At 39.9% G+C, this 72,089-nt stretch overlaps 3 protein-coding genes across 3 annotated transcripts; all 3 read right to left on the reverse strand.

Annotated features, from left to right (window-relative positions):
* Positions 1-300: 300 nt before the first annotated feature.
* On the reverse strand, positions 301-35,377 carry LOC117594746 (protocadherin beta-15-like). Its single transcript, XM_034293449.1, has 4 exons — positions 33,119-35,377; positions 3,484-3,680; positions 554-1,012; positions 301-327 (listed from the first exon to the last, which is right to left on the reverse strand). The coding sequence occupies exons 1-4, from the start codon at positions 35,325-35,327 to the stop codon at positions 301-303; spliced, it is 2,892 nt and encodes a 963-aa protein (XP_034149340.1). The 5' UTR covers positions 35,328-35,377.
* A 654-nt stretch (positions 35,378-36,031) lies between these two features.
* LOC114839493 (protocadherin beta-15-like) lies at positions 36,032-38,605 on the reverse strand. The gene has a single exon (XM_029121000.2). It carries the CDS (start codon positions 38,474-38,476, stop codon positions 36,032-36,034), a length of 2,445 nt encoding a protein of 814 aa, XP_028976833.2. The 5' UTR covers positions 38,477-38,605.
* A 2,428-nt stretch (positions 38,606-41,033) lies between these two features.
* Positions 41,034-54,737, reverse strand: LOC117594747 (protocadherin gamma-A11-like). Its single transcript, XM_034293451.1, has 3 exons — positions 53,537-54,737; positions 47,310-48,146; positions 41,034-41,204 (listed from the first exon to the last, which is right to left on the reverse strand). Exons 1-3 carry the CDS (start codon positions 54,611-54,613, stop codon positions 41,034-41,036), a joined length of 2,085 nt encoding a protein of 694 aa, XP_034149342.1. The 5' UTR covers positions 54,614-54,737.
* Positions 54,738-72,089: the final 17,352 nt, after the last annotated feature.

Here is a 72,089-nt window from a genome sequence, read left to right on the forward strand (position 1 = left end):
TACCGTCATTGTAAGATCCGACAAACTTAAAGTCACTGGTACGTGAACCGGTTGTCAGGTAAGCGTCATAATTGTAAGAACTACGCAGAGTTCCAGTTCCATCCACATCTGCATAGTTGGGAGGGAAATACGCGCTGGGAATGGCGACTGCTCCATCAAACAACATTCTAGGCTTTCTACTACGACAGAACTTCACGGCCAGGATGAGAATAATGAAAGTCAGGAAAAAGGTGGAGACAGAGACCAGTGCAATGATCAAATAGGAAGTTAGTTTGGAACTCTCCTCATGAGAAATATCTTTCAGTTCTGGAACTTCAGCCAAGTTGTCTGATATGAGTAAATATACATCACAGGTTGTAGAGAGAGAGGGCTGTCCGTTATCTTTCACTGATATAACAAGGTTCTGCTTCATACTGTCAGATTCAGTAATGTCCCGCTGTGCCCTGATCTCTCCACTGTGGAGACCAATAGTGAAAAGTCCCGGATCAGTGGATTTTACAATCTGATATGAAAGCCACGCGTTCTGTCCAGAGTCAGCATCCACAGCTATCACCTTGGAAACCAGGGAACCCGCCAGAGCAGCTTTGGGGACCATCTCAATCATCAAGGAGTTTCCTGCTGGAGCAGGATATAATATCTGGGGAGAGTTATCATTCTCATCTGTTATGAAGACACTCACAGTCACGTTACTGCTGAGTGGAGGAAAACCATTGTCTCTGGCTACAACGTGGACTTTGAAGCTCCTAAACTGCTCATAATCAAATGCTCTCACAGCATGGATCACCCCTGTGTCTCCGTTTATGGATAAAAAGGAGGACACTGGAACACTGTTGACCTCACTGGGCAATAGAGAATAGACCACTGTGCCGTTCTGTCTCCAGTCTGGGTCTCTGGCAGTAACTGAACACATAGAGGAGCCTGGCTTGTTATTTTCAGTCACATAGGCGCTGTAGGATTGTTCTTCAAACACAGGTGGGTTGTCATTCACGTCTGACACAGATAAATGAATGGTCTTGGAGGAGGATAAGGGTGGAGACCCCTCGTCAGTGGCAGTGATAGTTATGTTATAATCTGATATTATCTCTCGGTCTAGTTCACTAGTTGTTACCAGAGAATAATAGTTTTTGATTGAGGGGTTTAGTTTGAAAGGAACGTTTTGTTGAATGGAGCAGCGGACCTGTCGGTTTCCCTCAGAGTCTTTATCCTGTACGTTAATGATGCCCACCTCTGTGCCAGGTAACACGTTCTCAGGGATGGGATTGGTCAACGATTTGATAAATATAATTGGTGCATTATCATTCATATCGATTATATCTATGATTACTTTTGTGTTTGAAGTTAAACCCGACCCATCTTTGGCTTGAACACGCATTTCGAAATCTGTCCTTTCCTCAAAGTCCACTGGTCCGACCACACTGATTACACCAGTCCCTTTGTCTATAGAAAATACTGTCGATGCTTTATCAGAAATACTGCTGAAATCATATGTAACTTCCCCGTTTGCACCAATATCTGCATCACTGGCGCTGACAGTTACTACTACAGAATCTAGAGGGGAATTTTCCGGGAGACTAACCTTGTATACGTTTTTACTAAACACTGGAATATTATCATTGACATCTAGAACGGTGACGTGTATAACTACAGTACCAGATCTCTGTGGAGTTCCACCATCCACTGCAGTAAGTAACAATGTCACCTTATCTTGCTTTTCTCTGTCCAGCTCTTTTTCTAACACCAACTCACTGTATTTCCCACCGTCTCTGTTGGTATGAACTGCGAGCAGAAAATGTTCATTGCTCTCCAGAATATAGCTTTGCACTGTGTTTAATCCTATGTCCGCGTCATGGGCTTCGTCTAAGGGAAAACGTTCCCCTTTGTCCGCCGATTCTCTAATTTCTAGATGCATTCGCTCATTAGGAAATCGAGGTGAATTATCGTTAATGTCTTGGATTTGCACAGTTATGCGATTCAGCTCCAGCGGGCTTTCAAGCACCAGCTCATATTTTAATGTACAAGTTAGTTTCGAACCACACAGCTCCTCCCTATCTATTCTATCCGTCACAAAAAGATTGCCAGCATCCTGGCTGATGTCACAATAACGTTTGCTGTTTCCATCAATATCCAATCGAGCTTTGCGATTAGAGAATCTTATGGCATCCAGTCCCAGATCCTTGGCTATATTCCCGATAATAAATCCGCGCTTTGCTTCCTCTGGGACCGAGTAGCTCATGTCTCCGTAAATTGTGCCAAGGAGGACAGAAAATAAAACCGAGGAGAGCACGAAAGAAGAGAATAACGATGTTTTCTCCCCCATTATCAACGTTTGCAATTCTTGTCCTTGAGACGACGATTTACTGAATTATTTATGCCACAAAACATATAGGTATAGTTACATTCCCAAATTATCTCCAAGCGTCGATAAATGTAAAAGCTATTTAGTTCAACGTTTTTATTTTTTCATTTACCAAAATAAGTCTCCTCCTATTATGTTAATATCCCGGGTGGAGTCACACACATTCACTAGATGAGAGGTGAACAGCGACACAGAGAGTATTTTCACAAAAACTGCAGTCACACAATTTTAACATTAAAAATGCATCCTTTAAATCTTCTTTAAAATTAGTAAAAATGCTGCCTAAATATCACTACATAGGCTGTGACTACAAGTCAGCTAGGATAACATCAGCAGTTTTGAGTCCGTTAAGGAAATTCGTATAGCATTAAAGACCAATGAGAATTCAGATGCAACTAGAGAACACCACATGTCAAGGTAGTTTAGGAGTAGAGGACAGGCCATATAATTATGAGCAATAAAAAAACGAACATGCAATCACATTACTGATGAAGAGATGAAAATGATCAAGCCTTTGGAAGTGTAAATTAAAAGTAGCCCCCGAAGCAATGATTGTTTTCCCTTTCTAAAAAAACGTAGGCCTACGTCATTTCGGACAATATTGCCAGAGCCTGAAAAGTTGGTCACTGTCCAGTGCTGAAACGTAACGATGCGTTAGCCCACTTAATCCCTTGCACCAAACAGTAGAGTGGGATTCAAATGTATTTCAACAAATAATTACCATCAAAACGAAATTAACATAATGAGTGATAGTAGTAGTCTCTGACTTGGCATATTACAGGAGAGAATCTACTAGTTAGGTAAACAGCTGATATACATTTAAAATGGCAAACGGAGCATGTAATACTTGTAAACCTATATTGTATAAAATGAGTTATAAAATAGGTCAGTCGATGTTGTACCATGGGGTCATAAGAAAAACTAAAATGTCCAATATCAAATGAGAGGAAAATAAGTAACTGGTTTGTTCAAGCACATGAACTAAATGGCGATTTGTGCATTTGGACATAAAAGTAGGTTACCTTGGTGATTTGTGCCTATGCACATAAAATAGGTAACCTATCTAAAAGCCAAAAGTGGTCACATTGAAATCTGCCAGATGTGTTAACTTGAAATATAGATCTCACCTCAGTATCACTTGCATCCATAAGAGTTACTGTATTTTCTCCCAAATACTCAATTTGACTCTTCTTCAGTGTCAGATCAGCTGGCAGCGTACCGTCATTGTAAGATCTGACAAACTTGAAGTCACTGGTACGTGAACCGGTTGTCAGGTAAGCGTCATAATTGTAAGAACTACGCAGAGTTCCAGTTCCATCCACATCTGCATAGTTGGGAGGGAAATACGTGCTGGGAATGGCGACTGCTCCATCAAACATTCTAGGCTTTCTACTACGACAGAACTTCACGGCCAGGAGGAGAATAATGAAAGTCAGGAAAAAGGTGGAGACAGAAACCAGTGCAATGATCAAATAGGAAGTTAGTTTGGTACTCTCCTCATGAGAAATGTCTTTCAGTTCTGGAACTTCAGCCAAGTTGTCTGATATGAGTAAATATACATCACAGGTTGTAAAGAGAGAGGGCTGTCCGTTATCTTTCACTGATATAACAAGGTTCTGCTTCATACTGTCAGATTCAGTAATGTCCCGCTGTGCCCTGATCTCTCCACTGTGGAGACCAACAGTGAAAAGTCCCGGATCAGTGGATTTTACAATCTGATATGAAAGCCACGCGTTCTGTCCAGAGTCAGCATCCACAGCTATCACCTTGGAAACCAGGGACCCCACCAGAGCAGCTTTGGGGACCATCTCAGTCATCAAGGAGTTTCCTGCTGGAGCAGGATATAATATCTGGGGAGAGTTATCATTCTCATCTGTTATGAAGACACTCACAGTCACATTACTGCTGAGTGGAATAGAACCATTGTCTCTGGCTACAACGTGGACTTTGAAGCTCCTAAACTGCTCATAATCAAATGTTCTCACAGCATGGATCACCCCTGTGTCTCCGTTTATGGATAAAAAGGATGAAACCGGAACACTGTTGACCTCACTGGGCAATAGAGAATAGACCACTGTGCCGTTCTGTCTCCAGTCTGGGTCTCTGGCAGTAACTGAACACATAGAGGAGCCTGGCTTGTTATTTTCAGTCACATAGGCGCTGTAGGATTGTTCTTCAAACACAGGTGGGTTGTCATTCACGTCTGACACAGATAAATGAATGGTCTTGGAGGAGGATAAGGGTGGAGACCCCTCGTCAGTGGCAGTGATAGTTATGTTATAATCTGATATTATCTCTCGGTCTAGTTCACTAGTTGTTACCAGAGAATAATAGTTTTTGATTGAGGGGTTTAGTTTAAAAGGAACGTTTTGTTGAATGGAGCAGCGGACCTGTCGGTTTCCCTCAGAGTCTTTATCCTGTACGTTAATGATGCCCACCTCTGTACCAGGTAACACGTTCTCAGGGATGGGATTGGTCAAGGATTTGATAAATATAATTGGTGCATTATCATTCATATCAGTGATTTCAATAACAACTTTACAATTTGATGCTGATCCTAACCCATCTTTTGCTTGCACACTCATTTCATAATACGTTTCCTTTTCAAAATCTATGGAACCGATTACTTTTATTTCTCCCGTTGTCTCATTAATAGAAAACAGTTTACCTGCTTTGTTACTGATACGACTAATTTCATAGGTCACTTCGCCATTGGGTCCTTCGTCTGCATCAACAGCTGTCACTTTACTTACTATAGTACCTAACGGACAATTTTCGGGTAGACTGACCTTGTAGACGTTCTGACTAAACACTGGTTTATTATCGTTAGCATCTAGAACAGTGACGTGTATAACTACAGTACCAGATCTCTGTGGAGTTCCACCATCAACTGCGGTAAGCAACAATTTCAACTCCTGTTGTTGTTCTCGGTCTAAATCTTTCTCTAATACTAACTCGCTGTATTTGCCTCCGTCTGAGTTGGTATGAACACCTAAAACAAAATGATCGTTTGTTTCGAGTGAATATGTTTGAACTGCATTAAGTCCGATATCCGCATCATGCGCTTCGCTAAGAAGATAGCGTGTTCCTCGATACGCTGATTCGCTGATTTCCAGTTGTATGAGTTCATTAGAAAATGTAGGTGAGTTGTCATTTATATCTTGTATTTGTACAGTAATGCGATGCAATTCCAGAGGGTTCTCCAACACAAGCTCGTATTTTAAGGTACAGGAAACCCTCGGTCCACACAGTTCCTCTCGGTCTATTGTTTCAGCTACAACTACATCTCCGGTATTCAGATTAATGTCACAGTAACGTTGACGACTACCATCAACATCCAAACGACCCTTGCGAGATGAAAATGTTCTAGCATCGAGTCCGAGATCTTTGGCAATATTCCCAATCACAGATCCACGTTTCATCTCCTCCGGAATCGAATAGCTCATATCTCCATGGCTAGTGCCCACAACGAAAATAAGGAATATCAGAAAGAGCGTCGACATAGACAATGATAATCCCATGCAATCCATTTTCTCAAGTACTCCAGGTAACGGGGAAATTGTTATTTAACCCAGAATTTAAACATTTATAATCGAGAAGGGAAATAACCGACGTAAACATTAACTAAGCCTGTGTCTAATCAAGACGATGGTGCTTCACACTCACTAGGCTAACCTAAGTATCTTCTCCCCTTCTCAGCGTAAACTGCGTGGACAAATGAGCGTAACAGCAAATGTGTAGTCAACAGCGACACTTTGAGTATTTGCTATAAACTACAATAAACTGCGTTACATTCAATTTAAAAGTTTTTTGCACATGCTAGCCTATCCAAAGTAAGCTATTTCTCTTAAAAGTGTTTAGGTGAATGAGAGTAGCAAATAATTGGGAATAATAAAACATTTATTTTCATTTCAAACATACAGTAGAATTGTATATATAGGTCATGACCGAAAGAACAAGATCGCGAGTACAAGCGGCTGCAATGGGTTTTCTCTGAAGGGTGGCTGGCTTCTCCCTTAGGTATAGGGTGAGAAGCTCAGTCATCCGTAAGGAACTCGGGAGTAGAGCCGCTGCTCCTTTGCATCGAAAGGAGGCAGTTGAGGTGGTTCGGCCATCTGGTAAGGATGCCTCGAGGACGTCTCCCTAGGGAGGTGTTCCAAGCACGTCCAGCTGGGAGGAGACCTCGGGGTAGGCCCAGGACTAGGTGGAGAGATTATATTTCGACACTGGCCTGGGAACGCCTCGGGATCCCCCAGTCAGAGCTGGCAAATGTGGCTCGGGAAAGGGAAGTTTGGGGTCCCTTGCTGGAGCTTCTGCCGACCCGATACCGTATAAACGGATGAAGATGAGATGAGATATATATAGGTAATACTTAAATTTCAAAGATTTGGAATTAGCTCGTTGCATCTTTATAACTTTGAGACAAGCTTCCCAGTGTCGCTATCCGACGTCGTGGTGCTGAAACATTGCTAACGTAAATTAATCTGAATTGGAAAGTTCCGTGATTTTTATTTCAAGATGTGAACCTAATCATTAAAGTATTCTACACCACAACGACTACTGAAACTAAACATCTTGGCTACATGCTCTACATTTCACTTTCAAAATGTTCAGTAGCCTACCAGTATAGACACCTATAGACGTAATGGAAGAAAATAAAACGGTATAAAGTGTATTTGTAGGCTAGTCTATTTTTCAGATACAAAAGAACAGCCTACAAGTTCTAAACAAAATTACAAAGGAATTCAATATAATTCAAGAACTATTTGAAGCTGCCTAGGTCTACTGTTCAGATTACTTCATGTTGCACCAGACTTTCGTAATAGGGTTTATCGGATTTTAGGGTCTGTGCACGCGTACGTTACTGTCGGCAAGTGGCTGTCACGTTGATATAAATAAGACAGCCTTCGTCTGAGCGACCACCCAAGGTAAGAAGATAGCTACACAACTCGATAGCTACAATGCAGGAAACATTAGAGATTCAGCAGCAACAATAAGACCTTCCGTATTTTGCCTTCTAAATAAAAAATATACGGTGAACCATTGAACCTATGTGGGGTAAAATACAAATTAAGAAAATTAACGTTTTAATAATGTATTATGTAAGGTAAAGAACATTATAAGGTGGAGCACATTGAGCAATGGTTAGAGCTTGAGTAAGTTAAAACCTTTCTAATACAAAATAATATTTCTAATATAAAAACTGTTCTTATTGTTGTTAATTTGCTTTTGCTCATTAGCTTTATAGAGGGATTGTGTAAATCTGGGAGGCGATTCATGAACAGTTTTAGAGAATGGTTAATTGAGTACTCCCAGTACTTAGGTTATTAGGGAATGATGTTAAGAAAGTACTGTCAAATAATGTTAAGAAAGTACTGTCAAATAATGTTAAGAAAGTACTGTCAAATAATGTTAAGAAAGTACTGTCAAATAATGTTAAGAAAGTTGACAAGGAAGAGAGACTGATGTAAAGGGATGACGTTATTGCAATAAATAACATGTTAGTAGCATCACATATAAAATTAACATTGTGTGAGAAATGGAGGTTTGGCGATAAAGGAGTTTCAAGAGGCTGGTTACAATATGATGCTGAGGCTGTGGTGACGAGAGGTCCTGTTTGTGGCCAGTATTCTAAAGATATCAGCCGAAACAACTCATTTGTCATTGGAAATAAAACATTTGTATTCAACATAATAACTTATTATCTCAAGGAAATATACTGAAAATAATGTGTTACGTGACACACATATTTTACGTTATTTTGGCTGGTAGATTCTTTCACCTACCAGCCCCCTTGGCAAAGTTACTTTTGGACACTGGATAGAGTCCCATGATAGAGTTTCAATGCAAGTGTGTATGATTTCCACGGCAGGCCGGTACAAAAACAAATGTATGAAAATGAATGCACTCCCTCTTGAGCTACTTAATATGGTCCGGATATGAGTGTCTGTTGCCTATAATAACATACATGTAATTCATTGATCCCTCCTGATAAGCCAGTTGGGTGATCATATGACTAACTAGGTCATAAGGAAGGGATCAGTCAGTGAAGTTTCACCCAGTTGACTACTTTAAAATGGTAGAGCCACTGACAAGCAATACATGTCTGGGAAGGAAGGAAAGAGACAAGGTAGGTTGTGTATATCGATATAGGATAAAACAAATCCTATTCAATCAATTGCAAGATCTGACTTTAATGCAGCAAAATGTAGACCCACGAATGGCTCTCTACCCTCCACTTCATTGACAATAAAGGCACTTGATGTTGCCATTACAGCACATTACCTACCTAAATATCCATGAATAGGGCACGTCTATGGGTCAGCTAATGTGTGGCAAGCTGGCATTTTCCCAAGTACTTTTCAAAGTGGTGGGGTGCCGCCACCCAGCTAGTGCCCACAACGAAAAAAAGGAATATCACTCAGCGGAGTATCGAGGGCATTCAATGTATCTGATATTATAAATGTAAAAAAAAACATTTGCAACGAAAAAGATACGTGTGAATTTCATGCAATTGAACAAGTTGATGAAACACTTCCCCAAATTTCAGCCCGTTTATGCTGTTGAATATAACACACTACCTCAAACACTGACTGCAACAGGTGAATGCACCTGTCAGTCACAGTGATCTCCTAGCTACAGCCAACTCGGCCCCGGAGGCAGAGCGTTGACCTTGTCTCTCAACCAATCATTGCTTAGTAATGCAGGTAACCGTTAGAATCGAGTCATTGCAGACAGGTACTAGCTACTTTTTTTGCTCACGCTCCCCTATCGCCTGCCTCCTTGTCAGGTGAAAACGCGAAGTCTGATAAAATTTTGTTTGTAAAAAAACAAGGTATGTCAAACTCCCTTATCTTGTCCCCATTACGATAGAATGATCACATCCATACAGAGGCGGCACTACCATCAGGCAAAGTAGGCAGCCGCCTTGGGCCCCAGAATGCCTGGCGCACCGGTGAAAATTGTAAATAAAAAACAAAAATATTAAATATAGTACAGTACGTATTTTTCATATTTATGTTTCTCCCAAACATGTAAACAAATTCTATCCTGCCTTCATTTACATTAATCATATGTGAGACAAACCCGATTCCCAACTATCTTACTCTAATGGTTTGTCCCATTTGGTTTCTCAGCCCAACAGCGCTAAATACGTTAGGTAGCTTAATCAGTTAGCCAACAGTAAGAGAGACAGATAGGAAACTTGGGAAATTATTAAACGATTATGTTAGCGGTCCAGCAAAAAGACGGAAGAAGGAGGAAAGCAAAGCTTTTATTGCCACCCTCCCAAAGGTGACCACTTTTCTTTCTTCTGCCAACAATGTTAGCAATAGTAGTAGTTTAGTACTATTGATGTGAATAGCTTAGTGGCTGCAGCTATTCCTGAAGACGATTTGACATTGACAGGTCATGAAGAAAGCACTATGGACCATCATCATGAACGGACACCACCAGAGACAAGACATTATAAAGGGAGAGAGAGAAATAAACAACCAGGGACAAGACATTAAAGAGGGAGAGTGAGAGAGAAAACAGAACCAGGATATTAAAGAGGGAGAGAGAAAATGAACAGAACCAGAACATGAAAGAGGGGGAGAGAAATAGAGATATAAATAAGCACAACCAGAACAAGGACATTAAAGAGGGAGAGATAAAATTAACAGAATCAGAATATAGTAATGGAGAGAGAGAAAGCAACAGAACCAGAACCAGGACATTAAAGAGGGAGAAGCATCTACAAGAGAGCAAGGTATATGAATGCATTGATCATAATCTAGAAAAATTACACATGAACAACATGACTAGTTGCTTCACTGTAGTTAAACAACATGACTAGGTGCTTCACTGTAGTTAAACAACATGACTAGGAGCTTCACTGTAGTTAAAAAACATGTCTAGGAGCTTCACTGTAGTTAAACAACATGACTAGGAGCTTCACTGTAGTTAAAAAACATGTCTAGGAGCTTCACTGTAGTTAAACAACATGACTAGGTGCTTCACTGTAGTTAAACAACATGACTAGGTGCTTCACTGTAGTTAAACAACATGACTAGGAGCTTCACTGTAGTTAAACAACATGACTAGGTGCTTCACTGTAGTTAAACAACATGACTAGGAGCTTCACTGTAGTTAAACAACATGACTAGGTGCTTCACTGTAGTTAAACAACATGACTAGGTGCTTCACTGTAGTTAAACAACATGACTAGGAGCTTCACTGTAGTTAAACAACATGACTAGGTGCTTCACTATAGTTGAACAACATGACTAGGAGCTTCACTGTAGTTAAACAACATGACTAGGTGCTTCACTGTAGTTAAACAACATGACTAGGTGCTTCACTATAGTTGAACAACATGACTAGGTGCTTCACTATAGTTGAACAACATGACTAGGTGCTTCACTATAGTTGAACAACATTACTTACTGTAGTTGTTACTGATATGGCAGTATATATCCTTAATTAAATACTTTTTCAACTTGTTGACTTACTCTCTTCATAAAGGGGCAGCAATGCAAGTGTCTTAGGAAGCGGCATTTCCAATCAACCATAAAGAAAGAACGTGTGTTCAAATTGTTGTCGGTATGGCTCAGGAGGTAAATAAATACATTATTTAGGGGCCTCAACCAGGGCCTCTGCCTAGGGCCCCCAAATCACTAGAACCACCTCTGCATCCATAACTGACAAAACTGTTATTGTTACATATAGTAGCCTTACATTACATTAACTAGCTAGTTAAGTAGTATTATTTTAAGCTCACTGATTAATGTACATGTTTGCCACTGGAAAAAGATGAGTACAGATGAAACGAGATTTAAAACCTAGCTAGCTAAAGATTCCAGTCGTCTACACTGAAAAAATAAAGAATTTTGTCCAACCATAACAGATGGATGACCACTAATGCACTAGGATAAGTAGCTAATGAATTCTAGCGCCAACAAAACTGTCTTTCGGAGACAGCCACCTAGCGATAGAATAGGAAAGAGTTAGTAAGAAGAGTACAATATATAGTGACGTGATCCAATATAATCTGATGTATGGAATGGGATTATCATTTTATAAAAACCTTTTTGAAATCAGCTGTTGATCAATTTAATAATTGGATATAACATTTTGTACCTATAATTGTTACATGCCTTGTCCAGCTGGATAAGTGTCTACTGAGTTACTCAAATGTATGTGAATGAATACAATTATCTTTCGTCAACTAAACATATACGTAGGACACAGGTTTACCTCACAAGTTGAGGAATAATGGTCTGGTCCCCGAGAAAGGCCCCAATGTCCCAGACTTTGCCCCACCACCATTGGACTTGTGGTGCCACCTATGGCTAATACCAATAAAAACACTATTCATTCAGTCAAAAACTGAGATATATTACAGTCTACCAATCTAAGTCAAGTCTTGAATTCAAAATCATCTAATAAGACAAATGTCAGTGTAGTTTAGGTTAACAAGATAGGCGATATTATTTCAACCTATTTATTAAAACTTAACAACAACACAATATTGAATAGCAGTGGAAAACTATCAATATTTTTGGAATATACAGCTCCGGAAAAAATTAAGAGACCACTGAACCTTTTTCTTTCCTTTAAAAAGGTGCAGTGGTCTCTTATTTTTTCCGGAGCTGTATATCTGCTCAATATCAGGGCTGAAATCAGCTGACGCTGTTACCTTCCTACGCTTTGGACCAAACAGTACATAGAAGATGAACGTCTGCAAACAACAAAGCCCATAAACTACCCAACAACAAAGCCCATCAAGATGACTTTTAAAGCAGCAGGTTATGACCTATGATATATAGTTACAGACTGAGTAATTCACCAATTGGTAAAGCACTAATCAACATTTCAGATAGATATTTTACACTGTACTGTCGTAAACAAATTGAGTGCTCAATTCTGTTTGTATTGTTCTCTCACAAAACAATACAAAAAGAAGCCTGTAGATTTTTCTTGGACAATGGCTTAACAGTTCACAATGGACCATTCATTCAGTCTAATAAAGTGTTTGGTGTGTATCAAAACCCAAAAGTGATCTAACTGAAATCTGACAGATGTGTTCACTGCATATCATCAGGATTAAAGGAAATATAAATAAATCAAACAGATATCTTATCTCACCTCAGTATCGGTTGCTTCTTGAACAGAAATTATATTTTCCAAGTTCTCAACTTGACTTTTCTTCAAAGTAAAATCAGCTGGCATCGTACCGTCATTGTAAGATCTGACAAACTTAAAGTCACTGGTACGTGAACCGGTTGTCAGGTAAGCGTCATAATTGTAAGAACTACGCAGAGTTCCAGTTCCATCCACATCTGCATAGTTGGGAGGGAAATACGCGCTGGGAATGGCGACTGCTCCATCAAACAACATTCTAGGCTTTGTCCTATGACAGAACTTCACGGCCAGGATGAGAATAATGAAAGTCAGGAAAAAGGTGCAGACAGAAACCAGTGCAATGATCAAATAGGAAGTTAGTTTGGAACTCTCCTCATGAGAAATGTCTTTCAGTTCTGGAACTTCAGCCAAGTTGTCTGATATGAGTAAATATACATCACAGGTTGTAGAGAGAGAGGGCTGTCCGTTATCTTTCACTGATATAACAAGGTTCTGCTTCATACTGTCAGATTCAGTAATGTCCCGCTGTGCCCTGATCTCTCCACTGTGGAGACCAATAGTGAAAAGTCCCGGATCAGTGGATTTTACAATCTGATATGAAAGCCACGCGTTCTGTCCAGAGTCAGCATCCACAGCTATCACCTTGGAAACCAGGGACCCCGCCAGAGCAGCTTTGGGGACCATCTCAGTCATCAAGGAGTTTCCTGCTGGAGCAGGATATAATATCTGGGGAGAGTTATCATTCTCATCTGTTATGAAGACACTCACAGTCACGTTACTGCTGAGTGGAGGAGAACCATTGTCTCTGGCTACAATGTGGACTTTGAAGCTCCTAAACTGCTCATAATCAAATGCTCTCACAGCATGGATCACCCCTGTGTCTCCGTTAATGGATAAAAAGGATGACCCCGGAACACTGTTGACCTCACTGGGCAATAGAGAATAGACCACTGTGCCGTTCTGTCTCCAGTCTGGGTCTCTGGCAGTAACTGAACACATAGAGGAGCCTGGCTTGTTATTTTCAGTCACATAGGCGCTGTAGGATTGTTCTTCAAACACAGGTGGGTTGTCATTCACGTCTGACACAGATAAATGAATGGTCTTGGAGGAGGATAAGGGTGGAGACCCCTCGTCAGTGGCAGTGATAGTTATGTTATAATCTGATATTATCTCTCGGTCTAGTTCACTAGTTGTTACCAGAGAATAATAGTTTTTGATTGAGGGGTTTAGTTTGAAAGGAACGTTTTGTTGAATGGAGCAGCGGACCTGTCGGTTTCCCTCAGAGTCGTTATCCTGCACGTTAATGATGCCCACCTCTGTACCAGGTAACACGTTCTCAGGGATGGGATTGGTCAAGGATTTGATAAATAGCATTGGTGCATTATCATTGACATCAGTTATTTCAATAACAACTTTACAATTTGAGGCTGATCCTAACCCATCCTTTGCTTGCACACTCATTTCATAATACGTTTCCTCTTCAAAATCTATGGGACCAATTACTTGTATTTCTCCGGTTGTCTCATTAATAGAAAACAGTTTCCCTGCTTTGTTACTTATACGACTAATTTCATAGGTTACATCGCCATTGGGTCCCTCGTCTGCATCAACAGCGGTCACTTTACTTACTAAAGTACCTAAAGGACAATTTTCAGGTAGACTGACCTTGTAGACGTTCTGACTAAACACTGGTTTATTATCGTTAGCATCTAGAACAGTGACGTGTATAACTACAGTACCAGATTTCTGTGGAGTTCCACCATCAACCGCTGTAAGTATCAATGTCACCTCCTGTTGTTGTTCTCGATCTAACTCTTTTTCTAGTACTAACTCACTGTATTTGACCCCATCTAGGTTGGTATGAACACCTAAAACAAAATGGTTGTTTCTTTCCAGTGAATATTTTTGAACTGCATTAAGTCCGATATCCGCATCATGCGCTTCGCTAAGAAGATAGCGTGTTCCCCGACCCGCAGATTCGCTGATTTCCAATTGTATTCGATCATTAGAAAACGTAGGTGAGTTGTCGTTTATATCTTGAATTTGTACGGTTATTCGATGCAGTTCCAAAGGATTCTCTAATACAAGCTCGAATTTTAAGGTACAGGAAACCCTCGGTCCACACAGTTCCTCTCGGTCTATTGTTTTAGCGACAACTAAATCTCCGGTATTCAGATTAATGTCACAGTAACGTTGACGACTGCCATCCATATCTAAACGAGCCTTGCGAGATGAAAATGTTCTAGCATCCAGTTCGAGATCTTTAGCTACATTTCCGATCACTGATCCACGTTTCATCTCCTCCGGAGTTGAATAGGTCATATCTCCACGGCTAGTGTCCACCAGGAAAACAAGGAATATCAGTGGTAATCCCATGCTCCGCATTTTCTCCAACAGCAGACGTACTTCAAAAAGTAACGTGGATATAGTTATTTAACCACAAAATGAAACACGAATCCGTTAAGAGGGAGCTAACCGACATAAACGGTAACTAAGCTTATGATCCAATCAAGACGATGGTGTGGCACACTCACTAGTTTAGCCAAGGTGTCTTCTCCCTTTCACTGCGTAAACTGGGAGAAATGTGCCTGATAGCAAATTTGTAGTGAACAGCGACACTTAGAGTATTTGCTATAAACTACAATAACCTGCGTAAATTCAGCCTTTTATTTTATTTTTTTAAACGAAATGACCCTATGCCACTTAAAGTAAATTGTTTCCAAATAACCTTTTTACTTGAATGCTCAAAATAAGTCGTTTGTAGTTGAGATTATTTATATTTTTCCATTTTAAACATACAGTAGAAACGAAAATATCTACTTCGATGCTTTAGTAATAGTGAAAAACGTGTTTTAAAGACTTGTAAGTGTGTAATTAGCTGGTTGAAGCATTGAGAAACAAACTTCCCAGTGTCGCTGTCCATTGTTGTAGTGCTGAAACATTACTAACATACATTTATTCGAATTGGAAAGTGATGTGAATTTTATTTCAACATCTGGACCTAATCATTTAAGTATTCTACACTGCAATGATCAGTCACTACGTGCACTAGATATCACTCTGAAAAGATTCAGAAGCATACCAGTATATAGATTTACTGAGTGTAAGAAACTGTCTAAAGTATTCTGCAGTTCTTTCTAGCCAGACACATACAAACAAATTGCTTAAAATACCTAAATAAATAGTACAAAGGGATTCAAGGTAATCCATTAATTCTATGTAGCTGCTATAACATTTTTATGTGGCATTACCACTGACATATGTAGCCTTTATGATAACATTGGCAAAGGACGTCATCCCTAAACTCTCTTTGGATTGGTTGCTTAATTCATAAAATATCGAAACTCCATTTAGTTTTATAAAACTGCTAAAAATCTTTTTTTTTGAGTACAACCAATTCAATGCACAGGCTGCCACATATACTAAAAGATATTCTTTGCTAAATTATTTTACAAGACACAAAAATGATATAATTGCATGTCATCAGATTAATTCATTAGAAAACACTAACCCTATAAAAAAATGTGTTGTTATGAAAACAAAATCTACAAACTGTTTGCCGTGCCTGGTGAAACATGTACACTGTAAACCCTAATGTATTGCTTACACAAATGTTTCTACTAAGGGTAACTCAAAGTCAGAGAAATGTTCCCAATTACTCAAAATGTTTACATTATACTGACTTTTACTAAATCTTTACAAGTTTAAAATGAAAATGTTCCCAGCATGCTCTGCCTCAGTTTGAGATCTTGGAATTGTTTTATCCTTTTTTTTGCATGGACATTGAATGATTGATTAATCTTAGCTACATAAACATCAGACACATACATTTGTCTAAAGTAATCCAATCATTTAGTCAAACATATATTTTGTACCCATTACTGAAATTATTGTAACAATTATATAAAAAATATTCCTGTCTAAACTTGTGCTGTATGTCAATAGGAATTTTGCATTCCTTTGCAAGCCAGTGCCTTGAGGAAAGCTTTGTAAAATTCTGGTTAAGTTCCCAGGTTTTCCAGAAATATCAGTGGAAGCAGTTATTTCTTTTTTGGAAACCTGGGGATTTCCTGAATGTTTCTTTAACCAGGGCTTTCTGGGAACTTTTCAAAATACAGCACAGTGTATTTCAAGGACATTTGAAATGAGCCAGGTGGGTTGCAATTCAAAATAAGGATTTATGGCATATGTTAGATATTCACAGTTGACTATTTCATAACAGTCAATAAAGTGAACTTAGAGATAATAAATGTGTTCAATAACCATGTCTCTATCATTAACAAATACAGTCATGGGTGGTAACTCTAGAGTTCACTTAAAAGGGCAATGCATATTGGGAAATCATTGTACAGTGAACTTGAAATACAAATAAATACAAAAATCTTAAATATTAAGTTCCAATAAATTGTAATTTTTAAGTAACTACTTAACAAAATTAAGTTAGTTCTCTAAAATATTTTGATGTAATCAGTTTCCACAAAAGTTTTAAGTATTCTGAATTTGTTAGGTTTTACATGTTTTACCAAATTCAACTTTCAACTCAAATTATCTGTCTAGGCAAACATCTATAGGGCATACTAACTGAGGAGATGTAGCAAAGCTGACATTCTAAATGTATTAGTTTACTTGATATTAGATATTAGATGATTTTATGAGATCAGTTTACTTGATAAACTGATATCACAAATGTTTACATTTCACCATGGCACAAATGCATTACAAAAAATTGAATGTGTTCAAATATCTCTTACACTCTAGGTTAATTTTTGTCATGTTTGAATCCTAGAGGAATGGTTGAATACAGAAAAGATGGTGTCCAAATTGCGGAAATTGTCATGCATGTTCTTGATCTTGTCTACTAGGTCATATCGGCACCTGAGAATATTTTTAATTAGTCCTCAGGATTATTTCTAAAGTAAAATGTCTTTCTGATGAGAAAGCATTTTTTAGTAGCTTAAAGAGGTGAAATTATTGCAATACAATTAGCCTTAAGCTGATGTCAAACATATAGCCTTGCAAGAAAGAGGTGGGATGTAAAATATGAAGTCAACATATGAAACAACAAACAGGTAGGCAAGCGAACAACAGATACACAGCTTCATGAGATGTACCACGGGAGTCATACAGCCTCATACGCTAAGCACAATCCAATAACACAACATTTCATGTTTTCACTATTTCAAAAAAATCTCACCTCAGATTTGCACAACGTGTTGAAAGTGACTATATTTTCTCCAGACAGTAGTTTTTGGCTCCTCATCAAAGTAAGATCATCAGGTGGTATGCTGTCATTGTAAGATCCGACAAACTTAAAGTCACTGGTACGTGAACCGGTTGTCAGGTAAGCGTCATAATTGTAAGAACTACGCAGAGTTCCAGTTCCATCCACATCTGCATAGTTGGGAGGGAAATACGCGCTGGGAATAGCGACTGCTCCATCAAACAACATTCTAGGCTTTGTCCTACGACAGAACTTCACGGCCAGGATGAGAATAATGAATGTCAAGAAAAAGGTGGAGACTGAGACCAGTGCAACTATCAAATAGGAAGTTAGTTTGGAACTCTCCTCATGAGAAATGTCTTTCAGTTCTGGAACTTCAGCCAAGTTGTCTGATATGAGTAAATATACATCACAGGTTGTAGAGAGAGAGGGCTGTCCGTTATCTTTCACTGATATAACAAGGTTCTGCTTCATACTGTCAGATTCAGTAATGTCCCGCTGTGCCCTGATCTCTCCACTGTGGAGACCAATAGTGAAAAGTCCCGGATCAGTGGATTTTACAATCTGATATGAAAGCCACGCGTTCTGTCCAGAGTCAGCATCCACAGCTATCACCTTGGAAACCAGGGACCCCGCCAGAGCAGCTTTGGGGACCATCTCAGTCATCAAGGAGTTTCCTGCTGGAGCAGGATATAATATCTGGGGAGAGTTATCATTCTCATCTGTTATGAAGACACTCACAGTCACGTTACTGCTGAGTGGAGGAGAACCATTGTCTCTGGCTACAACGTGGACTTTGAAGCTCCTAAACTGCTCATAATCAAATGCTCTCACAGCATGGATCACCCCTGTGTCTCCGTTAATGGATAAAAAGGATGACCCCGGAACACTGTTGACCTCACTGGGCAATAGAGAATAGACCACTGTGCCGTTCTGTCTCCAGTCTGGGTCTCTGGCAGTAACTGAACACATAGAGGAGCCTGGCTTGTTATTTTCAGTCACATAGGCGCTGTAGGATTGTTCTTCAAACACAGGTGGGTTGTCATTCACGTCTGACACAGATAAATGAATGGTCTTGGAGGAGGATAAGGGTGGAGACCCCTCGTCAGTGGCAGTGATAGTTATGTTATAATCTGATATTATCTCTCGGTCTAGTTCACTAGTTGTTACCAGAGAATAATAGTTTTTGATTGAGGGGTTTAGTTGGAAAGGAACGTTTTGTTGAATGGAGCAGCGGACATGTCTGTTTCCCTCAGAGTCTTTATCCTGCACGTTAATGATGCCCACCTCTGTACCAGGTAACACGTTCTCGGGGATCGGATTGGTCATAGATTTTAGAAATATCACTGGAGCATTGTCATTGACATCTGTAATCTCGACGATCACTTTGGCAAAGGAGGTCAGTCCTGAGTTGTCTTTGGCTTGGACATTTAATTCATAAATGGATTCCTGTTCGAAATCCATCACCTCAGCTATGGCAATTTCACCAGTTTTTGGATCAAGGGAAAATATGTTTTTTATTTCCTCCGAGATGGGTCCAAATCCATAAGACACCTCTCCATTCAGCCCCTCGTCCGCATCTGTTGCCGTTACAGTAACAACTAATGAACTTAATGGAGAATTCTCCGGCACACTGACCTTATAGACGTTCTGACTAAACACTGGTTTATTATCGTTAGCATCTAGAACAGTGACGTGTATAACTACAGTACCAGATTTCTTTGGAGTCCCACCATCAACCGCAGTAAGCAACAATTTCACTTCCTCTTGCTGTTCTCGGTCTAATTCTTTCTCCAACACTAACTCGCCGTATTTCCCACCACCAGGATTCGTATGAACAGCCAAAATAAAATGGTTATTCCTTTCAAGTGTATAGCTTTGAACAGCGTTCAGTCCTATATCTTCGTCGTGAGCTTGGTCAACGGAAAACCGGGAGCCTTTAACTGCCGATTCTCTAATTTCAAATTTAATTGCGTCTTTTGCGAATTGTGGAGCATTATCATTGATATCTTGTACTTGCAGTATTATATTATGTAATTCTAAAGGATTCTCCAGAACCATTTCGTATTTTAGAGTGCATGAAATCTTCCTACCGCAAAGCTGTTCCCTGTCTATGATTTCTGAAACAACCAAATCCCCGGTATTCAGACTGATTTCACAATACTGCTGGCTTCTGCTACCATACAATTCTAGACGAGCTTTTCGAACTTTCAGGCTTTTTGAATCCAGTCCGAGATCCTTCGCTACATTTCCAATTACAGATCCGCGCTTCATCTCCTCTGGAACAGAATAGGTTACATCTCCATAGCTTGTGCGAAACAGTAAAAGAAACAAAGCCAGGCCGAACCACCAGACAGAGAGCGGCCCTCTCGTATATTCCATGTTATGATAATAAAACGCAGTCTATTCCCCGTAAACTCTGTGGCAAAATGCAGTAATTCTCAACCAATGACACGTTTAAAATCGGTGAAAGCAAAATAGAATCGCGTACACAATATTAAGCAGGCGATGTCGCTACAATAGTACAACGAGGTCTCCTCCCTTCTTATGACACCAAAGGGTGGAGAGAAACACATCAAACATATTGCTGGTATATAGCGACACACTGTGTGATTTAAAAAAACTGCACAAAATCGTTTCATGCTACAACAATCAGGTGTATGAAGATTGCGAAAGCCTCCGTCAACGCAAGCGATGAAATACAGATGTTAATACATTTTAATAGATACTTAACAGAATATCAAAGTTATGTCAATACAGGGTGTTCGAACCGAATGTCTGTAAAATATATTTTGAAAGGGATTCTTGCTGTCTGAGTCCACGTTTTCAATCGAATGATACTGTTAAGAATAATAAAAGAAGATAAAAACATATTCTAATGAAATCACTAAAGAAACCCTTCCTTCAATTGCGTCGTACATTATAATCAACCAACTCACATTATCTCGTCTATAATCTTTCGAGTAACCTGATCCAGAAAAAGACGCTGTCCATGGTGCTTAACTAAGCCTATTTGAGTGGTAGGCTGGAGCGTTACAGTCAAATTGTGCGACGCTGGGTGAGAATGAATCTTTAAAGAATTCATCAGAATGTGACACTAAATCAAATTACTGAGAAACCTTGTAGACGTTGCATTTAAAATCCACAAGCGAATATTTGCCTATAGCTAATACTTAATGTATAGCTCTGCAATAACGGTAAGAACAGGCAGGTACAGGCTAAAAGGTTCCAACTTAAAGTTAAGGAAGTATAGAAACAAGGTGGAAAAAATACCTAAAGTTAGCGAGCAATAATTTACAACAGGAAAACAAGTACATGTCCGTAGCGTTATCACAGACGGATATATACATTCAGATATTACAATAGCAAAGCTAGGAAATCTCACCTCCGATTGCCCCAATGTGCTGAACGTATTTTCTCCCAAAAGTTCGTTTTGATTCCTCGACAGAGTAAGATTAGTAGGATGATTGCTATCATTGTAAGATCCGACAAACTTGAAGTCACTGGTATGTGAACCGGTTGTCAGGTAAGCGTCATAATTGTAAGAACTACGCAGAGTTCCAGTTCCATCCACATCTGCATAGTTGGGAGGGAAATAAGCGCTGGGAATGGCGACTGCTCCATCAAACAACATTCTAGGCTTTGTCCTACGACAGAACTTCACGGCCAGGATGAGAATAATGAAAGTCAGGAAAAAGGTGGAGACGGAGACGAGTGCAATTACCAGATAGGAAGTTAGTTTGGAACTTTGCTCATGAGAAATGTCTTTCAGTTCTGGAACTTCAGCCAAGTTGTCTGATAGGAGTAAATATACATCACAGGTTGTAGAGAGAGGGGGCTGTCCGTTATCTTTCACTGATATGACAAGGTTCTGCTTCATACTGTCAGATTCAGTAATGTCCCGCTGTGCCCTGATCTCTCCACTGTGGAGACCAATAGTGAAAAGTCCCGGATCAGTGGATTTTACAATCTGATATGAAAGCCACGCGTTCTGTCCAGAGTCAGCATCCACAGCTATCACCTTGGAAACCAGGGAACCCGCCAGAGCAGCTTTGGGGACCATCTCAGTCATCAAGGAGTTTCCTGCTGGAGCAGGATATAATATCTGGGGAGAGTTATCATTCTCATCTGTTATGAAGACACTCACAGTCACGTTACTGCTGAGGGGAGGAGAACCATTGTCTCTGGCTACAACGTGGACTTTGAAGCTCCTAAACTGCTCATAATCAAATGCTCTCACAGCATGGATCACCCCTGTGTCTCCGTTTATTGATAAAAAGGATGACACCGGAACACCGTTGACCTCACTGGGCAATAGAGAATAGACCACTGTGCCGTTCTGTCTCCAGTCTTGGTCTCTGGCAGTAACTGAACACATAGAGGAGCCTGGCTTGTTATTTTCAGTCACATAGGCGCTGTAGGATTGTTCTTCAAACACAGGTGGGTTGTCATTCACATCTGACACAGATAAATGAATGGTCTTGGAGGAGGATAAGGGTGGAGACCCCTCGTCAGTGGCAGTGATAGTTATGTTATAATCTGATATTATCTCTCGGTCTAGTTCACTAGTTGTTACCAGAGAATAATAGTTTTTAATTGAGGGATTTAGTTTAAAGGGAACATTTTGTTGAATGGAGCAACGAACCTGTCTATTTCCCTCAGAGTCATCATCCTGTAAGTTAATGAGGCCAACCTCTGTGCCAGGTAACACGTTCTCAGGGATGGGATCGTTAAATGATTTGATCCATATCACCGGAACATTGTCATTTATGTCAGTAACTTCTATGGTCACTTTTGCATTGCCAGCTAAACCAGACCCATCTTTTGCCTGGACACGGACCTCGTATTCTTTATATTCCTCATAATCGATAAGACCCTGCACTTTAATCTCACCAGTCTTTTTGTCGATAGAAAACAGTTTAACTGCTTTATCAGAAATACGACTAAACTCATATGTCACGGCTCCATTTGCTCCTTCGTCTAAATCACTAGCACTAACTGCAACTACAACAGTCCCTTTAGGAGAGTTTTCTGGTAAACTTACTTTATACACGTTCTGACTAAACACTGGTTTATTATCGTTAGCATCTAGAACAGTGACGTGTATAACTACAGTACCAGATCTCTGTGGAGTTCCACCATCAACCGCCGTAAGTAACAATGTCACCTCCTGTTGTTGTTCTCGATCTAACTCCTTTTCTAACACCAACTCTCCGTATTTACCTCCGTCTGGGCTTGTTTGAATGTCCAAAATAAAATAGTCATTCCTCTCCAGTGAATAACTTTGAATAGCATTTGATCCTATGTCGGAGTCATGAGGCTCATCCAAGGGATATCGTGCGCCTTTCACAGCAGACTCACGAATTTCTAGATCAATACGTGCGTTAGGAAAACGTGGTGGGTTATCATTTATGTCTTGTATTTGTACATTAACACGATGTAATTCCAAAGGGTTCTCCAACACAAGCTCATATTTTAAGGTACAGGATGCCCTCGGTCCACAAAGCTCCTCCCGGTCTATTGTTTCAGCCACAATTAAATCTCCGGTATTCAGATTAATGTCGCAGTAACGGTGTCGAATACCTGCCATATCCAAACGAGCTTTACGAACTGAAAGTCTCTTAGCATCCAATCCAATATCCTTGACTAAATGGCCGATCAGAGACCCGCGTTTCATCTCCTCTGGAATAGAATAGCTCACGTCACCATTGCTGATGCTCAGGAGGCAAAGACAAAAAGTCAGATGAAGCAAACGCATAATAACCAAAAAGCCTGTGTACCCCATTATGGCTTTATGAATCCAGGTGCCCAGGTACAACAGTCTAAACGATACTGCAGCAAAAGTTGGCAATATTCGCCTATTCAAATTCAAAGGAAAACGAATGATATCCGACTGCTCTTGGCAAGAGTGTAGCAATAAAGCATTTTCCTCGGATTAATCCAGCAGTGGGTGGTATCAGCATTTCTATTGATGGTGAACAGCGACATCATGAGCTCTAAGAAAAAACAGCAGTATTTTCTTTGTTTGCCATGAAATGGTAAGATATAAAATCTCATATGTATATGCAATAAAAACGAAAATAAAAATAATACAGAAGAAAAACATTACATGTTCATACACTGGTCACGATTTATGACTATGTATGGGTTGTTAAATAATATTTATGAAATAGAATAACGATTTCAAACTTGCATTTCTAATTAAAAAAGGCAAATCATTATTAATCATGTTATTAAAACGCAGACTTTAAGTATCCAGTATTATTCATTAAAGTGATTATTGCCACTGTCCAATGACCCGGTACAGAAATGTAGCTCATGAACTTCAATGAAAATGTAGTTGGGAATGGGACCACTTCCAACCAAATGCCAATACAAATATGATTACAGATTGCCTTAAAAAACCCTGTAAATGTCAACAAGATGTAAAAGACCGAAAAGGACAAGAAATTGAACAAACAAGGAACAGCTATTTTCTTAATCTCAATACATTAACCGCTAACGACGAGTTTATGTTGCAGTCTTACCTCTTTAGACTCTCCTGAAGTGTTGAGAGTGAGGATGCTTCCTTCTAATAACGGGTCTGGGTTCTTCTTCAAAGTAAGATCAGAAGGGATCGTACCATCATTGTAAGATCTGACAAACTTAAAATTGCTGGTACGTGAACCAGTTGTCAGGTAAGCGTCATAATACGCGCTGGGAATGGCGACTGCTCCATCAAACAACATTCTAGACTTTCTACTACTACAGAACTTCACGGCCAGGATGAGAATAATGAAAATCAGGAAAAAGGTGGAAACAGAAATCAGTGCAATGATCAAATAGGAAGTTAGTTTGGAACTATCTTCATGAGAAATGTCTTTCAGTTCTGGAACTTCAGCCAAGTTGTCTGATATGAGTAAATATAAATGACAGGTTGTAGAGAGAGAGGGCTGTGCGTTATCTTTCAATGATATCACAAGGTTCATTCATAGTGAAAAGTCCCGGATCAGTTGATTTTACAATCTGTTATGAAAGCCATGTGTTCTGTCCGGAATCAGCATCCACAGCAATCACCTTGGAAACCAGGGACCCCACCAGAGTGGCTTTGGGGACCATCTCAGTCATCAAGGAGTTTCCTGCTGGAGCAGGATATAATATCTGGGGAGAGTTATCATTCTCATCTGTTATGAAGACACTCACAGTCACGTTACTGCTGAGTCGAGGAGAACCATTGTCTCTGGCTACAACATGAACTTTGAAGCTCCTAAACTGCTCATAATCAAATGCTCTCACAGCATGGATCACCCCTGTGTCTCCGTTAATGGATAAAAAGGATGACACCGGAACACCGTTGACCTCACTGGGCAATAGAGAATAGACCACTGTGCCGTTCTGTCTCCAGTCTGGGTCTCTGGCAGTAACTGAACACATAGAGGAGCCTGGCTTGTTATTTTCAGTCACATAGGCGCTGTAGGATTGTTCTTCAAACACAGGTGGGTTGTCATTCACGTCTGACACAGATAAATGAATGGTCTTGGAGGAGGATAAGGGTGGAGACCCCTCGTCAGTGGCAGTGATAGTTATGTTATAATCTGATATTATCTCTCGGTCTAGTTCACTAGTTGTTACCAGAGAATAATAGTTTTTGATTGAGGGGTTTAGTTTAAAAGGAACATTTTGTTGAATGGAGCAGCGGACCTGTCTGTTTCCCTCAGAGTCTTTATCCTGTACGTTAATGATGCCCACCTCTGTGCTAGGTAACACGTTCTCAGGGATGGGATTGGTCAAGGATTTGATAAATATAATTGGTGCATTATCATTCATATCAGTGATTTCAACAATAACTTTACAATTTGAGGCTGATCCTAACCCATCCTTTGCTTGCACACTCATTTCATAAAACGTTTCCTTTTCAAAATCTATGGGACCAATTACTTGTATTTCTGCCGTTGTGTCATTGACAGGAAACAATTTCCCAGCTTTGTTAATTATACGACTAATTTTATAGGTTACATCACCATTGGGTCCCTCATCTGCATCAACAGCAGTCACTGTACATACTATAGTTCCTAAAGGGATATTTTCAGTTAGACTGACCTTGTAGACGTTCTGACTAAACACTGGAATATTATCATTAGCATCTAGAACAGTGACGTGTATAACTACAGTACCAGATCTCTGTGGAGTTCCACCATCAACCGCTGTAAGTAACAATGTCACCTCCTGTTGTCGTTCTCGATCCAACTCTTTCTCTAATAATAACTCAATGTATTTGCCTCCATCTGGGTTGGTATGAACACCTACAACAAAATGGTTGTTTCTTTCGAGTGCATATTTTTGAACTGCATTATGTCCGATTTCCGCATCATGTGCTTCGCTAAGAAGAAAGCGTGTTCCTCGATACACTGATTCGCTGATTTCCAGTTGTATTCGATCATTAGATGAGATGAGGTTCATTAGATGAGGTCCTGGTCCACACCTGCGGATTACCTGATTTGGGGGGCCCATTGCTGTCCCTGTCATTGTCCACCTGATCATACTTCTGACCTAGTCTAAAATCAAATAGACTCTGGATTTAGCCCAGAGATATGTATTTATTATTCCAAATGGACTCTTAATAGCTCATCCGGCACAGCCAGAAGAGGACTGGTCACCCCTCTGAGCCTGGGTCCTCTCTAGGTTTCTTCCTAAAATTCGACCTTCTTAGGGAGTTTTTCCTAGCCACTGAAATTCAACACTACTGTTGTTTGCTCCTTGGGGTTTAAGGCCGGGTGTCTCTCTAAAGCACTTTGTGATAACTGCTGTTGTAAAAAGGGCTTTATAAAAAAATGTGATAATTAGAAAATGAAGGTGAGTTGTCGTTTATATCTTGATTTTGCACGGTTATTCGATGCAGTTCCAACGGATTCTCTAACACGAGCTCAAATTTTAAGATACAAGAGACCCTCGGTCCACACAGTTCCTCTCGGCCTATTGTTTTAGCGACAATTATATATCCGGTATTCAGATTAATGTCACAGTAACGTTGACTACTACCATCCATATCTAAACGAGCATTGCAAAATGAAAATGTTCTAGCATCCAGTCCGAGATCTTTGGCAATATTCCCAATCACAGATCCACGTTTCATCTCCTCTGGAGTTGATTTGTTCATATCTCCATGACTAGTGTCCACCACGAAAATAAGGAATTTCAGACTACACAGGAATACAGACAATGGTAATCCCATGCATTCCATTTTCTCCAACAGCAGAAGTACTCCAAAATGTAACGTGGATATAGTTATTTAACCACAAAATGAAACACGAATCCGTTAAGAGGGAGATAACTGACACAAATGGTAATTACGATAGCGTCCAATCAATACGATGGTGTGGCACACTCACTAGTCTAGCCAAAGTGTCTTCTCCCTTTCTCTGCCTAAACACCCGGTTCGAATGTTATCATTGGATTGAATGGGCTTTATCAGTGGTTATCAACCTCATAGATATGGGTCAGAAGGGGCCTGCTACGCCTACTGGTAGGCTCAGAAGGATGTTATCATCCATTCGCATGGTTAATCACGAATAAATACACGAGAAGTTAAATAGATCCAATCCCAGACGAATTCAGGTCGCTGCTACAAGTAAGACCATTAAAATGGGTTAAGGTTAGGGAAAGTCTACAGGTAAGACCATTAAAATGGGTTACGGTTAGGGTAAGTCTACAGGTAAGACCATTAAAATGGGTTAAGGTTAGGGTTAGGGTAAGTCTACAGGTAAGACCATTAAAATGGGTTACGGTTAGGGTTAGGGTAAGTCTACAGGTAAGACCATTAAAATGGGTTACGGTTAGGGTTAGGGTAAGTCTACAGGTAAGACCATTAAAATGGGTTAAGGTTAGGGTTAGGGTAAGTCTACAGGTAAGACCATTGAAATGGGTTAAGGTTAGGGTTAGGGTAAGTCTACAGGTAAGACCATTAAAATGAGAGCCTTTAAACTGTGATGATTTCGTCAATACTAAATTATCTAAATACTAAATTAACCATGCAAATAGATGATAACAGCCTTCTGAGCCTACCAGTAGGCTAGCAGGCCCCTTCTGACCCATATCTATGAGGCTGATAACCACTGATAACGCCCATTCAATCCAATGATAATATTCGAACCGCCTGGCCTAAACTGAGAGATGTGCCTGATAGTAAATTTGTAATGAACAGCGACACTTATAGTATTTGCTATAAACTACAATAACCTGCTTAAATGCAGTCTTTGATAAAAAAAAATAAAGAAAGAAAGAAATTACCACATGCCACTTAAAGTAAACTGTTTCCATATAACGTATTTACTTGAATGCACAAAATAAGTAGTTAATGGTGGAGATTATTATTATTATTCCATTTTAAATATACAGTACAAAACAAAAATGTATCTACTTCGATGCTTAAGTAATAGTGGAAAACGTGTTTTAAAGAATTGTAAGTGTGGAATGTCCTTGAAGCTTTGTTACAGTACATGGAGAAACAAGCTTCCCAGTGTCGCTGTCCAGTGTTGTGGTGCTGAAACATTACTAACGTAAATTAATCAGAATTGGAAAGTGATGTAAATTTTATTTCAATACCTGGACCTTATCATTTAAGTATTCTACACTGCAATGATCAGTCACTGACTACATGCACTACATTTCACTCTGAAAAGATTCAGAAGCATACCAGTATATAGATTTACTGAATAGAAGGATATTTCTGAAGTGTATTTTGCAGTTCTTTCTAGCCAGACAAATACAAACAAATAACTTAAAAGACCTAAATAAATAGTACAAAGGGATTCCAGATAATCCAATTAATTGTATGTAGCTGCTATGACATTTTAATGTGACATAGTCATTGACATCTGTATCGTTTATGAAAACATTAGCATAGGACGTTATCCCTAAACTCTCTTTCGCTTGGTTGCTTTATTAATAAAATATCGAAAATCCATTCAGTTTTTTAAAACTGCTAAAAATATTTTCTTGAGTACACCCAATTCAATGAACAGGCTGCCAAATATACCAAAATATATTCTTTGCTAAATGATTTTACAAGTCACAAATATTATAATTGCATGTCATCAGATACATTTATTAGAAAACACTAACCCTATAAAGCGATTTTTTTGTTATGACAAAAAAATCTACAAACTGTTTGCTGTCCCTGGTGAAACGTATGTTTTACCAAATTCAACTTCCAACTCCAATTATTTGTCTAGGCCAACATCTATAAGGCATAATAACCAAGGAGATGAAGCAAAACTAACATTCTAAATCTATTAGATTAATTGGTATTAGATATATGATCAGTTTATGAGATCAGTATACCAAATATTTCCAGATTTCACCATGGCACAAATGCATTACAAAGAATTAAATGTGTTCAAATATCTCTTACACTCTAGGGTACTTTTTGTCATGTTTGAATCCTTGAAGAACGGTTGAGTACAGAAAAAGATGATGTCCAAATTGCTGGAATTGATCTGCATGTTCTTGTTCTTGTCTACTAGGTCGGTACATGAGAATATTTAAAATGAATCCTCGGTTTATTTGTATAGTAAAATGTCTTTCTGATAAGAAGCCATTTAATAGTAGCTAAAAGAGTTGAAATAATTGCAATACAATTAGCCTTAAACTAATATTAAACGTATAGCCTTGCAAGAAAGAGGTGGGGTATAAAATATGAACTGACAAACAGGTAAACAAGCAACCAACAGACACATAGCTTCATAAGGAATGTGCCACTTCAGTCCTACAGCCTCATACACTAAGCAAAGTCCAATAAATAAACATTTCATGTTTTCAAAATGCCAAAGAAATCTCACCTCAGATTTCCCCAACGTGTTGAAAGTGATTATATTTTCTCCAGACAGTACATTTTGGCTCCTCTTCAAAGTAAAATCATCAGGCAGTGTGCCTTCATTGAAAGATCCGACAAACTTAAAGTCACTGGTACGTGAACCGGTTGTCAGGTAAGCGTCATAATTGTAAGAATTACGTAGAGTTCCAGTTCCATCTACATCTGCATAGTTGGGAGGGAAATAAGTGCTGGGAATGGCAACTGCTCCATCAAACAACATTCTAGGCTTTGTCCTATGACAGAACTTCACGGCCAGGATGAGAATAATGAAAGTCAGGAAAAAGGTGGAGACTGAGACCAGTGCAATGATCAAATAAGAGGTTAGTTTGGAACTCTCCTCATGAGAAATGTCTTTCAGTTCTGGAATTTCAGCCAAGTTGTCTGATATGAGTAAATATACATCACAGGTTGTAGAGAGAGAGGGCTGTCCGTTATCTTTCACTGATATAACAAGGTTCTGCTTCATACTGTCAGATTCAGTAATGTCCCGCTGTGCCCTGATCTCTCCACTGTGGAGACCAACAGTGAAAAGTCCCGGATCAGTCGATTTTACAATCTGATATGAAAGCCACGCGTTCTGTCCAGAGTCAGCATCCACAGCTATCACCTTGGAAACCAGGGACCCTGCCAGAGCAGCTTTGGGGACCATCTCAGTCATCAAGGAGTTTCCTGCTGGAGCAGGATATAATATCTGGGGAGAGTTATCATTCTCATCTGTTATGAAGACACTCACAGTCACGTTACTGCTGAGGGGAGGAGAACCATTGTCTCTGGCTACAACGTGGACTTTGAAGCTCCTAAACTGCTCATAATCAAATGCTCTCACAGCATGGATCACCCCTGTGTCTCCATTAATGGATAAAAAGGAGGACACCGGAACACCTTTGACCTCACTGGGCAATAGAGAATAGACCACTGTGCCGTTCTGTCTCCAGTCTGGGTCTCTGGCAGTAACTGAACACATAGAGGAGCCTGGCTTGTTATTTTCAGTCACATATGCGCTGTAGGATTGTTCTTCAAACACAGGTGGGTTGTCATTCACGTCTGACACAGATAAATGAATGGTCTTGGAGGAGGATAAGGGTGGAGACCCCTCGTCAGTGGCAGTGATAGTTATGTTATAATCTGATATTATCTCTCGGTCTAGTTCACTAGTTGTTACCAGAGAATAATAGTTTTTGATTGAGGGATTTAGTTTAAAGGGAACATTTTGTTGAATGGAGCAGCGGACCTGTGCATTTCCCTCAGAGTCTTTATCCTGGACATTAAGTATGCCCACCTCTGTACCAGGTAACACATTCTCAGGGATCGGATTGGTCATAGATTTTAGAAATATCACTGGAGTATTGTCATTGACATCTGTAATCTCGACGATCACTTTGGCAAAGGACGTCAGTCCTGAGTTGTCTTTGGCTTGGACATTTAATTCATAAGTGGATTCCTGTTCGAAATCCATCACCCGAGCTTTGGTAATTTCACCAGTATTTGGATCAAGGGAAAATATGTTTTTTAATTCTTCCGAGATGGGTCCAAATCCATAAGTCACCTCTCCATTCAGCCCCTCGTCCGCATCTGTTGCCGTTACAGTAACAACTAATGAGCTTAATGGAGAATTCTCCGGCACACTGACCTTATAGACGTTCTGACTAAACACTGGTTTATTATCGTTAGCATCTAGAACAGTGACGTGTATAACTACAGTACCAGATCTCTGTGGAGTCCCACCATCGACCGCAGTAAGCAACAATTTCACTTCCTCTTGCTGTTCTCGATCTAATTCTTTCTCCAACACTAACTCGCCGTACTTCCCACCACCAGGATTCGTATGAACAGCCAAACTAAAATGGTTATTCCTTTCAAGTGTGTAGCTTTGAACAGCGTTCAGTCCTATATCTGCGTCGTGAGCTTGGTCAAAGGAAAACCGGGAGCCTTTATTTGCCGATTCTCCAATTTCAAATTTGATTGCGTCTTTTGCGAATTGTGGAGCATTATCATTGATATCTTGTACTTTCAGTATTATATTATGTAATTCTAAAGGATTCTCCAGAATCATTTCGTATTTTAGAGTGCATGAAATCTTCCTACCGCAAAGCTGTTCCCTGTCTATGATTTCTGAAACAACCAAATCTCCGGTATTCAGACTGATTTCACAATACTGCTGGCTGCTGCTACCATACAATTCTAGACGAGCTTTTCGAACTTTCAGGCTTTTTGCATCCAGTCCGAGATCCTTCGCTACATTTCCAATTGCAGATCCGCGCTTCATCTCCTCTGGAACAGAATAGGTTACATCTCCATAGCTTGTGCGAAACAGTAAAAGAAACAAAGCCAGGCCGAACCACCAGACAGAGAGCGGCGCTCTCGTATATTCCATGTTATGATAATAAAACGCAGTCTATTCCCCGTAAACTCTGTGGCAAAATGCAGTAATTCTCAACCAATGACACGTTTAAAATCGGTGAAAGCAAAATAGAATCGCGTACACAATATTAAGCAGGCGATAGTACAATAGTACAACGAGGTCTCCTCCCTTCTTATGACACCAAAGGGTGGAGAGAAACACATCAAACATATTGCTGGTATATAGCGACACACTGTGTGATTTAAATAAACTGCACAAAATCGTTTCATGCTACAACAATCAGGTGTATGAAGATTGCGAAAGCCTCCGTCAACGCAAGCGATGAAATACAGATGTAAATACATTTTAATAGATACTTAACAGAATATCAAAGTTATGTCAATACAGGGTGTTCGAACTGAATGTCTGTAAAATATATTTTTAAAGGGATTCTTGCTGTCTGAGTCCACGTTTTCAATCGAATGATACTGTTAAGAATAATAAACGAAGATAAAAAAAATATTTTAACGTAATAACTAAAGACAACCTTCCTTCAAATGCGTCGTACATTATAATTAACCAACTCACACTATCTCGTCTACAATCTTTGGAGTAACTTGATACAGGAAAGTACACTGTCCATGGTGCTTAACTAAGCCTACTTGAGTGGTAGGCTGGGGCGTTTCAGTCAAATTGGGCGAAGGTGGGTGAGAATAAATCTTTATACTATTAAACAATGTGACACTAGATCAAATTACTGAAAAACCTTGTAGACGTAGCATATATAGTCAACAAGCGAATATTTGCCTATAGCTAATGCTATATAGCGTTGCAATAACGGAATGAACAGGCAGGTACAGGCTAAAAGGTTCCAACTAAAAGTTAAGGAAGTATAGAAACAAGGTGGAAAAAAAGCCTAAAGTTAGCGAGCAATAATTTACAACAGGAAAACAAGTAGCCTACATATCCGTAGCGTAATCACAGACGGATATATTTATTTAGTTACTACAATAACAAAGCTAGGAAATCTCACCTCCGATTGCTCCAACGTGTTGAACGTGTTTTCTCCTAAGAGGTTGTTTTGATTCCTCGTCAGAGTAAGATTATTAGGATGATTGCTATCATTGTAAGATCCGACAAACTTGAAGTCACTGGTATGTGAACCGGTTGTCAGGTAAGCGTCATAATTGTAAGAACTACGCAGAGTTCCAGTTCCATCCACATCTGCATAGTTGGGAGGGAAATACGCGCTGGGAATGGCGACTGCTCCATCAAACAACATTCTAGGCTTTGTCCTACGACAGAACTTCACGGCCAGGATGAGAATAATGAAAGTCAGGAAAAAGGTGGAGACAGAGACCAGTGCAATGATCAAATAAGAAGTTAGTTTGGAACTCTCCTCATGAGAAATGTCTTTCAGTTCTGGAACTTCAGCCAAGTTGTCTGATATGAGTAAATACACATCACAGGTTGTAGAGAGAGAGGGCTGTCCGTTATCTTTCACTGATATAACAAGGTTCTGCTTCATACTGTCAGATTCAGTAATGTCCCGCTGTGCCCTGATCTCTCCACTGTGGAGACCAATAGTGAAAAGTCCCGGATCAGTGGATTTTACAATCTGATATGAAAGCCACGCGTTCTGTCCAGAGTCAGCATCCACAGCTATCACCTTGGAAACCAGGGACCCTGCCAGAGCAGCTTTGGGGACCATCTCAGTCATCAAGGAGTTTCCTGCTGGAGCAGGATATAATATCTGGGGAGAGTTATCATTCTCATCTGTTATGAAGACACTCACAGTCACGTTACTGCTGAGTGGAGGAGAACCATTGTCTCTGGCTACAACGTGGACTTTGAAGCTCCTAAACTGCTCATAATCAAATGCTCTCACAGCATGGATCACCCCTGTGTCTCCGTTAATGGATAAAAAGGTGGACACCGGAACACCGTTAACCCCACTGGGCAATAGAGAATAGACCACCGTTCCGTTCTGTCTCCAGTCTGGGTCTCTGGCAGTAACTGAACACATAGAGGAGCCTGGCTTGTTATTTTCAGTCACATAGGCGCTGTAGGATTGTTCTTCAAACACAGGTGGGTTGTCATTCACGTCTGACACAGATAAATGAATGGTCTTGGAGGAGGATAAGGGTGGAGACCCCTCGTCAGTGGCAGTGATAGTTATGTTATAATCTGATATTATCTCTCGGTCTAGTTCACTAGTTGTTACCAGAGAATAATAGTTTTTAATTGAGGGATTTAGTTTAAAGGGAACATTTTGTTGAATGGAGCAACGAACCTGTCTATTTCCCTCAGAGTCATCATCCTGTACGTTAATGATGCCAACCTCTGTGCCAGGTAACACGTTCTCAGGGATGGGATCGTTAAATGATTTGATCAATATCAACGGAACATTATCATTTATGTCAGTAACTTCTATTATGACTTTTGCATTGCCAGCTAAACCAGACCCATCTTTTGCCTGGACACGGACCTCGTATTCTTTATATTCCTCATAATCGATAAGACCCTGCACTTTAATCTCACCAGTCTTTTTGTCGATAGAAAACAGTTTAACTGCTTTATCAGAGATACGACTGAACTCATATGTCACGGCTCCATTTGCTCCTTCGTCTAAATCACTAGAACTAACTGCAACTACAACAGTCCCTTTAGGAGAGTTTTCTGGTAAACTTACTTTATACACGTTCTGACTAAACACTGGTTTATTATCGTTAGCATCTAGAACAGTGACGTGTATAACTACAGTACCAGATCTCTGTGGAGTTCCACCATCAACCGCCGTAAGTAACAATGTCACCTCCTGTTGTTGTTCTCGATCTAACTCCTTTTCTAACACCAACTCTCCGTATTTACCTCCGTCTGGGCTTGTTTGAATGTCCAAAATAAAATAGTCATTCCTCTGCAGTGAATAACTTTGAACAGCATTTAATCCTATGTCCGAGTCATGAGGCTCATCCAAGGGATATCTTGCGCCTTTATCAGCAGATTCACTAATTTCTAGATCAATACGTGCATTAGGAAAACGTGGTGGGTTGTCATTTATGTCTTGTATTTGTACATTAACACGATGTAATTCCAAAGGGTTCTCCAACACAAGCTCATATTTTAAGGTACAGGATGCCCTCGGTCCACAAAGCTCCTCCCGGTCTATTGTTTCAGCCACAATTAAATCTCCGGTATTCAGATTAATGTCACAGTAACGGTGTCGAATGCCTGCCATATCCAAACGAGCTTTACGAACTGAAAGTCTCTTAGCATCCAATCCAATATCCTTGATTAAATGGCCGATCAGAGACCCGCGTTTCATCTCCTCTGGAATAGAATAGCTCACGTCACCATTGCTGATGCTCACGAGGCAAAGACAAAAAGTCAGATGAAGCAAACGCATAATAACCGAAAAGCCTGTGTACCCCATTATGGCTTTCTGAATCCAGGTGCCCAGGTACAGCAGTCTAAACGATACTGCAGCAAAATTTGGCAATATTCGTCAATTAAAATTCAAAGGAAAACGAATGATATCCGACTGCTCTTGGCAAGAGTGTAGCAATAAAGCATTTTCCTCTGATTATTCCAGCAGTGGGTGGTTTCAGCAATTCTATTGATGGTGAACAGCGACATCATGAGCTCTAAGAGAATACAGCAGTATTTTTTTTGTTTGCCATGAAATGGTAAGATATAAAATCTCATATGTATATGCAATAAAACAAAAATAAAAATAATATAGAAAAAAAACATTACATGTCCATACACTGGTCACGATTTATGACTATGTATGGGTTGTTAAATAATATTTATGAAATAGAATAACGATTTTAAACTTGCATTTCTAATGAAAATAAGCAAATCATTATTAATCATGTTATTAAAACGCAGACTTTAAGTATCCAGTATTATTCATTAAAGTGATTATTGCCACTGTCCAATGACCCGGTACAGAAATGTAGCTTATGAACTTCAATGTAAATGTAGTTGGGAATGGGACCACTTCCAACCAAATGCAACACAAATATGATTACAGATTGCCTTAAAAAACCCTGTAAATGTCAACAAGATGTAAAAGACCGAAAATGACAAGAAATTGAACAAACAAGGAACAGCTATTTTCTTAATCTCAATACATTAACCGCTAACGACGAGTTTATGTTGCAGTCTTACCTCTTTAGACTCTCCTGAAGTGTTGAGAGTGAGGATGCTTCCTTCTAATAACTGGTCTGGGTTCCTCTTCAAAGAATGATCAGAAGGCATCGTACCATCATTGTAAGATCTGACAAACTTAAAGTCGCTGGTACGTGAACCGGTTGTCAGGTAAGCGTCATAATTGTAAGAACTACGCAGAGTTCCAGTTCCATCCACATCTGCATAGTTGGGAGGGAAATACGCGCTGGGAATGGCGACTGCCCCATCAAACAACATTCTAGGCTTTGTCATATGACAGAACTTCACGGCCAGGATGAGAATAATGAAAGTCAGGAAAAAGGTGGAGACAGAAACCAGTGCAATGATCAAATAGGAAGTTAGTTTGGAACTATCTTCATGAGAAATGTCTTTCAGTTCTGGAACTTCAGCCAAGTTGTCTGATATGAGTAAATATACATCACAGGTTGTAGAGAGAGAGGGCTGTCCGTTATCTTTCACTGATATAACAAGGTTCTGCTTCATACTGTCAGATTCAGTAATGTCCCGCTGTGCCCTGATCTCTCCACTGTGGAGACCAATAGTGAAAAGTCCCAGATCAGTCGATTTTACAATCTGATATGAAAGCCACGCGTTCTGTCCAGAGTCAGCATCCACAGCTATCACCTTGGAAACCAGGGACCCTGCCAGAGCAGCTTTGGGGACCATCTCAGTCATCAAGGAGTTTCCTGCTGGAGCAGGATATAATATCTGGGGAGAGTTATCATTCTCATCTGTTATGAAGACACTCACAGTCACATTACTGCTGAGTGGAGGAGAACCATTGTCTCTGGCTACAACGTGGACTTTGAAGCTCCTAAACTGCTCATAATCAAATGCTCTCACAGCATGGATAACCCCTGTGTCTCCGTTAATGGATAAAAAGGATGACACCGGAACACCGTTGACCTCACTGGGCAATAGAGAATAGACCACTGTGCCGTTCTGTCTCCAGTCTGGGTCTCTGGCAGTAACTGAACACATAGAGGAGCCTGGCTTGTTATTTTCAGTCACATAGGCGCTGTAGGATTGTTCTTCAAACACAGGTGGGTTGTCATTCACGTCTGACACAGATAAATGAATGGTCTTGGAGGAGGATAAGGGTGGAGACCCCTCGTCAGTGGCAGTGATAGTTATGTTATAATCTGATATTATCTCTCGGTCTAGTTCACTAGTTGTTACCAGAGAATAATAGTTTTTGATTGAGGGATGTAATTTAAAGGGAACATTTTGTTGAATGGAGCAACAAACCTGTCTATTCCTCTCAGAGTCATCATCCTGTATGTTAATGATGCCCACCTCTGTGCCAGGTAACACGTTCTCGGGGATGGGATTGGACAGAGATTTGATAAATAGCATTGGTGCATTATCATTCACATCAGTGATTTCAATAATAACTTTACAATTTGAAGCTAACCCTAACCCATCTTTTGCTTGCACACTCATTTCATAATACGATTCTTCTTCAAAATCTATGGGGCCAATTACTTTTATTTCTCCGGTTGTCTCATTAATAGAAAACAGTTTCCCTGCTTTGTTTCCAATACGACTGATTTCATAGGTTACATCGCCATTGGGTCCCTCGTCTGCATCAACAGCGGTCACTTTACTTACTATTGTACCTAACGGACAATTTTCAGGTAGACTGACCTTATATACGTTCTGACTAAACACTGGTCTATTATCGTTAGCATCTAGAACAGTGACGTGTATAACTACTGTACCAGATCTCTGTGGAGTTCCACCATCAACCGCTGTAAGTAACAATGTCACGTCCTGTTTTCGTTCTCGATCTAACTCTTTTTCTAATACCAACTCACTGTATTTGCCTCCATCTGGGTTCGTATGAACACCTAAAACAAAATGGTCGTTTGTTTCGAGTGAATATTTTTGAACTGCATTCAGTCCGATATCCGCATCATGGGCTTCACTAAGAAGATAGCGTGTTCCTCGATCCGCTGATTCCCTGATTTCCAGTTGTATGAGGTCATTAGAAAATGTAGGTGAGTTGTCGTTTATATCTTGAATTTGCACGGTTATTCGATGCAGTTCCAAAGGATTTTCTAACACGTGCTCGAATTTTAAGGTACAGGAAACCCTCGGTCCACACAGTTCCTCACGGTCTATTATTTTAGCAACAATTATATCTCCGGTATTCAGATTAATGTCACAGTAACGTTGACGACTACCATCCATATCTAAACGAGCCTTGCGAGATGAAAATGTTCCAGCATCCAGTCCGAGATCTTTAGCTACATTTCCGATAACAGATCCACGTTTCATCTCCTCCGGTATCGAATATCTAATTTCTTCCTGGCTAGTGCCCACAACGAAAATAAGGAATATCAAAAAGAGCATCGACACATACAATGGTAATCCCCTGCACTCCATTTTCTCAAATGGCACATGCACTCCAATAAGTAAAGTGGAAATAGTTGTTTAACACCGAAATTAAACACGAATCCCATAAAAGAGTAATACCGACGTAAATACTTACTAAGCCTATGTCAAATCAGGACGATTGTGTGTCCTACTCACCAGACTAGCCTAAGTTTCTCTGCATGAACAGGGCGGATAAATGTGCCTGGCAGCAAATTTACAGTGAACAGCGACACTTAGAGTATTTGATATAAACTGTGCTAAATTCAAGTTTTTTTTATTTTGCAACGAAATGACCCATTCCACTTAAAGTAAACTGTTTCCATTTAATGTCTTTACTTGAATGCACAAAATAAGTACTTAATAGTTGAGATTGTTTTTATTTTTCCGTTTAAAAACAAACATTAGCAACGAAAATATATCTACTTTAATACTCAAGCAATAGCGGGAAACCTGTTTCGAAGACTTGTAGTTTTGGAATTAGCTCCTTGCAACTCTGTTACATCGAGAAACAAGCGTCCCAGTGTCGCTGTCCATCATCTTGGTGCTGAAAATTAGCAAACGAAAATTCACCAGAATTGGAAAGATGTGAACCTAATAATTTAACTATTCTACACTGCAATGATTTCTGAAACTGAACATCTTGCCTACATGCCCTAGACTTTACATTGATAATATTCAGTAGCCCACAAGTTTATTGTGTGTGTATTTTGTCCGCGGAAGCCAAAGGCTATGTTTTAATATCTAAATAATATGGAATATTGAACATGTCAATACTCCGTGCACTCGTGTCACAAAATTTGTTGTCGTATATTTAGAGCCGTGGTCGCAAGTCTGATGGTGAAATCTGTAATAACGTTTTGCTAGCTTGTACATTTAGGTACGTGCTTGCAGGCAATATTTGACAAGCTTGTACAATTACGTTTGAACACATTTTACAAACTCGCAATTCTGTAACCAAACATTTGTATAAATTCAACTCGAACATCAAGCATAATTGTATTTTCATATTTATAATAAGAAACTTTTCTGCGACAGAAGTTTCAATACTACTACACAAAATGACTACACAAATTGTTGAAATGACAGGCTACTTTGACCCAGACAGTGTAGAATCTAAACCTATGAATGACTATGTCTTGAATCCAATAATATATTAGGCCTATAGCTGTGTGGGGAGACAATAGTGTAGATTACAATATGAGGGAAATACTGTCCTTATTAACAATCTTTCCAGTTTCTGACTCACCTTTACAGATCAATAAAAGTATTTAAACCCAAATATATGCACACGCAGTGTTTTGGTGACTGGGAAGGACTGTATATTTTAGCTGGTCTTTAAAAGGTTGTGGCCATCAAGGGGGCATCGATCAGAATGCAGACAAGATGTTCCTTTTAGATGATTTATTAGAATAAATGTTTCAGTGGGTATTAGTGTGTGGTTCTAAAACAGTGATACAGACGGAAATCAGTAAATGAAAGCTATATAAATGCCAAATAGCTATTACATGCCTAGCAGGTATATAATAAACAAACAAATGAGTTCAACTCAGGGTTTTGTGTATCACGACGGTAGATCAGTTGTTACCGGGTTCAAACGCTGTGGTAACTTACGCTGAACACCTAACCTGGTCGGGAGCAGGTTATGTTGGAGATTTGAGATCAGCCGGTGTAAAAGCACCGCATACAGACCAATCAATACTCAATTGATAACGGCGTCACCGTTCTTAGGAGATCAGGTAAAGCTCGGTGCGCAGAGAGAGAAGTGGGCCCAGAAAAGTTTCAAACATTTAGAGAGCGATAACCCCATTAACATTTCCTGATGGGTATTTTTATGAAAGTTATAGATTTTCAGCGTAGGGAATTGCGTGTAGGCTGTTTGTCGGCTGGTTGAGCCGTGTGTTGCCAATGCGCACATCGGTCTGAATTATGTTTTTATATTTTTTATTTGCTCTCACGATCGCTAACCACTGCCGGGGTTGCAACTGATAATATAATAGGCTAAAGCAACGACAGTTTATGGAAAGCACAAGCATAATTATGGTCAGATCTTGTGCCTGACTGATGGGAAAGTGATATTGATAAGCGTTGTAATTTACGCATCTACAGCATCTGCTATTTTTTTTTGCCAGCTTTCCTTTCTGTTTTAGGAAGCAGCGACTATTGCGGTTTGCCTGTAAAACGGTGTCTGTATTCTTCATATTAATGTAGAGTTATAGTTTGATCTTCTAATATAAAATATGCGGCTCTGGTAGATGTTTTGCGATTGGTCATGCTGTGCAAACACCGCCTCTTATGTGAACGTGCGCGCCGCTGGATTGGGAAACCCTGGGTTGACTAAACTAGTTGTTAGCCACGGTCGTGACACAGCTTATGTGGGACCGCGGTTGTTAGGGTTAGTGAAGCCGGGTAACTGAAAGAAATCCAGGGTATGTTGATCTTGATTCGTAGTACAGGCCTCTGGTCTCCCTTGTTAAAGAGATATTTGATTTCAATGGGACTTGGTTGAAGAAAGATAAATTATGTCTTCTGTTCTGTTCCATGTGTTAGTTTGATTAGTATCTCTTTTTCATTCATTCAGGACGAGTCTGATGGGCCAGAGCTTAATGGTGTTGCAGTGGGCCTCCTTACTGTCATTAGTGACCATGACACAAGTCCAGTTCACTACCACCCTGTGAGAATCTCTGTTGTTGTTGAAAGTGATGCCGTGGTCAGCCTCCCCGGACTTGGCGATGCCTTCCTGGTAATCGTTGGACTGATATATGCACTACACCTCAGCTATCCCAAAGCACTGACAAACAGTTTTGAATTCACTCACTCAGATTTTACTAGGTCTAGATAGTGGTAAACTGTCACCCAGGTTGCAGACCCTCAAGAATGACTTGATGTAGAAACTCATCTGAAAGAAGGCTAAAGCATTATAAAAGGCTAGTTGAAAGAAAGTTATGTCCTTTTGTCTAAATAATGCCTCAAAAAGATACTGCACTACTTTGCAGGTGTTCAGCCAATAGGCCCAAACTACACAATATGCCTTTGTTCTCATTAATATGATGCAAAAGTAACACTAATTTTTTGTATGTTTTAATGTTTTTCTCAACCATTGTGGCCTGCGCAGGATGACCCTCATTTAACTGTGCTTTTGATACTGGTTAATGTATTACATTTACATTTTAGAGTTTTAAGTGGAAATGTTATTACAGTAAAAAAAAAAATCCAAATGCCCTGTTGTCTTACTCAGGAATTAGCCAGGAAGCCAAAAGCACAGTGTTTTTTCATTTATAGCTGTAATGAAAGAATTTCATTTTGGTATTATTTGATATTATTTATTATTGTTTTTGATTGCTCTGATTATTTTCCTGACTATCTGATTAGTTGTCTTGTCAATATCAGAAATGTGTGATAAATACCTATTTCCTAGGGCCTTAAGTGACCAGGAACACATTTGGAAGGCTAGAATCAGAATTTTGAGTTTGTTCATATAACATATTTTGTTATTATTATTAAATTACAATTTATTTTAATTTATAAATGTTTATTTATTTTTCTATTTCATTTTAGTGTGCTAAAAGCGAGCAGGCAAGAAAATACTGTTCAAAAAGAGACCTGCCCTAGACTTTTAAATTGCTCTAAAACTACAAAGGTGCAGCAAGGTTTGAGATGTCATCTGCATTCACTGAGTTTGAAAAAATATCAATTACATTGTTTTCTTAGTCACACTACCTGGGAACAAACTGATTTAAAAATTGTTTTGTTGATAGCAAGGAAAAAACTCAATTATGGTAGCACAGCTGAAAACTTGTGATGATTAAAGAAGCAATAAAACTGGCCTTATTTAGACTAGTAGTGTATCTGGAGCATACACAACAAAGAACTTTCTTCTGAAACTCAATATTGTTCTATTATTGTTCTGAGAAATGATGACTATTCCATGTGAGAAACTGCCAAGAAACTGAAGATCTCATACAATGCTGTGTACTGCTCCCTTCACAGAACAGCACAAATAGGATCTAACCAGAATATAAAGAGGAGTGGGAGGCCTCGGTGCACCACAGAGCAAGAGGAGAAATACATTAGAGTATCTACTTTGAGAAACACAGGTCCTCAACTGTCAGCTTCATTAAATGTACCCGCAAAACACAAGTGTCATTGTCCTTATTGAAGGCTGGCGTTCTAGGCAGAGATGCTAAGAAAATGTCAAATCTCTGACTGGCGAATCAAAAAAAAAAGATTAAAAGAACACAGACACTGATCAGAGGAAGATTGGAAAAATGTTTTATGAACAAATTTAAGTTTGAGGTGTTTAGATCACAAAGAAGAACAATCGTGAGACACAGACCAAATTAAAAGATACTGGAGGAGTGCTTGACGACATCTGGAGGCAATGTGATGGTCTGGGGGTGCTTTGGTGGTGGTGTGCGAGATTTATACAGGGTTAAAGGGATCATGAAGGAAGGCTATCACTCCATTCTGCAATGCCATGCCATACCCTGTGGATGGTGCTTGGTTGGAGCCAGTGTCCTCTTCCAATAAGACAATGACCCAAAGCTCAGCTCCAAATAATGGAAGCACTATTAAGGGAAGAAGTAATCAGCTGGTATTCTGTCTATAATGGAGTGGTCAGCACAATCCCCAGATCTCAACCATGTTTGCAGTTAGGTCCAGAAATAATTGGACACTGACACAAGTTTTGTGATTCTGGCTGTATACCAAAATATATTAAAGTTACAGTTAAATTAATTAAAATTAATTAAATTGCTGTCTCTAAACTTTAATTTGAAGGTATTCACATCCAAATTGGAGGAGGGGTTTGGGAATTACAGCTTTTTAATATGTAGCCCACTCTTTTTCAAGGGAACAAAAGTAATTGGACAATTGACTCAAAAGCTGTTTCATGAACAGGTGTGGGCTATTCCTTCATTATGTCATCATCAATTAAGCAAGTGAAAGGTCAGGAGTTGATTACAGGTGTGGCATTCACATTTGAAAGCTGTTGCTGTGAACCCACAACATGCGGTCAAAGTGAAACAGGCCATCCTTAGGCTGCAAAAAACATCCACCAGAGAGATAGCAGGAACATTAGGAGTGGCCAAAACAACAGTTTAGTATATATTGAGAAAAAAAGAACGTACTGGTGAGCTCTGCAACACAAAAAGGCCTGGAGGTGCATAGAACACAACAGTGGTGGATGATCATATGAATCCTTTCTATGGTAAAGAAAAATCCCGTCACAACATCAAGCCTAGTGAAGAACACTCTCCAGGAGGAAGGAATATCATTATCAAAGTCTACCATAAAGACTTCACGACTGCAAATACAGAGGGTTCACCACAAGGTGCAAACCATTCATAAGCCTTAAGAATAAAGACAGGCCAGATTTGACTTTGCCAAAAAACATCTAAAAAAGCCAGCCCAGTTCTGGAACAACATACTTTGGACAGGTGAAACTAAGATCAACCTGTACCAGAATGATGGGAAGAAAAAAGAATGCCGAAGCATACCACATCATCTCTAAAACATGGTGGACACATGGTGATGGCATGGCCATGCATGGCATCCAATGGCACTGGGTCTCTAGAGTTTATTGATGATGTGACAGAAGACAGAAGCAGACGGATTAATTCTAAAGTGTGTAGGGATATATTGTCTGCTTGTCTGCCAAATACAGTGAAGTTCATTGAATGGTGCTTAACTTTACAGATGGACAATGACCCAAAACATACTGCGAAAGCAACCCATGAGTTTTTTAAGGCAAAGAAGTGGAATATTATGCAATAGCCAAGTCTATCACCTGATCTCAACCTGATCAAGCTAGTTTTTCACTTGCTGAAGACAGAACTTAAGACAGAAAGACCCACAAACAAACAACAACTGACCACAGCTGCAGTAAAGGCCTGGCAAATCATCACAAAGGAAGAAACCCAACATTTCATGATGTCCATAATAATACATTTATTTATTTTTTATAGCGCTTTTCTTGGACTCAAAGTAATAATAATACATTTTATTTTCATAGCGCTTTTCTTGGAATCAAAGTAATAATAATACATTTTATTTTTATAGCGCTTTTCTTGGACTCAAAGTAATAATAATACATTTTATTTTTATAGCGCTTTTCTTGGACTCAAAGTAATAATAATACATTTTATTTTTATAGTGTTCCAGACATCCAGCAGTCATTGAGTCTTTCAGAAATAAAGATGGGGAGGGGTTCACCACTCTGTGAAAGACTGCGCTGGCAAACAGTGCAACAATTTAAGAATAATGTTCCTCAATGTAAAACTGCAAAGAGCTTGGGGATCTCATCATCCACAGTACATAATATCATTAAAAGATTCAGGGAATATAGAAAAATCTCTGTCCACATGAGACAAGGCCAAAAACCAATATTGGATGACCGTGAGTTCCGGGCCCTCGGACAGCACTGCATAAAAACAGACACTTGTTCTGTTGTTGACATCACTGCATGGTCTCAGGAACACTTCCAAAAACCATTGTCTGTGAACACAGTACATCACAGCATCCACAAATGCAAGTTAAAATATACCATTCAAAGAAGAAACAAGAAACAAGATCCAGAAATGCTGTTGCCTTCTCTGGGCCCAAGCTCATTTAAGATGGACTGAGGCAAAGTGGAAAACTGTGCTGGGATCTGATGAAAAAAAAAACAACATTTGAAATTATTATTGAGAATCATGGACACTGCCTCCTCCTGACTAAAGGGACCCTCCAGCTTCTTATCAGCACACAGCTCAAAACCCAGAATCTGTGATGGTATGGTGGTGCATTAGTACACATGGTATGGGTGACAAAAATATACAGGTTTTGGAGCAAAATATGCTGCCACCCAGACAGCGTCTATTTCAGGGAAAGACTTGCTTATATCAGGAACACAATGCCAAAGCACATGCAGGTATTGCAACAGCATGGCTCAGTAATAAAAGAGTTTGGGGGCTGCCTGCAGTCCAGACATGTCACCCATTGAAAACATTTGGCGCATTATGAAACGAAAAATACAACAAAGGAGACCCCGAACTGTTGAGTAACTGAAATCCTTTATCAACTAAGAATGGGAAAGCATTTAACTTTCAAAACTACAGCAATTGGTCTCCTCAGTTCCCAAACGCTTAAGCTACGTGCACACAGCCACCTAGCCCCACTCGCAAATTGTTCAATCTCTGGCAAGCTGTCGCTGAGCCTTCCCTAGCGTGCACAATGCCTGCTCGGGCTGGGCGTATGTTCCTCATTAATGCCAGCAACAACCAGTCAACCGGTATAAGGGAAACATCAGTCTATGGAAATATTAATAGGTAGGCCTATTTAGTATATGCGTGACTCCACTACTAAAAACGTATTACGACGATACCAATTTTCAAATAGCAATTTACTTCGTTTTATGTAATGCATATATCACTCACCCTTGATCCCAACTACCTCTCAAACCTTCCATGCATCCATTTTTAGAATTATATTTCTGTATGAAGCCAGAGAAGCTTCATAAATAATGGGGAAACCCGACACCGCAAGTTTCCTGTATTTATATTTTTAGCTAGCGAGTGATGTTTTACCGAGCAAGTAGGAAAGATTAGAAGTCAATTAGAAGTCCCCAAACTCTATACACTGTCCGCTTGCTGGAAATTAGAATAACATTTAACATTTCTCAACGCTTGACTGTCACAGTCGCTGGAAAATATTGTCTCCGTGAATAACTCGGCCCACTGTCGCAGTGAGTAGATGGCTTTTATGTGAAATGATTGGGACCGTGCCTTTCTGTAGCACTGGCAAGCAGACACTGTGCACATTACAGAGTATTGGTAACAGACTATTGTTAAAAGAAGAGATGATGCAACAGTGGTAAACATGCCCCTGTCTAAACTTTTTTGAAACGTCTGGCTGGCATCAAATTGCTGAAACAAATCAGTGCTTTTGCCCACTTACACGTTGCAAAACAGTATAGGGAGAACACGATGTCTGTGTGTAAAAGGTGATACAACAATTTAGATACAAAACTGAAACTCATACCACCAGGCTTGGACATAGCATACTATACACCGACAATGATTCACATAGGTGTACTGCTTATGTTCATTTCAAATTACAATAGGAGCATGTTCCAATTGTAAACATGTATGTTGCTTTAAAATGTCCTGAAATAGATCCATATTTATGTGTGATCTATCCCAAAACAGTAAAATGTTTAGCCTGTTAATTATTACTAGACAAAGCCATAACATCGAAACCATTCACTAACCTTATGAAAAAAGGTGAGTGTGTATAAAACCCAACAGTGATCTCAGTGAAATAAGTCTGACGTGGTAAATGCATTATTTTATGATGAAAATCAAACCTGCAAAAAGATGTCTTAACTCACCTCAGTATCAGTTGTGTCTGGAAGAGTAATTATATTTTCTTGTAAATACTCAATTTGGCTCTTCTTCAGTGTGAAATCAGCGGGCATCGTGCTGTCATTGTAAGATCTGACAAACTTAAAGTCACTGGTACGTGAACCGGTTGTCATGTAAGCGTCATAATTGTAAGAACTACGCAGAGTTCCAGTTCCATCCACATCTGCATAGTTGGGAGGGAAATACGCGCTGGGAATGGCGACTGCTCCATCAAACAACATTCTAGGCTTTGTCCGACGACAGAATTTCACGGCCAAGATGAGAATAATGAATGTCAGGAAAAAGGTGGACACTGAGACCAGTGCAATTATCAAATAGGAAGTTAGTTTGGAACTCTCCTCATGAGAAATGTCTTTCAGTTCTGGAACTTCAGCCAAGTTGTCTGATATGAGTAAATATACATCACAGGTTGCAGAGAGAGAGGGCTGTCCGTTATCTTTCACTGATATAACAAGGTTCTGCTTCATACTGTCAGATTCAGTAATGTCCCGCTGTGCCCTGATCTCTCCACTGTGGAGACCAATAGTGAAAAGTCCTGGATCAGTCGATTTTACAATCTGATATGAAAGCCACGCGTTCTGTCCGGAGTCAGCATCCACAGCTATCACCTTGGAAACCAGGGAACCCGCCAGAGCAGCTTTGGGGACCATCTCAGTCATCAAGGAGTTTCCTGCTGGAGCAGGATATAATATCTGGGGAGAGTTATCATTCTCATCTGTTATGAAGACACTCACAGTCACATTACTGCTGAGTGGAGGTGAACCATTGTCTCTGGCTACAAGGTGGACTTTGAAGCTCCTAAACTGCTCATAATCAAATGCTCTCACAGCATGGATAACCCCTGTGTCTCCGTTAATGGATAAAAAGGAGGACACCGGAACACCGTTGACCTCACTGGGCAATAGAGAATAGACCACTGTGCCGTTCTGTCTCCAGTCTGGGTCTCTGGCAGTAACTGAACACATAGAGGAGCCTGGCTTGTTATTTTCAGTCACATAGGCACTGTAGGATTGTTCTTCAAACACAGGTGGGTTGTCATTCACGTCTGACACAGATAAATGAATGGTCTTGGAGGAGGATAAGGGTGGAGACCCCTCGTCAGTGGCAGTGATAGTTATGTTATAATCTGATATTATCTCTCGGTCTAGTTCACTAGTTGTTACCAGAGAATAATAGTTTTTGATTGAGGGGTTTAGTTTAAAAGGAACGTTTTGTTGAATGGAGCAGCGGACCTGTCGGTTTCCCTCAGAGTCTTTATCCTGGACATTAATGATGCCCACCTCTGTACCAGGTAACACGTTCTCGGGGATAACATTGGTCAGAGATTTTAGAAATATAAAGGGGGCATTGTCATTGACGTCTGTAATCTCGATGATAACGTTGGCAAAGGACGTGAGTCCTAAACTATCTTTGGCTTGGATGCTTAATTCATAAATTGACTCTTTTTCGAAATCCAAAACTCCAGAAATGTTTATGTCACCAGTTTTGGAATTAAGGGAAAACAGTTTATACACTTCATCTGAAATGGAACCAAATCCATAAGTCACCACTCCATTTAGGCCCTCGTCCGCATCTGTTGCCGTAACAGTAACAACTAATGCACCTAATGGAGAATTCTCCGGCACACTGACCTTATATACGTTCTGAGTAAACACTGGTTTATTATCGTTGGCATCTAGAACAGTGACGTGTATAACTACAGTACCAGATTTCTGTGGAGTTCCACCATCAACCGCTGTAAGTAACACTGTCACCTCCTGTTGTTGTTCTCGATCTAACTCCTTTTCCAACACTAACTCGCCATACTTCCCCCCACCAGGATTGGTATGTACAGCCACAACGAAATGATCATTTCTTTGTAGTGTGTAGCTATGAACAGCGTTCAGTCCTATATCGGCATCATGAGCCTGATTAACTGCAAAACGAGCACCTTTGACGGCAGATTCACTGATCTCAAATTTAACAATCTCTTCCGAGAATTGTGGAACATTATCATTAATATCTTGTATCTGCAATATTATATTATGTAGTTCTAAAGGATTCTCTAGAACCATTTCGTATTTTAGAGTGCATGAAATCTTCCTACCGCAAAGCTGTTCCCTGTCTATTATTTCCGAGATGAACAAATCACCAGTATTCCGATTGATTTCACAATAGCGCTTGCTGCTACTGTCCACATCTAAGCGAGCATTCCGATACAAAAGTCGTTTTGTATCTAGACCCAGATCTTTGGCAATATTTCCGATGACGGATCCGAGTTTCATCTCCTCAGGGACAGAATAGGTTACATCTCCATAGCTGGTGCACAGCAGCAAAAGAAAGAAAGCCAGGTGGAACATCAAGCCAGTGAAAAATAATCCCCATTGTTCCATTTTCAGTTAATAAAACGTATTCCCTATGCAATGGTATGATAAAACACAATGCTATCCAATCAAAAAAGGCAAAAACCCTATTGAAGTGGATCCACTAGTGTATAATGTAACAAGCAATTTCTTTACCCTCCTTTCCATGAGAACTCCTCCCCGTTAGTGGCACATGAAATAGGAGAACCACGTCAAAGCTATTGCGGGTAAATAGCGACACTCCGTGTAGTTTTATAAAACTGCAGAAAACATGTTTACATGTAAAAGCAATGAACTGGAAAGGATGTCACACATGCAAAACAAATATGCATTTCTAAAGATAGAAAAAGATAGAAAAATCTCCTTGCATGTCAACAAATGCTGACAGTGTTTTTTTTAGGGGCGGGGGTCTTATACGCAATTATTGCTGTTCCAGGTGAAACTCGGATCTTTAACTTAATAAAGGTTTTCACATTATCTATCTAGGCTAACAACTTTTAGACATAGGCTACTAAAAAACGACAAAAAGCAAACGTAACTTGCTGAATAAAAAGTAAAAAGAACAACCTTTACACATGTCGTCATGACACAAAAACGTGCATTATAAAGCAATGTATTTATTGAAATATATATTTGGCCTGTGTCTTGTTGTCGTTCTTGCTAAATCAGAATTTTTTTAATGGAATAAATAAGTCCTCAGCATATTATTAATGAAATGTCATGCATTCACAATGAATGGAAGCCATTTTAATGTCGCTAAATAGTCAAAACGTTTTAAAAAATATATAAAACGTGCAAGAAAGGGAGGTGGGTTATATGCCCTGGCGGCTAGGAAACCCACGCACCCGTTGAGAGCCCAGGAGTTTCGACTGCCAGGTAAAGAAAACCGGGAAGTAGACATAACAGATCTTCTTCCCCCTTTCAGGCGAAAATGGGGGTAGTCTCAAAATCCCTGAATCTGGCAAACATTTCCTTTGCGTATTTTGCGTGGATTACACCATTAAACCGCTTTCAAAATAGCGTATAATTGCCTTTTGATAGATTGCGGTAGACATTAGGGAAGAAATGGCAAAGCAGGGCTCAAAAGCGCAGCAACAGTGTTGTCTTAACAAACTCACAAAAAACTAAAATATTACGCAGTTATTTAGACAAGCCAGAGAAAAAGCTATCATCAGCACCTCTACAAACGAAACACTGCTGCCGGCGGTAGCTGGCAGCACCATGTCTTCACCAGCAGCCAGATGTAGCAGTCAGATGTAACTACCATAGTTGGATAGGAGGATTTTGGAATGAGAGGTTCTCAGTGTGTATTTTCTTCCGTGATGCTTTCAGATGTCATCAAAATACATCTGAAAGCGCATCATCACAAAATAAACGCGCAGGCTAATTCCGTGCTGCGGTGCCTGGAGACCTGGGTAGCCCTAATTAGTTTACTATCACAAGTTTTTTGAATATTTGGTTCTCCCCTCGTTCTTACATTTCAAACTGATATTTTCATCCGTGTCAATTAAACTGCTCGAACAATAACGTGTGTGCATTACACATTTTCCTCAGGCTAATTACATTTCGGGAAATGTCACGCTTCCATAACGTGGCCAACGCTGCGTCTACAATTGTAATTAATAGGCCTACTTGTAGGCAATATCAACAATGTATGTGAAATAGTATGATATGTTCCATTGGTCTTATTTGATATAGCGGTGTGTTTTGGCTACTATAGGTAATGAGACAATAACTGTGATTTGACTAAAATATGACTAAACCATAAGGGCATTTTGTTGACCATAAATGCTCTTTGTTTTCGTCATTTTGACAATAACTAGACGGAATCATTATTCAAATGATATAAATGTGACTAAAACGAGACAAAATCAAAACAAAATAAACATTGCGCGACATCACTGCCTGCGTACAGGCTGTTCTTGGTGTTGAACAATGATCAATAGGCCACTGGTTACGTTAAGAAGTAAACACAAATGGATCAGAAAGCAAATGACAAATACATAGGCATTTAACTTCAGTTAGGCTTATCAGTTTTCCATAAAGCCAAACCTGCGAAATTTCTCCTGAGATTTGCCCAAAGTGTTGAAAGTGATTGTATTTTTTACGGAGGGTGTCTTGATTCCTCTTCAGAGTAATATCAGCGGGCATCGGGCCGTCATTGTATAATCTGACAAACTTAAAGTCGCTGGTACGTGAACCAGAGAACGGCGTAATCTTATATAACATTTTTATCCATGTGATTAAACGTAAATTAAGTTCGGGTGAAGTCGTGTGGTAAAGTCCAGTTCTATATAAACAAATAAAAGCTTGAAGCCAGTGAAAGAAAAATCGAATCTCGAATACCTTGTGTCCTCCCTGCCAAAGACTCCAAAGGGTGGAGAGAAATACTTCAAATATATCGCTGGTATATAGCGACACTCAGTGAAAATTCCCTAAAAATTCAATCGAATGGTAGACTACTTATAAAATGAATAATAGACTAATAAATTACCACTTTAAACTGTGTCTAAAAAGTGTTTTCCAACGTAAAAACTGTGAGGTGTAAGCGCCCAGATGCATAATTTATAGCCTACATTATTGAAACATCTCACACCATCTCACCTATAATCGTTGCTTTTTTGCAGAGGTCAGAATGACTAACCTAATAGAGAACAAGATGCTGTCCGGGGTGCTGAACCCTAAATACGTGTGTTGCAAGTTGCAGATTTACTGTGAAATAGGACGAATATACACGTTTTCATACGTTTAGTTATGTGGCACTGAATCAAATTACTGTGAAACCATATAGACGTGTAAAGTGTCAACAAGAGAATATTTGTCTATAGCCAGGATTTACTGAATTCTGTTGCAATAAGGCTACACGGTTCAAACATAAATTATACAAACAAGTGAGGTATAAGCGTAAAGTTAGTCTACAAAGACTTATAAGACAAGCAAAATGAAACATTCGTAGCCTAATCACTAACGGATACATTTCTTTCTTCCGTTTTTACAATGGGAGGGCTGTGAAATCTCACCTCTGACTCCGACAATGAGTTAAACGTGTTTTCGCCAATTTGTTCGTTTTGATTCCTCTTCAGAGTAAGATCAGTAGGGAGTGTGCCGTCATTGTAAGATCCGACGAACTTAAAGTCACTGGTACGTGAACCGGTTGTCATGTAAGCGTCATAATTGTAAGAACTACGCAGAGTTCCAGTTCCATCCACATCTGCATAGTTGGGAGGGAAGTACGCGCTGGGAATGGCGACTGCTCCATCAAACAACATTCTAGGCTTTGTCCTACGACAGAACTTCACGGCCAGGATGAGAATAATGAAAGTCAGGAAAAAGGTGGAGACGGAGACCAGTGCAATGATCAAATAGGAAGTTAGTTTGGAACCCTCCTCATGAGAAATGTCTTTCAGTTCTGGAACTTCAGCCAAGTTGTCTGATATGAGTAAATATACATCACAGGTTGTAGAGAGAGAGGGCTGTCCGTTATCTTTCACTGATATAACAAGGTTCTGCTTCATACTGTCAGATTCAGTAATGTCCCGCTGTGCCCTGATCTCTCCACTGTGGAGACCAATAGCGAAAAGTCCCGGATCAGTCGATTTTACAATCTGATATGAAAGCCACGCGTTCTGTCCAGAGTCAGCATCCACAGCTATCACCTTGGAAACAAGGGAACCTGCCAGAACAGCTTTGGGGACCATTTCAGTCATCAAGGAGTTTCCTGCTGGAGCAGGATATAATATCTGGGGAGAGTTATCATTCTCATCTGTTATGAAGACACTCACAGTCACGTTACTGCTGAGTGGAGGTGAACCATTGTCTCTGGCTACAACGTGGACTTTGAAGCTCCTAAACTGCTCATAATCAAATGCTCTCACAGCATGGATAACCCCTGTGTCTCCGTTAATGGATAAAAAGGAGGACACCGGAACACCGTTGACCTCACTGGGCAATAGAGAATAGACCACTGTGCCGTTCTGTCTCCAGTCTGGGTCTCTGGCAGTAACTGAACACATAGAGGAGCCTGGCTTGTTATTTTCAGTCACATAGGCACTGTAGGATTGTTCTTCAAACACAGGTGGGTTGTCATTCACGTCTGACACAGATAAATGAATGGTCTTGGAGGAGGATAAGGGTGGAGACCCCTCGTCAGTGGCAGTGATAGTTATGTTATAATCTGATATTATCTCTCGGTCTAGTTCACTAGTTGTTACCAGAGAATAATAGTTTTTGATTGAGGGGTTTAGTTTAAAAGGAACATTTTGTTGAATGGAGCAGCGGACCTGTCTGTTTCCCTCAGAGTCTTTATCTTGGACATTAATGATGCCCACCTCTGTGCCAGGTAACACGTTCTCTGTGATGGGATCGTTAAAAGATTTGATCGATATCACCGGTGCATTGTCATTTACGTCAGTAATATATATCATTACTTTTGCATTGCCAGCTAAACCAGACCCATCTTTTGCCTGGACACGCACCTCATATTCTTTATATTCCTCATAATCGATTAGACCCTGCACTTTAATCTCTCCAGTCGTTTTGTCTATTGAAAGCAATTTAGTTGCTTTATCAGAAATACGACTGAACTCATATGTCACGGCTCCATTTGCTCCTTCGTCTAAATCACTAGCACTAACTGCAACTACAACAGTCCCTTTAGGAGAGTTTTCTGGTAAACTTACTTTATACACGTTCTGACTAAACACTGGTTTATTATCGTTAGCATCTAGAACAGTGACGTGTATTACTACAGTACCAGATCTCTGTGGAGTTCCACCATCAAACGCCGTAAGTAACAATGTCACCTCTTGTTGTTGTTCTCTATCTAACTCCTTTTCTAACACCAACTCTCCGTATTTACCTCCGTCTGGGCTTGTTTGAATGTCCAAAATAAAATAGTCATTCCTCTCCAGTGAATAACTTTGAACAGCATTTAATCCTATGTCAGAATCATGAGGCTCATCCAAGGGATATCGTGCGCCTTTATCAGCAGATTCATTAATTTCTAGATCAATACGTGCATTAGGAAAACGTGGTGGGTTGTCATTTATGTCTTGTATTTGTACATTAACACGATGTAATTCCAAAGGGTTCTCCAACACAAGCTCATATTTTAAGGTACAGGAAACTCTTGGTCCACACAGCTCCTCTCGGTCTATTGTTTCAGCCACAATTAAATCTCCGGTATCCAGATTAATGTCACAGTAACGTTGTTCACTACCATCCATATCCAAACGAGCTTTACGGATTGAAATTCGGTTAAAATTTAAATCCAAATCTTTGAACAGATTCCCAATAATATATCCGCGTTTTATTTCCTCTGGAATAGAATAGCTCACGTCTCCATTGCTGGTGCCCATAAGCCAAAGACAAAAAGCCGCGCTGAAAAGAAATCCTTTGTACCCCATTCTGGATGCATAAAATCAAGTGTCAGGTGTTAATACGATTTCAATACTAGTGGATATAATTCTGAAATGTAATACTACAATATCCACCTCTCATGGATTATCCAAGGTAATGTTATCCGATTGCTCTTCGGTGATTGTGAAAGAGAACCCTAGTCATTCGTCGAGATATTTTACAGCGGGGAAAGGCCTACGTCTAATTCTCCTCATGGTGAACAGCGACATCCTGAGCTCTTAGATGAAACAGCAATTATAATACACTCAAGTGTTGAACCTAGGCTCGCGAGGTCATTCCTCCAGATATCATCATGCCTCGAATAGACAATAAGAAGTGGCTACCCTAAAGCCCTACGTCTATTTTAATGTTGCACTCCTTCTCTGTAGGATGAACGTTGCATATGTAGATGAAAAATTCAATATTTATATTATTTTCTTACTCATATCATGACTTTATTGCATGCAAAAGGAATACAGAAGAAAAAATATTAGCAACGCTTATTTCCGCGGATAAACTATAGAAAAAAAATACAATTCATTTTCCTATCTATTTTTTATTTTATTTTAATTTCAATATGAGGTACCTTGATTAAATTACCGCTGTCAAAAACCCGTTTTTTAATGTGTACCTAACGTACTTCACGAAATATAATCAGGGCATATAATGAGGATATTAAACAACCACGTTATTAGCAGTTTCCTGATGTTGTCCAATGGACTTGCACACAGTTAAAAAGCTACTGCATTACTCTACCAGGACGAAAACGCATGGAAATGTTTGCACTTACTACTGTAAGTTTCCCTCAATAAACACGGTTAAATTACTTAAATGGGTGAAATGTTTACCTCGTTATCCCCTCCTGCCGTGCTCAGAGTGAGGATACTTCCACCTAGTAACTGTTCTGGGTTCCTCTTCAAAGTATGTTCAGCGGGCATCGTGCTGTTATTGTAAGATCCGACAAAATTGAAGTCACTGGTGCGAGAGCCCGTTGTCATGTAAGTGTCATAATTGTAAGAACTACGCAGAGTTCCAGTTCCATCCACATCTGCATAGTTGGGAGGGAAATACTCGCTGGGAATGGCAACTGCTCCATCAAACAACACTCTAGGCTTTCTACTACGACAGAACTTCACGGCCAAGATGAGAATAATGAAAGTCAGGAAAAAGGTGGAGACAGAGACCAGTGCAATGATCAAATAGGAAGTTAGTTTGGAACTATCCTCATGAGAAATGTCTTTCAGTTCTGGAACTTCAGCCAAGTTGTCTGATATGAGTAAATATACATCACAGGTTGTAGAGAGAGAGGGCTGTCCGTTATCTTTCACTGATATGACAAGGTTCTGCTTCATACTGTCAGATTCAGTAATGTCCCGCTGTGCCCTGATCTCTCCACTGTGGAGACCAATAGTGAAAAGTCCCGGATCAGACGATTTAACGATCTGATATGAAAGCCACGCGTTCTGTCCAGAGTCAGCATCCACAGCTATCACCTTGGAAACCAGGGACCCAGCCAGAGCAGCTTTGGGGACCATTTCAGTCATCAAGGAGTTTCCTGCTGGAGCAGGATATAATATCTGGGGAGAGTTATCATTCTCATCTGTTATGAAGACACTCACAGTCACGTTACTGCTGAGGGGAGGAGGACCATTGTCTCTGGCTACAACGTGGACTTTGAAGCTCCTAAACTGCTCATAATCAAATGCTCTCACAGCATGGATCACCCCTGTGTCTCCGTTAATGGATAAAAAGGATGACACCGGAACACCGTTGACTTCACTGGGCAATAGAGAATAGACCACTGTGCCGTTCTGTCTCCAGTCTGGGTCTCTGGCAGTAACTGAACACATAGAGGAGCCTGGCTTGTTATTTTCAGTCACATAGGCGCTGTAGGATTGTTCTTCAAACACAGGTGGGTTGTCATTCACGTCTGACACAGATAAATGAATGGTCTTGGAGGAGGATAAGGGTGGAGACCCCTCGTCAGTGGCAGTGATAGTTATGTTATAATCTGATATTATCTCTCGGTCTAGTTCACTAGTTGTTACCAGAGAATAATAGTTTTTGATTGAGGGGTTTAGTTTAAAAGGAACATTTTGTTGAATGGAGCAGCGGACCTGTCTGTTTCCCTCAGAGTCTTTATCCTGTACATTAATGATGCCCACCTCTGTGCCAGGTAACACGTTCTCAGGGATGGGATTGGTCAGAGATTTGATAAACAGTACTGGTACATTATCATTTACGTCAATGATATCTATTAGTACTTTCGTGTATGACACTAAACCTGCACCATCTTTCGCGAGAACGCGCAGTTCATAAAGAAGCTGCTTCTCATAATCTACCGGTCCAGCCAGACTAACCGCTCCAGTTTTACTGTCTAGATTAAACAGTTTCTTGACATCGTCAGAAACTCGACCAAATTCATATGTCACCTGCCCGTTAGCACCCTCATCTGCATCCTTGGCGGTTACAGTTGCTACACCGGTACCTGAAAGGGAATTTTCAGGTAAGCTGACCCTGTATACACTTTTACTAAACACTGGAATGTTGTCATTAGCGTCCAGGACAGTGACGTGTATTACTACAGTACCAGATCTCTGTGGAGTCCCACCGTCCAAAGCAGTAAGTAACAATGTTACTTCCCGTTGTTCCTCACGATCCAATTCTTTCTCTAAAACTAACTCGCCGTACTTTCCGCCGTCCTCGTTAGTGTGAACAGTCAAGAGAAAATGTTCATTTCTTTGCAAAGAATAGCTTTGAACGGCATTCTGACCTATATCTGCATCGTGTGCCTCATTTATGGGGAAGCGGGCACCTCTGACAGCTGATTCCTGGATTTCCAGTTTAATCATATCATCCTCAAACTGCGGCGAATTATCGTTAATATCATGTACCTTAACACATAAGCGGTGTAATTCTAAAGGATTTTCAAGAACCATTTCAAATTTCAGTTCACATGACATCCTCTCACCGCAAAGCTGCTCCCGGTCTATTCTTTCAACGACAACAAGATATCCGGTTTTCAGATTAATGTCACAATAGCGTTTAGTTCCATCTTCCTCTAAACGAGCTTTTCGTGTTGACAATCTCTTAGAATCCATCCCCAAATCTTGGGCTATATTTCCAATCACTGATCCGCTTTTCATCTCCTCAGGAATAGAATAGCTCAAGTCTCCATTGATGATGGGCATGAGGAAAAGACAAAAGGCCAGACGAAAAAGAAACGTAGCATTAGCAAGGCCAATGTTGTCCATCTTTCGGGGTGTAATTCCAAGCAAATTAAATATGATTAAATATGATCATAAAAATGAAATGGCTAAATGGTAGAAAAACAATCTGTCCGACTGCCCTTCGTTTTCACGGGGCGTATTCTGCCGTTGTAGTCTATGGATTTAATAGGTGGAGTAGGGAACATACTCCACATAAAGCAACATAATTGTCCTTAGCTGGTGGACAGCGACACTGTGAGTCTATGTGGAAAACAGCAGATAGGCCTCGATTGCCAAATGTACTTTCTTATAAGGCCTCTCTAATGGTATCCCGAAAAAAGCTGATGATGACAACAATAAAAGATAAGAGTTTCAATGTAATCGAATCGTGACATGAATGGACATGATAAGTCATTGTTAAAGACACTCTGACTCAGCCGGCTCGATAGCTGCCTGTTGGATTTCAGTAGCTCAAGGAAATGTCACGTCGCTCTCCAGTGCTGAAATGCAGCCAATATCACAACAGCTGAGCTCGCGGTTGCACAGCGCTCACAGCGAGCGAATTTCCGGAGTCTAGACCTGTGGTTCCCAAACATCTCCTGCCCCCCCCCCCCTCCCCCTGTCATTGTAAGCATTGGGCGGTCATTGTAAGATCTGCCAGAAGTTGAAAACATTTCACGGTGGTATAGCCAGAACTACCTGGTCCTCAATGTCACCTAAACAAAATATCTAGTCAGTGACCATTGTTTAACTTCCATCCATTCTTTTAATACCAAAAAAACGATGCTCTTTAATCTGAGTCTGTACGATCCAGCATGCCCTCCAAACATCATTGACCTGAAAGGGACCCCGTCAGTACACATTGACACCTAACAAAGATCGTGGTATTTTGCTTGAATTCATTCAACACCCATATCATATACCGTCCATCTAAAGTTACATCCAGAATGAGTTTCTTGTTCGGCAACAATGCATCCTTATGGCGCAAGTGCCCCCTAAGCTTTGTATTGTTTTAATTTTTCCAGATGTTAATGACTAGACATCATATTTATGGATATGTATTCTGATAATTGCTAAAACGACGATCTCTCAGCAATATTTTGAGGGTAAAGAATGAATGCCAATACACTATGTTCCTCACACAGCAAATTTTCCAGTGTTGATATTTTAGTTAACTATCCAGTGTTGTATCAGGTGTTAAATGAACTCTTATGAGTGTTAAATTAAGACGCCATTGGTGTTACAGAATCCCATTGTTGGCATTATTAATCAGTGTTAATTGTGAAAGAGTTATTTTACCACTCACAAGGAATTGCACAATACCATCAACATTTCCCAAAATACTTTGTTGCTAATTAATTGAGTACTTCACGAGTTATCATAAATAGTAATACTTAAAGATAATTTTTTACCTAAATCCAATCTGTTAAGAGTTGGATATATTGCACTCATTACTGATTTGATTGTTTATTTTCAAATTAATTTACCTACTCTTGGACAGGAAGTATTACACCAACACAATCATTCTGAGTAAAAAGGCTGTGGGTGATAAAAAATAATACAATTGTTGGATGTCCTCCTATTGGTACTATTTAACACATGACAAAGTCACTGTGACCTGGTGTGGTCCACAAGCCATAGCTTTAAGACCATAATGCCAAAGGGGAGTTGGCATTAACTAAAAATCATGGAAGGTATGATCATTCTTTTACTGTTTGCACAGTATATGTTTATTTAGAGGTAACATGGCTAAAACATTTGAGCTGTGAGTTATTGAGTGCAATAACCTTAATTCTGTCACTAAAAACACATTAATGGGTGGGTATCTCTCACCCTTAAAAGCATGCTGCAGTAGATGCAAATAAAACTTTACACAATCAACTCTAACACTTAGGGGCTAAATTTCAGCACTGTTTGGTGGTTCTCATTTAAATATTTCAAAAGTGTTAATTTGAATACCCACAATTATAAATTTACCAATAGAATTTTGCTGTGTAGACAGACTCAGAGTGTATTTCCCCTCAGAGTATTGCCAGAATGTATCACAAGAAAAAACTGAATGTACACTATGTATGAGTCCAGTACTCTAAATCAAGTGTCAGTTTTCACTCTGCAGGTTTTGCATATTACTAATGTAGAGCAACTGCATGCATAAACCACAGCAAAGATAGTTAAATATGTATTATTATATAAATGTTAAATCTGTAACACTAAAGTGTTATTTAACACCAACTCAGTTGGACTCAGATGTACACAATAGAATTGTATACATTTAAGACCTTTCCAAGTAAAATGTGGACCATTGATTGATGCTGTAGTTTTGCATTTAGTTCACGCATCCTGTCAGGAAAGGTGAACGTAAAGACAGAAGAGAATCCGCAATTCATTTCAAACTTTTAACTAACATGCAGATAAGCATACATGAATATAGACATAGAAAATACATATTACAGTAGGTGCCTTTTCCACATACAACCCATTTTCCCAAAAAGTTGGGACACGGCATAAAATGCAAATAAAAAGAGAATGCAATAATGTGCAAATAATGTACAAGACAACTTGAGAGTGAGACATTTTATTGTTTTGGGAAGAAATTTGATGCCAGCAACACGTTGGGTCAGGGGCATGTGGAGGAACTGAGGAGACCAACTGCTGTAGTTCTGAAAGTGAAATGTATTCCCATTCCTGCTTTCAGCTGCTCAACAGTTCGCGGTCTCCTTTGTTGTATTTTTCGTTTCATAATGCACCAAATGTTTTCGATGGATGACAGCTCTGGACTATAAGCAGGCCAGTTTAGCACCCAGACTCTTACTATGGAGCCATGCTGTTGTAATGCACGCAGAATGTGCTTTCGCATTGTCTTGCTGAAATAAGCAAGGCCTTCCCTGAAAAAGAAATTGTCTGGATGACAGCATGTGTTGCTCCAAAACATGTATATATTGTTCAGCATTAATGGTGCCTTCACAGATGTGGAAGTCACCCATGCCATGTGCACTAATGCACCCCCATACCATCACAGATGCTGGCTTTTGAACAGCGCCCCGATAAGAAGCCGGATGGTCCCTCTCCTCTTCAGTCTGGAGGATGCAGCGTCCATGATTCCCAAAAATTAATTCAAATTTGATTTGTAAGACCACATGACAGTTTTGCACTTCGCATTAGTCCATCTTAAATGAGCTTGGCCCAAAGAAGGCGGCAGTGGTTCTGGGTCTTGTTTATATCTGGTTTCGTATTTGCATGGTAGAATTGCACTTGCATTTGTGGATGCAGTGACAAACTGTGTTCACAGACACGGAAGTGTTCCTGAGCCCATGCAGTGATGTCCACTACAGAATCATGTTTGTTTCTAATGCAGTTCTGCCTTAAAAGCCCAAAGATCACATCCATCCAATATTGGTTTTTGGCCTTGTCCCATGCATACAAAGATATCTCTGGATTCTCAGAAGGTTTTTTAATGATATTATGTACCATAGATGATGAGATCCCCTAAATCTTTGCAATATTACACTGAGAAACGTTATTCTTAAAATGTTTCACTGAGTGGTGAATCCCTCCACATCCTCACTTCTGACAGACCCATCCTCTCTGGAATAATATTTTCATATCCAATCATGTTACTAACCTGTTGCCAGTTGACCTAACAAGTTGTGTGATATTCCACCAGGTTTCGTTTTTTAGCATTACACAACTTTTCCAGTCCTTTGTTGCCTCTGTCCCAACTTTTTTGAAATGTGTTGCTCGCATCAAATTCAAGGTGGGCATATTTTTTTCAAGAAACAATTAAATGTCTTAATTTCAACATTTGATATATATGTTGTCTTTGTTTTTTATATATATGTTATCTATTTTCTATTGAATATAGAGTTTACATTATTTGTTATTTACATTTTACACAGCATCACATCTTTTGTGGAAACAGGGTTGTATTTACACATACCTCTTGAGCTGTCTGTATTGAAAATAGTTTTATTCTTGGGTTATTATACTACAGACAGGTGACAAATTAAAGCATTTAAAAAAAAAAAAATGAGTGGAGAAACATAACAAATGCAGATGCTTCCTTACAGGCCATCATGATGGCAAAAGGATTCATGTGACTTAGAAACAGCATTCGGTTTTGGGTATCTTCCAGGACGACAATGCGCCCCCATTCACAGGGCATAAGGGGTCACTGAATAGTTTGATGTGTCGAAAAATTGTGGATCTCAACCCAACTGAACACGTATGGTAGATTCAGGACTAAAGTGTAAGACAGCGCTATACACACCATCATCACAACACCAAATGAGGGAATATCTTTCCGTAGAATTTTGTTAAAAAATACAGGACTTCATCTATAACTCTCCTGAACCAGCTGGGAATGATAGCATGAAAAATGAAGCAGCATCAGACTTGCAAATTGTGCATAGCAAGATTGGGCATGGGGGAAAATAGGTGTACAACTGGGGAATTTTTACTTATAAAAAATATTCTACAAAAACCTTGCAAGGGAAGGCTAATAATAAAAATAAAACCAGCAAAATAAAACCAGCAACTTTGAAAGCATTTAAAGCACAGTATAAACATATATTTACAAATAAGTAAAGGTTAGTGAAGGCTTACCTCCTTAGCATCACTGACAGAATTGAAAGTGAGGATACTTCCTTCCAATAATTGATTTGGGTTCCTCTTCAAAGTAAGATCAGCAGGCATCGTATCGTCATTGTAAGATCTGACAAACTTAAAGTCACTGGTACGTGAACCGGTTGTAAGGTAAGCGTCATAATTGTAAGAACTACGCAAAGTTCCAGTTCCATCCACATCTGCATAGTTGGGAGGGAAATACGCGCTGGGAATGGCGACTGCTCCATCAAACAACATTCTAGGCTTTGTCCTACGACAGAACTTCACGGCCAGGATGAGAATAATGAAAGTCAGGAAAAAGGTGGAGACAGAGACCAGTGCAATGATCAAATAAGAGGTTAGTTTGGAACTCTCCTCATGAGAAATGTCTTTCAGTTCTGGAACTTCAGCCAAGTTGTCTGATATGAGTAAATATACATCACAGGTTGTAGAGAGAGAGGGTTGTCCATTATCTTTCACTGATATAACAAGGTTCTGCTTCATACTGTCAGATTCAGTAATGTCCCGCTGTGCCCTGATCTCTCCACTGTGGAGACCAATAGTGAAAAGTCCCGGATCAGTCGATTTTACAATCTGATATGAAAGCCACGCATTCTGTCCAGAGTCAGCATCCACAGCTATAACCTTGGAAACCAGGGACCCTGCCAGAGCAGCTTTGGGGACCATCTCAGTCATCAAGGAGTTTCCTGCTGGAGCAGGATATAATATCTGGGGAGAGTTATCATTCTCATCTGTTATGAAGACACTCACAGTCACATTACTGCTGAGTGGAGGAGAACCATTGTCTCTGGCTACAACGTGGACTTTGAAGCTCCTAAACTGCTCATAATCAAATGCTCTCACAGCATGGATAACCCCTGTGTCTCCGTTAATGGATATAAAGGATGACACCGGAACACCGTTGACCTCACTGGGCAATAGAGAATAGACCACTGTGCCGTTCTGTCTCCAGTCTGGGTCTCTGGCAGTAACTGAACACATAGAGGAGCCTGGCTTGTTATTTTCAGTCACATAGGCGCTGTAGGATTGTTCTTCAAACACAGGTGGGTTGTCATTCACGTCTGACACAGATAAATGAATGGTCTTGGAGGAGGATAAGGGTGGAGACCCCTCGTCAGTGGCAGTGATAGTTATGTTATAATCTGATATTATCTCTCGGTCTAGTTCACTAGTTGTTACCAGAGAATAATAGTTTTTGATTGAGGGGTTTAGTTTGAAAGGAACGTTTTGTTGAATGGAGCAGCGGACCTGTCGGTTTCCCTCAGAGTCTTTATCCTGGACATTAATGATGCCCACCTCTGTACCAGGTAACACGTTCTCGGGGATAACATTGGTCAGAGATTTTAGAAATATAAAGGGGGCATTGTCATTGACGTCTGTAATCTCGATGATAACGTTGGCAAAGGACGTGAGTCCTAAACTATCTTTGGCTTGGATGCTTAATTCATAAATTGACTCTTTTTCGAAATCCAAAACTCCAGAAATGTTTATGTCACCAGTTTTGGAATTAAGGGAAAACAGTTTATACACTTCATCTGAAATGGAACCAAATCCAAAAGTCACCTCTCCATTCACCCCCTCGTCCGCATCTGTTGCCGTAACAGTAACAACTAATGCACCTAATGGAGAATTCTCCGGCACACTGACCTTATATACGTTCTGACTAAACACTGGTTTATTATCGTTAGCATCTAGAACAGTGACGTGTATAACTACAGTACCAGATCTCTGTGGAGTTCCACCATCAACCGCTGTAAGTAACACTGTCACCTCCTGTTGTTTTTCTCTATCTAACTCATTTTCCAACACTAACTCGCCATACTTCCCCCCACCAGGATTGGTATGTACAGCCAAAACGAAATGATCATTTCTTTGTAGTGTGTAGGTATGAACAGCGTTCAGTCCTATATCGGCATCATGAGCCTGATTAACTGCAAAACGAGCACCTTTGTCGGCAGATTCTCTGATCTCAAATTTAACAATGTCCTCCGAGAATTGTGGAACATTATCATTAATATCTTGTATCTGCAATATTATATTATGTAGTTCTAAAGGATTCTCTAGAACCATTTCGTATTTTAGAGTGCATGAAATCTTCCTACCGCAAAGCTGTTCCCTGTCTATTATTTCCGAGATGAACAAATCACCAGTATTCCGATTGATTTCACAATAGCGCTTGCTGCTACTGTCCACATCTAAGCGAGCATTCCGATACAAAAGTCGTTTTGTATCTAGACCCAGATCTTTGGCAATATTTCCGATGACGGATCCGAGTTTCATCTCCTCAGGGACAGAATAGGTTACATCTCCATAGCTGGTGCACAGCAGCAAAAGAAAGAAAGCCAGGTGGAACATCAGGCCAGTGAAAAATAATCCCCATTGTTCCATTTTCAGTTAATAAAATGTATTCCCTATGCAATGGTATGATAAAACACAATGCTATCCAATCAAAAAAAGGCAAAAACCCTATTGAAGTGGATCCACTAGTGTATAATGTAACAAGCAATTTCTTTACCCTCCTTACCATGAGAACTCCTCCCCGTTAGTGGCACATGAAATGGGAGAACCACGTCAAAGCTATTGCGGGTGAATAGCGACACTCCGTGTGGTTTTATAAAACTGCAGAAAACATGTTTACATGTAAAAGCAATGAACTGGAAAGGCTGTCACACATGCAAAACCAATATGCATTTCTAAATTATTTTTTAAAAGATAGAAAAATCTCCTTGCATGTCAACAAATGCTGACAGTGTTTTTTTTTAGGGGCGGGGGTCTTATACGCAATTATTGCTGTTCCAGGTGAAACTCGGATCTTTAACTTAATAAAGGTTTTCACTCCAATTATCTATCTAGGCTAACAACTTTTAGACATAGCCTACTAAAAAACGACAAAAAGCAAACGTAACTTGCTGAATAAAAAGTAAAAAGAACAACCTTTACACATGTCGCCATGACACAAAAACGTGCATTATAAAGCATTGTCTTGATTGAAATATATATCGAAATCAAGTCTACTCCTTCGCATGTTTGGATCCTGGAGAACCGTTAGAGTACAGAAAGGAGTGAGGTCCAGTGTGCTGTATTTGGCCTGTGTCTTGTTGTCGTTCTTGCTAAATCAGAATGTTTTAATGGAATAAGTAAGTCCTCAGCATATTATTAATGAAATGCCATGCATTCACAATGAATGGAAGCCATTTTAATGTCGCTAAATAGTCAAAACGTTTAAAAAATATATAAAACTTGCAAGAAAGGGAGGTGGGTTATATGCCCTGGCGGCTAGGAAACCCACGCACCCGTTGAGAGCCCAGGAGTTTCGACTGCCAGGTAAAGAAAACCGGGAAGTAGACATAACATATCTTCTTCCCCCTTTCAGGCGAAAATGGGGGTAGTCTCAAAATCCCTGAATCTGGCAAACATTTCCTTTGCGTATTTTGCGTGGATTACACCATTAAACCGCTTTCAAAATAGCGTATAATTGCCTTTTGATAGATTGCGGTAGACATTAGGGAAGAAATGGCAAAGCAGGGCTCAAAAGCGCAGCAACAGTGTTGTCTTAACAAACTCACAAAAAACTAAAATATTACGCAGTTATTTAGACAAGCCAGAGAAAAAGCTATCATCAGCACCTCTACAAACGAAACACTGCTGCCGGCGGTAGCTGGCAGCACCATGTCTTCACCAGCAGCCAGATGTAGCAGTCAGATGTAACTACCATAGTTGGATAGGAGGATTTTGGAATGAGAGGTTCTCAGTGTGTATTTTCTTCCGTGATGCTTTCAGATGTCATCAAAATACATCTGAAAGCGCATCATCACAAAATATACGCGCAGGCTAATTCCGTGCTGTGGTGCCTGGAGACGTGGGTAGCCTATACCCTAATTTGTTTACTATCACAAGTTTTTTGAATATTTGGTTCTCCCCTCGTTCTTACATTTCAAACTGATATTTTCATCCGTGTCAATTAAACTGCTCGAACAATAACGTGTGTGCATTACACATTTTCCTCAGGCTAATTACATTTCGGGAAATGTCACGCTTCCAAAATGTGGACAACGCTGCGTCTACAATTGTAATTAATAGGCCTACTTGTAGGCAATATCAACAATGTATGTGAAATAGTATGATATGTTCCATTGGTCTTATTTGATATAGCGATATGTTTTGGCTACTATAGGTAATGAGACAATAACTGTGATTTGACTAAAATATGACTAAAACATAAGGGCATTTTGTTGACCATAAATGCTCTTTGTTTTCGTCATTTTGACAATAACTAGACGGAATCATTATTCAAATAATATAAATGTGACTAAAACGAGACAAAATCAAAAAAAAAATAAACATTGCGCGACATCACTGCCTGCGTACAGGCTGTTCTTGGTGTTGAACAATGATCAATAGGCCACTGGTTACGTTAAGAAGTAAACACAAATGGATCAGAAAGCAAATGACAAATACATAGGCATTTAACTTCAGTTAGGCTTATCAGTTTTCCATAAAGCCAAACCTGCGAAATTTCTCCTGAGATTTGCCCTAAGTGTTGAAAGTGATTTAATTTTTTACGGAGGGTGTCTTGATTCCTCTTCAGAGTAATATCAGCGGGCATCCGGCCGTCATTGTATGATCTGACAAACTTAAAGTCGCTGGTACGTGAACCAGAGAACGGCGTAATCTTATATAACATTTTTAGCCATGTGATTAAACGTAAATTAAGTTCGGGTGAAGTCATGTGGTAAAGTCCAGTTCTATTTAAACAAATAAAAGCTTGAAGCCAGTGAAAGAAAAATCGAATCTCGAATACCTTGTGTCCTCCCTGCCAAAGACTCCAAAGGGTGGAGAGAAATACTTCAAATATATCGCTGGTATATAGCGACACTCAGTGAAAATTCCCTAAAAATTCAATCGAATGGTAGACTACTTATAAAATGAATAATAGACTAATAAATTACCACTTTAAACTGTGTCTAAAAAGTGTTTTCCAACGTAAAAACTGTGAGGTGTAAGCGCCCAGATGCATAATTTATAGCCTACATTATTGAAACATCTCACACCATCTCACCTATAATCGTTGCTTTTTTGCAGAGGTCAGAATGACTAACCTAATAGAGAACAAGATGCTGTCCGGGGTGCTGAACCCTAAATACGTGTGTTGCAAGTTGCAGATTTACTGTGAAATAGGACGAATATACACGTTTTCATACTGATAGTTATGTGGCACTGAATCAAATTACTGTGAAACCATATAGACGTGTAAAGTGTCAACAAGAAAATATTTGTCTATAGCCAGGATTTACTGAATACTGTTGCAATAAGGGGAAGAATAGGCTACACGGTTCAAACATAAAATGTACAAACAAATGAGGTATAAGCGTAAAGTTAGTCTACAAAGACTTATAAGACAAGCAAAATTAAACATTCGTAGCCTAATCACTAACGGATACATTTCTTTCTTCCGTTTTTACAATGGGAAGGCTGTGAAATCTCACCTCTGACTCCGACAATGAGTTAAACGTTTTTTCGCCAATTTGTTCGTTTTGATTCCTCTTCAGAGTAAGATCAGTAGGGAGTGTGCCGTCATTGTATGATCCGACGAACTTAAAGTCACTGGTGCGTGAAGCCGGTTGTCATGTAAGCTTCATAATTGTAAGAACTACGCATGTAAAAAGGTGAGTGTATCTAAAACCCAACAGTGATCTCAGTGAAATAAGTCTGACGTGGTCAATGCATTATTTTATGATGAAAATCAAACCACCAAAAAGATGTCTTAACTCACCTCAGTATCAGCTGTGTCTGGAAGAGTAATTATATTTTCTTGTAAATACTCAATTTGGCTCTTCTTCAGTGTGAAATCAGCGGGCATCGTGCCGTCATTGTAAGATCTGACAAACTTGAAGTCGCTGGTACGTGAACCGGTTGTCAGGTAAGCGTCATAATTGTAAGAACTACGCAGAGTTCCAGTTCCATCCACATCTGCATAGTTGGGAGGGAAATACGCGCTGGGAATAGCGACTGCTCCATCAAACAACATTCTAGGCTTTGTCCTACGACAGAACTTCACGGCCAGGATGAGAATAATGAAAGTCAGGAAAAAGGTGGAGACGGAGACCAGTGCAATGATCAAATAGGAAGTTAGTTTGGAACTCTCCTCATGAGAAATGTCTTTCAGTTCTGGAATTTCAGCCAAGTTGTCTGATACGAGTAAATATACATCACAGGTTGTAGAGAGAGAGGGCTGTCCGTTATCTTTCACTGATATAACAAGGTTCTGCTTCATACTGTCAGATTCAGTAATGTCCCGCTGTGCCCTGATCTCTCCACTGTGGAGACCAATAGTGAAAAGTCCCGGATCAGTCGATTTTACAATCTGATATGAAAGCCACGCGTTCTGTCCAGAGTCAGCATCCACAGCTATCACCTTGGAAACCAGGGACCCCGCCAGAGCAGCTTTGGGGACCATCTCAGTCATCAAGGAGTTTCCTGCTGGAGCAGGATATAATATCTGGGGAGAGTTATCATTCTCATCTGTTATGAAGACACTCACAGTCACGTTACTGCTGAGGGGAGGAGAACCATTGTCTCTGGCTACAACGTGGATTTTGAAGCTCCTAAACTGCTCATAGTCAAATGCTCTCACAGCATGGATCACCCCTGTGTCTCCGTTAATGGATAAAAAGGATGACACCGGAACTCCGTTGACTTCACTGGGCAGTAGAGAATAGACTACTGTGCCGTTCTGTCTCCAGTCTGGGTCTCTGGCAGTAACTGAACACATAGAGGAGCCTGGCTTGTTATTTTCAGTCACATAGGCGCTGTAGGATTGTTCTTCAAACACAGGTGGGTTGTCATTCACGTCTGACACAGATAAATGAATGGTCTTGGAGGAGGATAAGGGTGGAGACCCCTCGTCAGTGGCAGTGATAGTTATGTTATAATCTGATATTATCTCTCGGTCTAGTTCACTAGTTGTTACCAGAGAATAATAATTTTTAAATGAGGGGTTTAGTTTAAAAGGAACATTTTGTTGAATGGAGCAACGGACCTGTTTGTTTCCCTCAGAGTCTTTATCCTGGACATTAATGATGCCCACCTCTGTACCAGGTAACACGTTCTCAGGGATGGGATCGTTAAAAGATTTGATCGATATCACCGGTGCATTGTCATTTACGTCAGTAATATATATCATTACTTTTGCATTGCCAGCTAAACCAGACCCATCTTTGGCCTGGACACGCACCTCATATTCTTTATATTCCTCATAATCGATAAGACCCTGCACTTTAATCTCACCAGTCGTTTTGTCTATTGAAAACAATTTAGTTGCTTTATCAGAGATACGACTGAACTCATATGTCACGGCTCCATTTGCTCCTTCGTCTAAATCACTAGCACTAACTGCAACTACAACAGTCCCTTTAGGAGAGTTTTCTGGTAAACTTACTTTATACACGTTCTGACTAAACACTGGTTTATTATCGTTGGCATCTAGAACAGTGACATGTATAACTACAGTACCAGATCTCTGTGGAGTTCCACCATCAACCGCCGTAAGTAACAATGTCACCTCCTGTTGTTGTTCTCGATCTAACTCCTTTTCTAACACCAACTCTCCGTATTTAGCTCCGTCTGGGCTTGTTTGAATGTCCAAAATAAAATAGTCATTCCTCTCCAGTGAATAACTTTGAACAGCATTTAATCCTATGTCGGAGTCATGAGGCTCATCCAAGGGATATCGTGCGCCTTTCACAGCAGATTCATTAATTTCTAGATCAATACGTGCGTTAGGAAAACGTGGTGGGTTGTCATTTATGTCTTGTATTTGTACATTAACACGATGTAATTCCAAAGGGTTCTCCAACACAAGCTCATATTTTAAGGTACAGGAAACTATTGGTCCACACAGCTCCTCTCGGTCTATTGTTTCAGCCACAATTAAATCTCCGGTATCCAGATTAATGTCACAGTAACGTTGTTCACTACCATCCATATCCAAACGAGCTTTACGGATTGAAATTCGGTTAAAATCAAAATCCAAATCTTTGAACAGATTCCCAATAATATATCCGCGTTTTATTTCCTCTGGAATAGAATAGCTCAATTCTCCATTGCCGGTGCCCATAAGCCAAAGACAAAAAGCCGTGCTGAAAAGAAATCCTTTGTACCCCATTCTGGATGCATAAAATCAAGTGTCAGGTGTTAATAAGAGTTCAATACTAGTGGATATAATTCTGAAATGTAATACTACAATATCCACCACTCATGGATTATCCAAGGTAATGTTATCTGATTGCTCTTCGGTGATTGTAAGAGAGAACCCTAGTCATTCGTCGAGATATTTTACAGCGGGGAAAGGCCTACCTCTAATTCTCCTCATGGTGAACAGCGACATCCTGAGTTCTTAGATGAAACAGCAATTATAATACACTCAAGTGTTGAACCTAGGCTCGTGAGGTCATTCCTCCAGATATCATCATGCCTCGCATAAACAATAAGAAGTGGCTACCCTAAAGCCCTACGTCTATTTTAATGTTGCACTCCTGCTCTGTAGGATGAACGTTGCATATGTAGATGAAAAATTCAATATTTATATCATTTTCTTACTCATATCATGACTTCATTGCATGCAAAAGGAAAACAGAAGAAAAAATATTAGCAACGCTTATTTCCGCGGATAAACTATAGAAAAAAAATACAATTAATTTTCCTATCTATTTTTATTTGTATTTTAATTTCAATATGAGGTACCTTGATTAAATTACCGCTGTCAAAAACCCGTTTTTTAATGTGTACCTAACGTACTTCACGAAATATAATCAGGGCATATAATGAGGATATTAAACAACCACGTTATTAGCAGTTTCCTGATGTTGTCCAATGGACTTGCACACAGTTAAAAAGCTACTGCATTACTCTACCAGGACGAAAACACATGGAAATGTTTGCACGTACTACTGTAAGTTTCCCTCAATAAACAATTACTTAAATGTGTGAAATGTTTACCTCGTTATTCCCTCCTGCCGTGCTCAGAGTGAGGATACTTCCACATAGTAACTGTTCTGGGTTCCTCTTCAAAGTATGTTCAGCGGGCATCGTGCTGTCATTGTAAGATCCGACAAAATTGAAGTCACTGGTGCGAGAGCCCGTTGTCATGTAAGTGTCATAATTGTAAGAACTACACAGAGTTCCAGTTCCATCCACATCTGCATAGTTGGGAGGGAAATACGCGCTGGGAATGGCAACTGCTCCATCAAACAACACTCTAGGCTTTCTACTACGACAGAATTTCACGGCCAGGATGAGAATAATGAAAGTCAGGAAAAAGGTGGACACTGAGACCAGTGCAATTATCAAATAGGAAGTTAGTTTGGAACTCTCCTCATGAGAAATGTCTTTCAGTTCTGGAACTTCAGCCAAGTTGTCTGATATGAGTAAATATACATCACAGGTTGTAGAGAGAGAGGGCTGTCCGTTATCTTTCACTGATATAACAAGGTTCTGCTTCATACTGTCAGATTCAGTAATGTCCCGCTGTGCCCTGATCTCTCCACTGTGGAGACCAATAGTGAAAAGTCCTGGATCAGTGGATTTTACAATCTGATATGAAAGCCACGCGTTCTGTCCAGAGTCAGCATCCACAGCTATCACCTTGGAAACC

The sequence above is a fragment of the Esox lucius genome, chromosome 7 (assembly GCF_011004845.1).
Source record: "Esox lucius isolate fEsoLuc1 chromosome 7, fEsoLuc1.pri, whole genome shotgun sequence".
NCBI lineage: Eukaryota > Metazoa > Chordata > Actinopteri > Esociformes > Esocidae > Esox > Esox lucius.

Coding starts and splice junctions, on each gene's coding strand:
- LOC117594746 (XM_034293449.1), bottom strand. CDS start 35,327: ATGGGGTACACAGGCTTTTCGGTTATTATGCGTTTGCTTCATCTGACT. Junction 3,681..33,118: donor TTTCCCTCCCAACTATGCAG/ATGTGGATGGAA, acceptor CCAACTATGCAG/ATGTGGATGGAACTGGAACT. Junction 1,013..3,483: donor TGGATGCAAGTGATACTGAG/GTGAGATCTATA, acceptor TCCTCCTCCAAG/ACCATTCATTTATCTGTGTC.
- LOC114839493 (XM_029121000.2), bottom strand. CDS start 38,476: ATGGAGTGCAGGGGATTACCATTGTATGTGTCGATGCTCTTTTTGATA.
- LOC117594747 (XM_034293451.1), bottom strand. CDS start 54,613: ATGGGGTACAAAGGATTTCTTTTCAGCGCGGCTTTTTGTCTTTGGCTT. Junction 48,147..53,536: donor ACGTGTTACCTGGCACAGAG/GTGGGCATCATT, acceptor CCTGGTACAGAG/GTGGGCATCATTAATGTCCA. Junction 41,205..47,309: donor AGCAGAACCTTGTTATATCA/GTGAAAGATAAC, acceptor AACGATTACCAG/GAAGGCATCGCCAAGTCCGG.